Raw genomic sequence first — 72089 nt, 5'->3', positions numbered from 1 at the left:
ATGGGGGTTTGAAACATTTTTGTGTTTACTGTGGGTCATTTTCACTGCTTCTCTATCCACTACAGACAAGAAGTGTTTTGGTCCTCAAGATCAGCTATTTCCAACTTGTTTAATGTGAAGGGACTCATGTCATAAAGCTGAAAGCAACACTAACCATTAACAATATTAAATCAGTTGTACAATTCAATAAGCAGTCTGTGGCCACCAGATGGGAAACCATGACCTTGGTCACGATGAAGAATAACCTGACATATTAAGTGCCAGATTTAAATACCTCCCAAAGAACCGCCATTCAACCTTTTCATTTAGTGGAACCATTATATGTAACAGTTGCAGGCTACGAAAAATAATCTTGTACAGAAGATGCAGCAGCTAAAACATAAATGCTTTAAAGTGTTTAGATCCCCAGTTCACAATGTCTTCTCAATTAAGCATTTGAAGGCTATTACTTCTTTCTTCAAAAGGTGTAATAAACTCCAAGTGAAAAATTTGAAGCAAAACCATTACTTAGATCATAATACCCATACCCCAATAACATTGGCAACTCTGTTAATTGCTTTATTGTTAAATTAGTTAATAACTCTTGATAGCCTTGTTGAATTCCACCTATGTGTAGGATCAGTCTATAGAAGTATCCTAATTTCCTGAGATTGATGACAGCTGGGATTTTAAAAAATTACTAAAATGTTTAATTTGTCCTCTTCATGTTAAGTTAATTGGTCGGTTGGGTGGCAGAGCTATAGCTTAGCACTGTTTAATGAATATGTCTGCTCGGAGCACAGCATGCTTCTCCTCTGCGTATACATTGGTTAGGAAGGAACTACTACACTGCTTGGGAACTAACCCAATGGATCAGAGGTCAGGGTACAAAATGATTAAATTATTTTCTTTACTTAACGATCCCACAGCCTCAGATTCCCCGAAGACTGGCCTCTTTGGGATATGGGAATGCCATTGAAGTTGGCTGGAGTTCAATATTCCAGCCAATTTTAACTATCCCCAGTTGTTAGTAGACAGTGCTATATATTGTGCCAAGGCCTGTGACTCCCCATCGTCCTCATTTTATTTTCAGAATTTTTCCTTACAAAAAAAATATTGGAATTGGCCTCGAAAAGTCATACTCTGCAGGATCACACTGTCCAAGTCCTATTCGTCCATGACATTGGTTTTGTCAGCCAGTGTCTGCAATGTCATCAATTAACTCCAGGGCTTATTGCATGCCCAGAATGTTGCCTGCACGGCTAAGTGATCAGATTTGGGCTGTATGAAAGAATGGCACCATATCGTTTATTGCCCAAACCCCCACACGTGCTGTGATAATCCTAGCACTTTTTTGGTCGAGGTATCTTCATTTGTACATGTAAAGCAGTTAGTAACTAGGTGCACCTGTTTTGCATGACACACTGTGTAACAGTGTTCTGTGACACCCTTCTAGTAATAAAGGGTTTGAAACAGTAGAGGTTAGGGCCAGAGGAACATCCTCTGGGACCCCTTGGGGTGTGTGCTGAAATAGGACGATATTGGGCAGGTTCTTCATATACTTGTGGAGCGCTTCAGCCATTTGAAGCTTTGGAGCGTTTCCAATTCATATGACATCATCCCAGGCCACAACCTCTGACTACTCCAGATGCCAAGATCCCTAGTTACGGCTCTGGACACAGACACTCACATACACACAAACATACACAAATATCCTTACCTTTCGAGTATGTGGCAGCTCTTCTGCTGCCATGGGGTTATATAAAGTGGCCCCACTGAACACCTGCGTCCTGCACAGTACTGTTAGTCTTATTTGACCTATAGCAATGCGTCCGCACATGGTCCAATAGAGGGGCCTATAGGCACATGCTTATTGTGCCTAATGGAAAATCCCATACCAGCAGGAGTCGACAGGAGTAGGCAGCAAAGACACTGAGATAAACATTTCATTACATACCCCGTAGGCGGCAATAAACTTCCACAAGGTCCTTGTACAGACACCATCACTCCCCACTGGGCATCCATACATTCCAATGACGGTCTCAGTGGTTAAAGCAAAACACTCTGGGATCGCCCAAATATGACTACAGATTGCCAGTCAGTAGTATGTAGATTGGCTGACTTTGGGTGTTTATTAACCATTACCACATATGCTGCAAGACTACTCTGCAGACCCATGCGATTATTTTAATCCTGTTGCTGCTTTCCATGATCTACATCATTCTGCACAGTCGGGATTAAAATGAAGATCTTTCCGCCAATCTCTGCCATCCCCCTCGGCTGCATAAAAAGAGCAATGGCTTCAATATATTTCAGCTTTGTCAGCAAGTCTCGTCCAATTCTCAGCCTTCCACCGCACTCTGATAAATGCCAGCCCAACACGTCGGGGAGTATGAAAGGAATAACTGATGTGGTTTTTGCTGTAAAATTGTCAAGCTATGATGGATGATGTGCGTGCTTAAAGGGCCGGTTACCATTCAAACAGCTATAAAAGTATTGGGCTTTTATGAGACAGGGCAGCCATAAACGTTAGGATAAAGTTAAGCAATTTTTATGTTCAAATTCCCGTGGAAACCCCTTTATATTTTTCCACTGGGATGTGACAAAAATGCGTTTTTAAAGCGAATACTTATTATTTCGGTGTCAAGCCTTAATCTAATGAGTTACATTTATGATATAATTTCTATGTAGTTAAAGCCTAATCTCTTCTGGCGTAGTAATGGTCATGGTTTTTTTTTGCAGCCAAATGTGTGACATTAAGAACCATGTGACCAATAAAGGGTTTAAACTTTTATTGGGTCTGCTTATGACAGCCATGCCTGGGAACTTTCTAAATGGCTATCCCTGAGACTCTTCAAATATTAACCGTTTAACAGCCCTTTGTGAAGATTGTGCGTAGTGACTTTCCAAATATGTTACCCAAATGGCTCTCATACTGGTCCTCATGGAAATCTTGACTTCCTATAATCCTGACACATTTTAATACATAAGTACAGGTATACACCTAAGTACAGGAGGGATGTTTACTTCAAAGCAAGAAAAATGCTAGAGCAAGAGGCCATAGTCTTAAACTAGAGGGTCAGACGTTTAGAGGCAACAAAGGGGTATTTTTATTTACTGAGAGGGTGGTAGATACGGGGAAATGCCTCCCAGTAGTGGTAGCGAATAATACAGTGGGGGAATTTAAACATTAATAAGATCCGTATAAAGCTATCCTGAATCTAAGATGAGATCAAGGATTGATTAAGGTTTAAGTCTTTACATCAGGAAAATACGGAAGATGAAATCAGCCAAATGGTTTTAATATGTCATTAAATTGTATGTTTCTACGTTTCTGATGTATTTTTTTAATTATTATTATTATTATTATTAATTTTATAACAAAAAGAAAACATTACATATGGTCTCTTGTACAGATTGATACAATTCAAGAAGCGGGGAAAAAAAAAACAAGAAAAGCATCAAATCGAGTACATTGATCATTCATCCATCCATTCATGCTTTCCGTTTTTATTATCTCTTATTTTTACATGTCAAAGGAGATATTCTATGTTAGATTGTATACGTATTATGGACCTTTTATAACTAGATTGTCTTATTTATGTTGTTAATATATATGGTCCATGGATCCCAAGGTTTATTATAATTCGGCACATTTTATTTATCAAAATAAAATCCATATTCTGCATTGTTTTGTGTTTCTATTTGATTTATAATTTCTTGTCGACTAATTGGGACTGTGTTTCTGATGTATAATATGCACAAGCATTATATCTATAGCAGCTGCCGTGCCTGGTAGTACTTATAGATCATCTCTGGGCTCATACTGTGTTCTAGGTAGGCAATTGTACGCGTTCATTGTATGAGTCTATACCGATCAATGTATTATTGGAATACACCAATCAATGATTTCTCAGAAATATAATAGTTACTATACTTTTCTAGCATCAATATAAAGTTTCATGTCCAACCCATTCATCCCTCTGTTAGAAAATTAGAACGGAATGGCTTAGTATAGAATGTGTTATAAAGGCAGGATTGCGACTTCCTTTGGCATTATTTAGATCAGGGGCGTCCAACATGCGGCCCGCGGAACCTCGAGGCGCGGCCAGGGCCGGACTGGCCCACCGGGATACCGGGAAATTTCCCGGTGGGCCGGAAGGTCCGTGGGCTGGGCGGCCGGCAGACTTACCATGAAGACAGCCGCTGAGCGGCTGCAAATGGCAATGAACGCCTCCCTCGGTGCCAGGGGCGGGCTGGGCAGGGGGGCAATTGCCCCCCAGGCTTCCCGAAATCTAATCAAAGCGGCCGCTGGGTGCTGATGCGGCCGGCCGGCATCAGCACCCAGCAGCCGTGTGCGATGGCCGTCTAGTGATGGGAGCAGTGTGAGGGGTGAAAGCTCCGCCCCCTCGCACTGACCTTTCACCCCTCACGCTGCTCCCATCACTATGCGGCCATCAGATTGCTGGGAATGTAATCTGAACGGCCGATGCGTGCTGATGCCGCCGGCCGGCTCTGCTTTAATACTTTTTTTTTACTTTATATGGCAAGCCGACCCAGCTTACCATATAATTAAAAAAAAAGTGTTAAAGTAGCTCCGGCCGGCGGCATCAGCACGCACCGGCCGTTTAAGATTACTTTCCCAGCAGTCTGATGGCTGCATAGTGATGGGAGCAGCGTGAGGTGGAAGCTCCGCCCCCTCGCACTCAGACTGCTGCAGCACCGGATGTCAGGTCAGTGGCATCCTGTCAGCATAGAGGAGAACAGTGTGCAGCTACCAGGAAGTCAAGACAAGTAGAAGGTGAGTAAAATAATGTATTTTTTGTACTGTATAATGTTTTTTGTATTTGTTAAAAACAAAAAAAATCGGCATGTGTGTGTATGTAAGTGTCCCCCCCTATATGCCACTCTGCCTCCAGAAATGCCTTATACCCCCCCTATATGCCACTCTGTCCCATGATATGCCTTTTAACCCCCTATATGCCAGAGTTGCATATAGGGGTATAAGGCATTTCTGGATGCAGAGTGACATATAGGGGGTCAAAAGGCATATCTGGAGGCAGAGTGGGATAAAGGGGGTTAAAAGGTATATCATGGGGCAGAGGAGCATATAGGAGGGTATAAAGCATATCGGGGAGGCAGAGTGGCATATAGGGGGCATAAGGCTTTTCTGTAGGCAGAGTGCCCCATGATATGCCTTTTAACCCCCTTCATGCCACTCTGCCTCCAGAAATGCCTTATACCCCCTATATGCCACTCTGTCCCATGATATGCCTTTTAACCCCCTATATGGCAGAGTGGCATATAGGGGGTTAGAAGGCATATCATGGGACAGAGTGGCATATATTATTTTTTATTTAATATGGCAAGCTGGATCGGCTTGCCATATAAAGTAAACAAAAATGTCCCATGATATGCCTTTTAACCTCCTATATGGCAGAGTGGCATATAGGGGGTTAGAAGGCATATCATGGGACAGAGTGGCATATAGGAGGGTTGAGGCATATAAGGGAGGCAGAGTGGCATATAGGGGGGTATAAGGCTTTTCTGGAGGCAGAGTGCCCCATGATATGCCTTTTAACCCCCTTTATGCAACTCTGCCTCCAGAAATGCCTTATACCCCCCTATATGCCACTCTGTCCCATGATATGCCTTTTAACCCCCTATATGCCAGAGTGGCATATAGGGGTATAAGGCATTTTTGGATGCAGAGTGACATATAGGGGGTCAACGGCATATCTGGAGGCAGAGTGGCATAAAGGGAGTTAAAAGGGATGTCATGGGGCAGAGGGGCATATAGGAGGGTATAAAGCATATTGGGGAGGCAGAGTGGCATATAGGGGGCATAAGGCTTTTCTGTAGGCAGAGTGCCCCATGATATGCCTTTTAACCCCCTTTATGCCACTCTGCCTCCAGAAATGCCTTATACCCCCCTATATGCCACTCTGTCCCATGATATGCCTTTTAACCCCCTATATGGCAGAGTGGCATATAGGGGGTTAGAAGGCATATCATGGGACAGAGTGGCATATAGGGGTATAAGGCATTTCTGGATGCAGAGTGAGGGTATAAAGAGAGGGTATAAAGCATATCAGGGAGGCAGAGTGGCATATAGTGGGGCATAAGGCTTTTCTGGAGGCAGAGTGCCCCATGATATGCCTTTTAACCCCCTATATGGCAGAGTGGCATATAGGGGGTTAGAAGGCATATCATGGGACAGAGTGGCATATAGGGGGTATAAGGCATTTCTGGAGGCAGAGTGGCATATAGGGGTTAGAAGGCATATCAGGGGGGCAGAGTGGCAAGCCTGGGGGCAGAGGTGCATAACTCGGGGGTAGGTTGTCAAATGAAAGGAAATAAAAACCAAATATGTCTCAATCATAGCTTTTATTAAATATGGAAAAAAATAGTCTACATGAATTAATAAAGAAATAAAAGTTTCTTACCAGAATATTGTGAAGAATAATGTGATCAGTGTTTTGTTCCACTAAATAAAATGGAACTCTTTCATCTAACAATGTTCGCAGTAGTAAATGTTTTGATCCTATTATGTGTAATGTATTTAATTTATTAGGGCCTTTTAACACTTTTGCTTTCTGGCATTTTAATACAAATAATGAGATAAAAAGAATTGCACATAGTGTGACTCGGGTATGTATAAGGGGTGCGTGTGGGTATAAGAGCTTCACCGTGAGATAAACTATATGGGGCTGGTCTCCAAATTTTTCCAGGGCTGCTTTTCAGTCCCAGTCCGGCCCTGGGCGCGGCCCGCGTGAGGTCGGTAGCCAGGATCACAAGAGCCCTGCCGCTTACTTGTGGGAGGGGCTATTCTCTGCTCCAGTCCTGCCTCCTCTGTGGGGAGAACGAGGGAGGCCGCGCCCCCTGCTGAAGTCTGTGAGCGGCATCGAGAGCTGTAGAACAGGTAAGGGGGTGGGGTAGGTTGTCTGAATGAGTATGCCTGATTGAGGGAATAAATCTGTGAATGAATTTGTGTGTGTGTGTGTGTGTGATAGGATGGATGTGTAAGTGCTGGAACCTAGGCATGATGGGACTGTGATTGCTGTTAGCAATCACACTCCTATCATGCCAAGTCAGCCAGTACATGCTGAAACCTGGCTAGCTGCCCCCCTTGTGTATTAATGCTGTCAGCAGTATGGGGTCTGCACTTACAGCCACCCTGTACCAGCATGTATTGGCTGATTTGGGATGATAGGAGTGTGATTGCTAACAGCAATCTGCTAACAGCAATCACAGTCCCATCATGCCTAGGTTCCAGCATTCACTGGTTGCCTGGGTATAAAAAGAGTGTGTTTGTTGATTTTTTTTTGTCCAATTGTGGTGTGTTACTTTTAATAAAAGTGTGGTTACACACTAAAATTGGACAAAAAATACAATGCCCAGCCAACCAGTACATGCTGGAATCTGGGTATGCCTGAGATTGCTGTTAACAATCATAATATATCATTTTTTTGTACAATTTTGGTGTGTAACTTACTTTTATTAAAAGTGTGTGGGGGGTCACTTTCAGTTTCGGCTAAGTGAACCCTGAATTTTTGGTTTTGGTCCAGAATTTTCATTTTAGTGCATCGCTAAAATAAATAGAACTATTTCATTTTTACTTTTCCAGAATCCTGAATTTGTAGGCCCAGAAATCCCAGAAATCAGTGAGAGGAAAAGTAAAGGTTTTGTGTCATTTACTTTATTTTAATCTGCATATTTTATTAAAGGCCATATTTTCTCACAGTGAAAAATAAGTGCGCCCACTGCAGAAAAAACTTGGACACCCCTGATTTAGATAATGGTACTAATCAAAGGGTTGTAACTTAATCTAACAAAATAATGGGAACATGTTTTGTTGGGGTAATTAAATTCAATTATTTGGGTTTATAATTTCCCTTTAAGTATTTCCTTTGCACTTCATGGCTTGTATTGTTCACTACCCGTCCTTTTTGTTGCTGATCTTGTAATCTTTCAATGGCAATCTTATTTTTAAACCAGGCAAACCACTCATTGATAATGACGTGCGCAGAGGAGGAAGGTGGAGTTCGTATTTTTAGCTGTAAAAACTCAAAGGAGTACTATAGAAACAAAAGCACTGTCATTTTTTGCCATAGCTGCCTCTGTTACATTTTCCAGGCACGTGCTGCCAAGAATACCAAATTCAATTCATTTAACGATTCTGTATTAGCGCATTTGGCAACTCCGAGGTCCTGTTATAGTGAAATTATTGTTAAAGAATAAGCTAAGCTTAATTGTCTCTAAGGATGTCTTATTTATGTCCTTCCTCTGACATAATTGACTTAAAATGAGGTACAGAAATCCTAGCACGCAGGCAGCATGGAGGGACACTTCGCAGTTAACCTCCGATGCCCTGGTTGCATTGAACTACAACTTCTCAAACATCAGTGGTTGGCTTTTGGTACTCCTGATCATAGGAGGCTGATATAAAAAACATCAATCCAGCCCTGTCACTTAAGGTGGCAAAAAGTTGGGAGAAGAAAATTAGGGTTAATGAAACGTATATGTCGCAGCGTTTCTTGAGGATTCTATATTTTCTATATATATTTTTTTCTCACTGAATGTCCTAGATATATGGAAACATAAGGGGAAAAAAAGAACATCATCTTCATTTAATGAAAATAAGATCGTAAGTTCCCACAAAAGACCTGATGGTCTATATACAAATTTTCTGTTTCTTACCTAAATAGTTAGTTATCAGTAAGGGAGGGGCTATATAGTAATAGCGTTTTCAGAGTTAAAGAAAATTATGATTTTGTGTGTCGTGATGACATCATAAAGGAAGAACTCGGGCAATTGGGTAAATATCAATCTGCTATATTTCTGTATTTGCAATTCCAGCAGTGTATGAATATGTAGTGCATGTATTAGGTGAAGTTCACATTTATCAACATTTTTTAAAGGACAATATTGCATTAAAATGCTTGGTCTGGTACACCTTTATTAATATTTCTATGTAGAATATATGGCAAGTATATTGTTAATAAACAATCCTATGTTTACCTTAAAAACAAACATGGCCACATACATGTTTAGAATACCAATATTATTATTATTATTTATTATAGTTTTATATAGCCCCATCATATTCTGCAGCGCTGTATAATGGGTAAACAGGACGTGACACGTAGTATATAACATAACAATTCGACTTACAGAACCAATATCTATGTAATATTAGCAAGGACAGGTTTACATGCTGTTCTGTGTTTCCGTGCCATACTCAACAGTTCCTTAAGATATTATAGGTAGGTACTTTCTAAAGGTTTTATATTTAATTTGGTAAATGGCGTTCCAATCATCACTATCTACATAGATCTGGTTGTATATGTTATATACTGTAACACTGTACAAATGTGTATATAAGCATTCCCTCTCTTTCAAGTGACTTGACGCATAAAACGACTTCCCTGTTTGTTCAGCAGAAACAGGGCCGGTCTTTGGGGTGTGCGACCTGTGCGACCGCACAGGGCGCCACACTCCAGGGGGCGCCGCCGCGGGGTCCGACGCCACCGTAGCGTACCACTGCCGCCAGCAGCGTACCTAGCGGGGGGGTGGTCCGCACCGGGTGCCGCTCATCAGGGGGGAACCCGGCACCCCTCCAGAGACGGACAGTAATGTCCGCCGCTGGAGGAGCAGGCTAGCAAGGGAGCGGTATCGGAGGTCTTTAACAGACCTCCGGCTCCCTTGAGTTATTTTTAAGCCGGTTCAAGGATCTCACAGGGGAGCCGGAGGTCTGTTAAAGACCCCCGATACCGTTCCCGTGTGATCCGCGCGGCAACAGCTGCTGTGCGCCGGGGTTTGTTGTCAGATCCCGGCACACAACACTGAAGCCGCGCCCACCGCTGTCCGTGCCCTCTGACCCGGAAGAAGACAGAAGAACTGAAGAAGAGGAGCGAAGAGAAGGAAAAGGAGTTGTAAGGAGAAAAGAGGAAAGGTAGGAAAGCATTCAGTGAGAGTGAGAGTGGATTGGTATATGTGTGGATTGGTGTATGTGTGGATTGGTGTATGTGTGGATTGGTATGTGTGTGGATTAGTGTATATGTGTGGATTAGTGTATATGTGTGGATTGGTAAATGTGGATTGGTATATATGTGTGGATTAGTGTATATGTGTGGATTGGTATATGTGTGGATTAGTGTGTGTGGATTGGTATATGTGTGGATTGGTATATGTGTGGATTGGTATATGTGTGGATTGGTATACGTGTGGATTGGTATACGCGTGGATTGGTATTCGCGTGGATTGGTATATATGTGTGGATTGGTATGCGTGTGGATTGGTATACGTGTGGATTAGTATACGTGTGGATTAGTATACGTGTGGATCAGTGTATATGTGTGGATTGGTATGCGTGTGGATTGGTATGCGTGTGGATTGGTATATGTGTGGATTGGTATATGTGTGTGAGAGTGATGGGTGTTATGCTGTACCATTTCCAATGTCTTTTTCATGATCTAATTATGCTCTAAAAGTACATCATAACTCCCATCATTCTATACTGTTCCATACAGTGGCAGAGCTGGGAGGCAGAGGCCTTGCACCCCCACCGCAGGACTCCTGAAAGGTAAGTGAACTTCAAAGAGGGAAAGGGTAGATAGTTAGGAGGGGGTAGATAGAGAGAAGGGAGTGAGACAGGGGAAAGGGGGTAGATAGGGAGAAGGGGTAGATAGGGCAGAAGAGAGTGAGAAGGGGTAGATAGGGCAATCATACTCGTATCATGCCAAGTCTGCGAGTACATCCTGGAATCTGGGTATGCCTGGGCATGATAGGAATGTGATTGCTGTTAATCATATATATATATATAATATTGTTATTTAATTGTTTTGTCCTATTTTGGTGTGTTACTTACTTTAAATAAAAGTGTTAGATTTTTTTATGGTGTGGGGGGGGTCATATTCGGTTTTGGCCAGGTAAATGCTGCACTTTCGGTTTCAGTCCAGAATTCGTTTCGGTGCATCCCTACTACTAAGCCAGACAATGAAGTGGTATGCCTACACCACATCAATGTTTGGCGTAGTATATAGTGATTGGGGTTTTGTTACAAGTTTTTATTCCTTTCTTTTTTTGGGATGGGGGGGCGCCAGAGGAGTAGTCCGCACAGGGCGCCAGAACACCTAAGGCCGGCTCTGAGCAGAAACCAGCTTTTCTATGAATAAACTGCATCTAAAAATAATGTTGCTTGAGGTCTCATGCTTCTATTTACCAGGAAACGGGGGATTATGGTTTTGAGGGGTTGCATATATGTAATTCATTGTATTTGAACAAACAATACTTAATATTTTGTTAAATGACAAAAATAGAAAAGAACACAATTTGGTTTACATACTTAGGAGTCTAAAATAAAAACTGAAGATTTCCTCGTCTTGTGAATCCTAAAAATGTATCCATAAAAAAACTTAATTAAACTAAATATTATTTATTTTAACTATTCTAATTAACCAGCAGAAAACAGTTATGTTGTATTTCTTCTACAGAAAAAAAACTTTTTTGTGTCAAGTAGACACTGAGGGATAATCTGAAACAAACAAACAATTTTGGGATATTTAGGTAAAAATATAACAATTGTGGTGTTGGTATTCATTTATGTTTTTAAGGTTAGTTCAAATGCAAAACTGAATTCTGCATGTTGCTGTTAGAAACGACTCTTAGAAGTCTCTGTACCAATCCACTCTTGAGCATGTTGAGGGAATAAACCCTAGCAGATCTGTCATTTTAGTCTTTCTTTAGTCTTTAGGGAGCTTTTTCTATTCTAGTCATTTGATGTCTCCACGTGCAAAATTATGAATGAAGCAACAGCCCAGTTAGAGCTTTCCTTGGTAGAAATTAGTGACTGTGACAAGCCATTGCCATTGAACTTCTACCGTATTCAAGAGAACAAATATAAAATCTTTAACAAAGTGGCACAAACATACTGACTACTCTCAGCCACCAACATCACAGACTATCACACACAGTATTCTCTAGCAAAGAGCCACAAAGAGCACCCAGATCTACAAACAATGCATTTGCCAAACATACACCTAGAATCTCCTTCTGTGTCGGGGATGCTCTCATTAAGAGGGATCTGTTGTGCTACTATCAAGGGGGTTATGTGAACGTGTCTACTGGGTATTGATGGTTGAGTGATCTCAGACAGCAGAGAAGGATGTCTTTGGTGGCAGTGAGAAGTCTGTGTAAGCAGACTCCATGGAACGCCTTTGGAGCTGATGAGGATATTTTTTTCCAAAAAGTATGTAGCCTGCATTTCCCACATTTGTCACCTCATTCAGTGCTGCCATTAATGCCATAATAAATAAATAGGCTTGTGTAGGGAAAAATAATGGACTGAATTAACTGAGATGACAGAACAAATTATTAATCTTTGCTTAATTGGCACTCCATCATACTATTGACTGGAGCGGTGCCCAGAGCATTAAGCCACTGAGCTACAGCAGAGCCAAGTCATTCACCGGTACATCATACCCTGTGTTTGCTAATTTTAGTCTTAAAATATATTTCAACATTATTTAAGGTAGTTCTTGCAGGTTTTCGTGTATTTTGCAGTTTAATCAAACATAGCATAGACACATTTGTTTTCTCGGATATTCACAGCATATATCCCTCCCAAATCTACAACGATTAAATATACAAGTACCTTGTAATCAGATCATAATATACGTCGTCAATTTTATTCTAGAGAAGGCATATGGATGGACATGTGTTCAAATATTCCAAGCTGGAACATAGAATTTAAGGATGAGTCAAGGGTTCCTTATCAGATACCAAAGTAGTCACCTTTCTGGCCCTGCTTACCATGAAGTGCCAAGCCGTTGATTGCTAACAGGGCCGGCGCCACCTATAGGCAAAGTAGGCGCCTACTTGGAGGGTGCAGACTGCAGCCACGAGCCGCCGGCCGCGGTCATTCAGTAAGCGCGGCTCGCGTCACTATGGGGAGGAGTGAGCAAAATTATGTTTTGCCTAGGGTGGCAAAAATCCTTGCACCAGCCCTGATTTCTTAATAAGCTATTAAGCAGTGGAGGGGTTCATAAATCACTGGGGCTCTCTGGAAATGCCTATACGTGAATATCACTTTATTATACTCCATTTCCACTCCTACTGATGATGCTATGCTGATGACCTGTTACTGTAAACTCTTCCCCGGTATTCAAGTAAAAACCGTTTTCTGCATGAGTAAGCAAGATGTGTGCTTCCAGCTGACATTGTAAAACCAAAGACAAAATACAGATTAATGGTTTATCAACCTTTGTTCGCCATTTCATCATCTTTCTTACTCAGCCATCCTGTTTCCCTGAGTTGACTCATGTATTGCGTTGGCTGTCTCATGTCTGTACAATATTACATATTTTACCCTAAAGATCTGTAATCTAGGAAAATAAATGGCAAATATCCAGTGTCTTTTTTTTAAATCCAATTAATACATGTTACCCATTTTTTTTTCTCAAAAAAGTGTCGTTATACAGGATTAGAATTGCTTATAATAAATGACCATTATAGTATTACACCTGTATTTACTATAACGCTGCATTTATATTTTCAAATATTTGCCTCTCGCTGTACAGAATATAAAGGGATTACGTTCCTTGTAATGTTAAAAAAACCAGTCCCGTGATCATGCAGGTGTTTTTCATTGGTTTTGACCCAACTGTATTAATAAATAATTACATATTACGGTAACAGGAAAACTACATGGTTTCTTTTAACCAGGGATGCTTAGTTTTTGAAGGGCAGTACTAATTTTAATGCAGTCCACAGTGTGCACGGTGCTTTTACTAATTTCTGGAATACTTATTTAGCATTTATATACTCGACAATGTTAACTCAGGTTAGCACATAGAAATAGTGTTCTCCTACTCTCTGAATCTATGATTTCTGACAGGATTCCCTGGGACACTATGGGTTGTGGGAGCGGCGTTGTGCAATGCCCCACTTACTTTCCCATTAAAAATAGCCTGTGTTCCGAGACATTGATGGGACTGCCCACCGACATCGGCAGGACCTCCTTCCAGCTTCCCACAAGGAGGGCTCCAGGTAGCATAGGCTAAAGCTGAACATAGGTGGCTCTATGAGTAAATATAAAAAAGGAGATCTGCATCTGCAATGCCCAACATGTCATGTCATTAACTTGATTTCCACACGCTCTCAGTAACATAACACTTCCTTACATTACAGCTAAGCCTGTGACATTCTAGTTTTAGATTGTGACCTCTTGTATTCTTATACTTTGTATTTCAGTGTTCTATCACATCCCATCGTTCTCTTCTTTCCTCCAAGCTATACATATTGTGTTGCTTAAGTCTTTCCTGAAAACTATGTCTCATTATTGTAGCTCTCCACTGAACTCTCTGCATTGCGTCAATACCCATCTTGAGATGTGGGCTCCAGAACTGTATGCAATACTCTAGGTGGACGTCGGACCAGAGATCTGTAAAGTGTCATAAGCTCTTGCTACTAATGCCTCTAGATACCCAGCACCCTGCTTACTTTTTCCAATGCTGTCATGCATGGCCTGCTTAATAAATCCTCAGAAATAATTTACAGAGATTAAGCGAGTGAGGTTTTATATCTGCTTCAGCTGGTGATAAAGCAGACCCGTGTTCTTTTCTAAACTCCAAAGAAACTAATATATTGGAGGCTGAAGGGATACGAATCGTAAAGTGAGTACAACTAAGAGCCATATTCTAGACTAATCACTCCTCGGGCACTTGTAAACCTGTTGCATTATGAAACAAAGTATTCTGTTGGTAGGGATAAGAGAATAGCTGTTTTAAATTGAACCTTATAAATTCTATACTATCCCGTTCAGCAGAATGTAAAATAAACTAGTAAAACAATATTTCATTTTGTAACTGCACATACTGTGAAACTTACAGGTGCCCAGGTTTAATATCTGGTGTGGCGACCCAGTTCCAGCGCGCATACATCTTAGCGAGTCTTTAGTTGAAGTTGTTTTTTTTTTCATTGGACAAACACAGCAAACAATATATAGAGTAATTTATGTTTTCTGGACCTCAGGGATCTCTTTATATGGAAGGTGTATGGATTTGCATCTGAAGAAGAAACCTCTGACGCCTCGAAAGCTTGTGACTCTGCAATCAAAAGCCTTCAACTACAGACCCTAGAAAGTAAATAATACATTTAAATTCACAAGAAATTCTGTATTTGGAGCCTGCTAGGTGAGTATATGGCTGGATGTTACAGGTGACATAATATTTGAATATATTAATGGAAAAAGGCCAGAAAACACAGCTGCCACTCATAATATGCCTCCCTTCAAACTCATAATAGCCTTTATGATTCCCCTGACTTCCTTACCGCCTCTTAGGCTTACGAGCACTGAACAGGCATTTGATTTAACAATTCAAATGGCGCCATTAAGCCAACATTTACTTGAGCACTCAGGATTGCAACAGCCTAGCACCATTTACCAAACGGGGTACATTATTACAACTCATTAACAGGAGATTATCTGTGTAGCAGAGCAGAGGACAAATGGTAGGTCTTGCAGGAGGGAGTATATCGGCGTTCATAAACCGCATTCCCTTAAGATCTGTATATGTCTGTATGAAGAAAACCAAAAAATTTTGGGGTATAAACATTGCCTTCTCTCCCTTTCTTATATTGACCTCACCATTTGCAAAGGAGATGAATTAACATCCATTCAGGAAAGAGAATGAATGAGTCATGTTCTCATTCAACCGTACTTGAAAGTCATGCACGTTGTCACCACCATCACTTGGGACCCCCTAGTTCTATGAAAATTGCAACAATTGCTTCATTAGCATTAGTTACTCAATGACCCAAAGCCAGTATATCATATTACTTCAGCATGGATGTATTGACCCACCAAAGCCCTATTTATGGCACATCTAGATTTATTTGAAAACTAGCTCTGCTCCCTACTAATAGATCCGTTATAACCAGGCTGCTCCGGCGTTACATTTTGGCACAGTTCCAAAAAACGTTTTGTGTGTGTTTGACTTGCCATAGCTGATATAGTCGAGTGTCTGAAATAACATAGACATCGGTAGGCAACCAGCTGTCCATAGGATAGCTATGATTTTATTACAGTGTATATTTTCCATGGACATATCTGTTTGATGCAGGACATTTGGCCACCCTTAGCTTGTAGAGTCCTGTTGGGTCTTTTCTGTGCTCCTGTAACGGATTCCTCATGCAGTCCATTATGGCGAATGTGTGCTGGATGATTTTTGTAGTTTGTGCTGTTTGTGTGGCAAACCTATTTTGAGCTGAAAGGTTGCCAGCCCTTCCCTGCTTTTATCAGATGCATACAAAATACTGAATGCTCCATTCCTCGTGTTCCTTTATCCCGGAGAACAGTTCATGTTACCTGGAGGCTGCAAGATCTGCAGACTTTCGGTTATATTAGAGAAATCTGTATTTATACTGAGCATTAGGATGTCTAGTCCTCATTTTTTTAAAAAAATTATGCATATTGAAGACCATTTTGCCTTAATGGCTATGCATTTTTCTTCATGTAAATTAATACATGTGTTCTTTTGGTACTGGAGTGAGACAAGAGTCAGTGTTCAGTTAGCACACATGAGACTGACTAAAATAGCACTGTTCCAGGAATCATGCAGAGGTATGTTTCCTGCTTTGAGTAGACGCGGGCAAGGGAGGAGGTAAATGAAGTGTCATCATCTAACTGCTTGCCTCCTATGTGTCCTATTTTAAGTAGGACAGTCATGATTTTTTGGCACTTTTCTGAGGGGGGTTTGCCCGGAGACTATGGGAGATGCACCGCTTCTTCATCCTCCTGTTTGCGAAAGCTGGGTCCTTACACGCCCCACTCCCCACCCATTTCCACCTTGAATGGGGATATGTCCAGTGAGTAGCCGGGACCCAAAGGTTCTCAGGTATGCCCATCAAGCTTCCCTACCGCCCTGCTTTTACAGGCAGTAGTGATCATGGACTGGTTAGCGATAACAGAGGATCTGCCCACATTAAAGTTAAGCTCCCATGTGGCCACCTTGTGACATATTGATATCCTAGTGTCCTTCAACAGATTGCTGCTTTACGATTAAGGAGGGTGGATGGTCCTGACTCTGGTCCACCTTTAATCAGGACCTCACCCTGCCACATTCCTCAATAAAAGTCCTTTGTGTAGCTACAGTGTTGGGGGTATGTATCTACAAAATAGACTCCAGATGCATTTTAACAAATTTGATGATTGGTCCTTCTTTATAATATTTAATTAGTAAATATATCCGATGTTACTAACAGAAAAGGCACCATTTTGTTCTTGGTAAACTGAGCTTTTCAGGTTAATTTTAAGCACTCCGATTTATTTGTTACAAGGAAGAATTAGCAGGGTGTGGTGGAGTGTTTGTGCCTTCACTATAATACACAATATGCCAAGGGCCCTGTCGGAGAACACACCTAGTTAATCACAGTGTTTATCGTTAGTACAGGTCTATCCACAATAACGATCAATTTACCCAAGTGTGAGGAGGTTTTAGGCTTTTGTTTGTTTGTTTTAAGCATTAATGTAAATAAGAGGCATCACTGATGTAAGATACAGCTGTAAGGATAGAACTAAAGTCTAAATTACATGTGAGTGGGATTATGGTTATTTATGACATCATGACTGCTTTTCATTAAGAAAAGCCTTATGATTTCAAATTAAAAACTGTACATTAACCAGATGGCTACTATGACCATGGACACACAAGATATTGCATATATTTTTACTCAGTCTGCAGTATATATTTTTCAGAGTTTTCAAAAGGGCACATCTGGACACCTACTGTGTGTTCATTGTGAAATAGTTATCTATTATATAACCTAAAGATGGGTGAGGGAAAATGACAAGTTTGCACTTTGTAGAATACAATAAATATGCTTAATTTTTAGTAAACGAGTTTTGTTCCATCTGTTTGTACAGACAAACCCAATAAATATGGCTACCGGTTGGGCTTGCTGTGTCATCGTATTGTCTGGTAGAACATTGTGGATATTCATGGATTGGATTGGTAGCCTAGCTAAATTTGGAGTTCTTAAATTCATTAGATCAGACCTTTTTTTCATGACCAGTCATCTAAGCGTGCTTTATATTCTCTTATCTATAGCTTGTCCTGGTAGACATTGTTCCTCTGCTCTCAGATGTCCATGGAACTGGGGCAGCTGATGAAGATTCCAGCAGAATATGTGACATTCCTTCACTGATCAGACAGCTACATCCCAGCAGGTAATTGTTGCACTAACACATGTTTTTCTAATTCCCAATTTCTGTATATAGATACATATGAATGTGAATGAAAACTGGTTCATCCCCTACATATATCCAACACCAACTAGGCGAGACTTGCTGTGCACTTGACATGTTTTGTTTTATGGATAGATGTTCTTAATGTATTTGGTGGCTGCATTGAAACCTATACACTTATTTTGATTTATTTCTCATGAAAAATTGAGTGTTTACTGCCCGTTTAAATTTTTTTTATGATATTATTATTTATGGTTATAATACTGTTCAGGAGTATTTGATCTGTATAAGCATGAACATGCCATGGTCATAGCTTTGATTCTTGTAGGGTTTACTAAAATTGCAGGTGGGCTGCAGGATAAAACAATATTAGGAAAGACTTAAAAAGGTACAAAGAGTATAAAGAGATGTACATTTCAAAGGATGAGGGATGTTAGGACAGAAGGCCACAGTTTAAAAGGTAGAGGGTCAGAGGCTTAGATATTTATCTGAGAGAATAGTTGATAAATGGAACAAGCTTCCAGCAGACATGTTAGAGGTTAATACAGTGAGGAAATTAAATCATGCATGGGTCAGGTATGAGGCTATTCTGGATAAAAGACAAGACTAAGTATCAAATGATGTTTAAGGTTCGCACCATGAAAAAAAGTAGGCAGATAAAATAAGCAGAATGGATCGTATCTGCCGTCAGATTCTGTTACAGCATCCCTTTTCCTTCTCCCTGCTGACAGCGCCTGGAGAATTATGAGGCGAGCGATCTATCAGAGTGACTGCTGTGCTGTCCCCATGAGAAGCTGGCTAAAAACCAGATGTGAGCCTCATCTTTCAACAAGAAATCTCTGCTGTTGCTGGAGTCTGAGGATTAGTGCTAGTAGTCGAAATAGAATTGTGATATGGCCAATTTTTTTTTTTTTTAATGGTGTCCCTGAACTGCTCTGTATAATGAAACAGGCTGGCCTACAGATTCTTCTACTATTAACTCAAAGATTGTGTTGTAGTGACTCCCTATAAGTGGTAATCAAAAGGGTCCTTATACAAGCCAGTCAAGGATATGTTAAGTCACCAGTATTCAAGCACAGATTTCAGCTATGATACACTATTGAGAAAATTAGCCACTGGGATGATACAATTGAATTGGAATAGAATAGGAAGTCCACTCCAGGCTGTGAGTCTGAAAATCTGTTCATTCACCCAGTGACGTATCCTGACCTAAGCCAACAGGTCTAGGGGCGGCAGATCAAGCTCCCAAGCTGCACAATGGGCTATTTACAAGGGAGATCTTTGATCTTCCCGACCAGCCTATTTCCACTAAGGATGCTGTGACGGCTCAGCACAGCCTCCGTGGATTTCATTAAAAGGCTCTGCTCGCCTATAGGACACGGCACACAGAGATATGATGTCATAAAGCAGCGCTCAGTTTTTAAGGGTGCGCAGCAACTTTTGGTCTACTTGGGGCATCAACCTTGGAGGAGGCTGCTGGGGGCGCTCCCCTAGGTCAGTCCTAGTGTAAATAAATCACTGCTCTGGGACCTATGTAAAATCACAAGAGTTTTTAGTTTTTTTGCAGTAACACTATTGTTAAGTATACCCAAGAGTAAACTAGCAAGAAGCCTTTGTATACAGGTGCCGCATGCATAAAAAGTTTTCACCATTGTGAATCATGTTAACACACCATTATGTTTATTGTATTATTGCTCCACACTATTTACTGGTCAATTTAAAATGATTCTATTATAATCTATGAGCTACCAATTTAGTGATTATTATTTTTCAGCTCCGTTTAAAGCTATGAAGTATGTAGGTTTGTCACCATGTAATTATAGAAGTCGGTCTGAGTAATGATTATGGCTTGCTTGTTTTATGTGTGTATATATATAAATATATATTACATACAATCAGAAATAGTACCAGAAATATAATGGAGTTAGCGTTGCCATATTGACCCCATTTTTCTCCAGGACACATATGGTACGATGTGATGTACGGACACCTTGCCGGCCACTGCACATACCCTACTTATCATATGTAAATAGATAGTTCATGAAGTGGTCTCTTTAAATGAAGTAGGACAGAATCTGTGAACCTTCATGAAGAATTGCTGTTTAAATCCGTCATGAAAAGTGCCATGTGCGAGATGAGTGGGCTTGTGAGTTGGGGTGTTTGATAACTGCTTTAAAAAGTATTCTGACAGTTTGTTGTGCATTTTCAAACCCTCTCACTATACAAATAACATTTACTTTTATTCCAATCAGGGGCGTACCTAGAGTATTTGGCACCTGGGGCGGATCCTGTATGTGGCACCCCCCCCCAACACTTTAAAACTGCATAGCGTCTATCGTTATATACTGGCGCAGACATTGAAGGTGCTACAGCATTACTGTTATCATTATATACTGAGGCAGACATTGACGGTGGTACAGCGTAATCCCTATCACTATACATTGAGCCAGACACTGATAATAGTGCTGCATAACTCCTATCACTATATACTAAGCCAAACATTGATGTGGTGTAGGCCTACCACTTCATCGTCTGGCTTTGGGATGCACCGAAACGAAAATTCTGGACTGAAACCGAACATCCAGCATTTACCTGTCCGAAACCAAATATGACCCCCCACCATAAAAAAATCTCACACTTTTATTTAAAGTAAGTAACACAGCAATATATATATATATATATATATATATATATATATATATATATATATATAAAACACTTTCAAAAAGATGGTCAGCACTCCAGGTCTTTAAATTGACAATTTCATTTTATTCAAAGTCAAGTCGACGTTTCAGTCATTACTGACTTTCATCAGGACATACATATATATATATATGATTGTTAACAGCAATCACACTCCTATCATGCCCATATTCCAGCATGTAATAGCTGACTTGGCATGATAGGAGTGTGATTGCTGTTAGCAATTATATATATATATTGTTATTATTATTGTTCACATGTGAACTCAGCACTGGAGGCATAGAATCAGACATACAAATCCCGTATTTGCAGGTATACAATAATAATGTATGGAAACATAGCAAGAGATAAAACTACAGGCATATAGTTGCACAACCCAAAGCCAGCCCTGGCGTCCACACTGCCCACATAGAACCTGACCAGCACTAATTCACACAATCATTTATTCTCTCTCATTCACACAAATTTACACATTCATTAATGCATTCTCACAAACTCATTAATTATCTCCCTCATTCAGACAATTTATCCACACATTCATTCATTCTCTCACTCATTCTCACTATCTACCTTTCCCCCTTTTCACTATCTACCCCCTCTCCTTCCCTTCTCACTATCTACCCCCCCCTTCTCACTATCTACCCCCCTCCCCACCAGGCCCGGACTGGGACAAAAAATAGGCACGGGCATTGAAGACTGAGCAGCCGATTTTTATTTATTTATTTATTGTTAAAGCCCACCCTTCATGTACCATCTTTGCATTTCCCCAAATCACTTAAACATTCATGATAGACACAAACACTTACTCACTCATGCACACAAATCATTAACACATATTCATTAATGCAGTCTCACAAATCATTCAAGCAATTCATCCACACATTTATTCATTCATTCTTGTACGCATTCACACTACCCCCTCTCCCCTTCTTATCTGCCCCTTCTAACTATGTTCCCCCTTATCACTATGTACCCCATTTCTCAATATGTACCCCCTCTCACTATCTATCCCCTCTACCCCTTCTCACTGCACCCCCCTCTCTTACCCTACTTACCTTGTTGCCGGAGTAAGCAGCAACTGCGATCGGGTCCGCCACTCTAGGGGGCCGGCCTTAGGGGTGCGCTGCCGCACAGGGCTTAAATTAAAACATCAGGGTTTTTTTGTTGTTTTTTTTTAACTTTATTTAACATCCTCCATGTTAAATAAAGTTAAACAAACTTTATTTAACATGAAGGATGTTAAATAAAGTAAACAAAAAAAAAAAACCTGATGTTTTAATTTAAGCCCTGTGCGGCCGCGCACCCCTAAGGCCGGCCCTGGTGGGGGCTGCCCCGCCCCCTAGAGTGGTGGACCCAGTCGCAGTTGCTGCGGGCTTAAGGGGCAGGTGCCCCCTATGCCCTGCGTTAATGCGGCCGCATAGGCCCAGTCAGTCCGGTTCTGACTGAGCCTATTTTAAGGTAGGGGCCTGGAGCTGCAGCTCCATCAGCCCATACGTCAATCCTGTGTGCCCGATGGCCAGTCCGGGCCTGCTCCCCACTATCTACCCCCCCTCCCCCTTTGTAGTTAAAGTTTTTTTACTTACCACCCTGCGGTGGGAGCACGACGCCTCCGTTTTCCTGCTCTGCCGCTGCGCTGCTTCACTGCTGAGCGCCGAAATATGACGTCATATTTCGCCGCTCAACATAACATGCCGGCACCGCGACGGAGTTAGAGACCTCGCGAAGGAGACTGAGGGGCGATGAGCGGTTGCTAGGCGCCCCTCTCTCTCCTCCGTGTAAAAAAAAATAAAAAAAAAAATGACGATGCTGCCGGTGATCCGGACATGTGGTCACCCTAGCCCGTGGCGCCCCCCTGACGATCGGCACCCGGGGCGGAGCGCCCCGCCCCGCGCTAGGTACGCTACTGATTCCAATACAATTTGTGTAACTAAATATAGAAAGGATATTAATAAATAAATGTTCCAGCTATTTTCTGTATTTCGTTAAATAATGGATAGATCAAGTCATCATTGTCATTGCTGGGGTAGTTTTTCTCTCATGTTTGCATATGTGATTTGGTCTCAATCAGGCTGTTCTTGGGATAAGTGGAAGCATCAGCACCGTTACTACATAAGCTGCGCTTCGTAATATGAGGGAATACTCAAGGAATATTCTACCTTCTTATCACTGAGACACTCTTCAGCCTATTTTTGATAATGGATCACTACAGCCTATGGAACACAAACTTGGGGTGTGTCTTCTGCCACTGCCCTAATGCAATAACCGTGTTATAAACATTCCCCTCGCTTCATATTCTCATTGCGGAACTTCAGGTCTTCACTGGCCTTGATCTACATATAAGGCCAGAGTTTTGAGGTGACACTCCATTACAACAGCTGACATGGTACCTGACCTGACCAATATCTGAAATAAATAAACCAAGTACCATAAACCAGAAAATAATGGTTTTAGTGTGTGTGTCATACAGTGGTAAATGAAGTGCTTATTATTACATACACATACCTTTATGGACAGAATGAGTACCTGGTCTGTGCTTTAAAAAAAATGAAAGAAAAAAAAAATATATACACATGTGTGTATATATATATATATATATATATATATATATATATATATATATATATACACACACACACACCACACTGTAGTAAAATAAGGAAACTTTTACTGATCATAACACTTTTAAGATGAGGAAACACTTTAATTCCCTGGTTTGTTCATGTCTCCAAACTGAAAGATCCGTTGCACATTTTATGGGTCCATAAAGTAACAGCGATTGCACTGTTTTCATTGTCTAGATTAAGGCCTTGACCAATGTGTCAACCTAACAGTAAAAGTAATACTTATTTACCGATCTCACCATTCAAAAGGCCAGACCCGTCACTTATCATGGGAGTATGTTCCATATAATACATATACTGCATGCACTCTGTTCTTTGCTTGCAGACACACATTAAGTAGCCTCTCAGCTGTAGCCTGCAGTCTAGATAGACATAAGATTCTTCACACCATGCAAATGAAAATGAATTTACCAACTCACTGACCTGCAGGAAACACTATATGTCTTTGAAATGTATTTGATGAACCAGAGATCTGTGATGTATATTGTACCCTGGGAAAAGAATGGTCAATTTCAACCCCTGGGCAGCTATTACTGAGATGACATAGCAACCTTATTAAAGTTAACCACATCAAGGGTACTGATGTCATACACCCCATGAGGCTACTTTTTAGATGTTGAGATATTACGGACAATTTTCAATAGTGCTATTCAAGACAGCTAGATAGACATCTTCTTTCATGTCCAGCAGGCAAGAGATATGTCACCGAGATACTTTTCCATCAAATCTCCCCGTCACGGCTACAGTAGTGATCACTTAGTTTCAGATTAGCGGATCCAGAGTGAGCCATTCGTGTTTCTAGAATATCTGCCCCATCTCAATATGTATTTTTAGCAGGGAAATTGCGCTGGGCTTTGAGGCCGGTGACAGCTGAACAAACAGCCTGGAATAAGTTTCTCCATTATATTTTGCAGCAATGTGGTCAACCTACATTCAGGCCACATGCTTCTTGTTCAAAGCAAACAAAACCAACGAATTCAAACTTAAAGCTGATCATAATGAAACGTTTACTGTGTATGGTGTTTGGCATTAAATTATAGTTATCTTCAATGTGGATTTTGTTTTCTTTTTGTAAATCTTTTTTTATTTCAGGGTTTTACTTTACATGTTAGATGGAGTCCAGTTGATACCCCTTTTCACTGAATCTGCCAGAAAAAGGAGTGTATAGTACAAGACTCCCAATAGCCTAAACAAACCAGTATAAATTCCAATACATTCCAGTATTATGGCTATCCCTGGCTTGTAAAACTCATTTGTATGCAAAATATCCATAAAGTAATATAAAAAGGCACTGGCCATGTAAGTAAATTGTTTTCTTCACTTGTCCATATCTGTATCTGAGCCATACAGTTTACTCTTACTGCATATCACTTTTTAGATCCCAAATAATTGTTTTAATGTATCTGTGAAGACAGATATATATATTAAAAGTATAGTTAGAAAATAAGCATTTTTATTTTTAAGAAAATGTATCTTTCTAGATTTAGTTAACAATTCTTTAGGATACATAAAATGTTTAACAAACCTCAGGATCCAAAGGTCCCTGGTAATTAAATAAAATGAACATTTGGAGTGTCTATTGTAGAAATCTGTGTGGATATGCCTCTAAATATGGTTTCTTATATCATGAATCCAGAAGTATTGATGTGAATGAATATTTAGGTTTGGGGTAGGAAAGCTTTGATACCCCCATTACTGTATGCAAGGCTCATCATCTTGGACTTTGTTAGCCAATGCTTTCTTATCTAGAATATTGTTTTTTAAGTAATTAAAAACATCTATCATTAAGTAAATGTTAAAATGTTCTAAATCCCATGATCTCTTGAAGATGACTAATGATTGTAAAGAGAAATAGCTGGGTGTTCCTTTACTCTGAAACAAGCACAAAATCTCCACTTCATGTGCATTTTGAATGAATATGTCGATCACAAACCTGTTCATACAAGCTATAGGTTTTCAACAGGTCCCAACAAGCAGCCTGAACGCTTCTTTCCTCTGCCTTTCCTGTGGACCATGATAAATTTGTTCAGGGTGGATCAAACTTGCATAACGAGGGTTTTGTCCTCAGAGAAACAAGTTCATTTAACCCCTTACTCGTAGAGCTCCACCACCTTCCAATATCTAGATATTCTGGCAGCTGTAAGCACAGACACAACAAGAGCAGCGGTCATAGGTACTCCGTGCGTGCGTCACATGGAATCATCTCCAAGGAGAACTGGAAAATACTAGAGCAGTAACTGGCTACAAAATGGTTAATGTCCAGGTTGGACAAGCCTGGGCTGAAAAGTACTAAAAGAGTACCTGGAAACGGTGTAGTGATCTGACCTTGTAATAATCCATCCCTGAGATTTTCTTTTAGTGACTCATTAAAGTTGGCAACGAAAATCGACCGACTAAATGTACTTATAAAAACCATGACTTGGTAGGAAGTATATTCTGAATTGAATCACCTGTATTCAAGCAGGCATTTGAGCTATGATGTATCAGTAAAAAAAGAACCAGTTGGGTTACTCAGAAATCATTATGGTGTTGACCCTGATAAATGCATGCCGGTGCATAGGTGTGATCCATGAAGAAATCTGTTCATTTTGTGACATTTTCCAGAAAAGTTGTGCACAAAAAGTTGTGAACATCGTATTGTGTCGTTATTTTTGAGGGGGAATGGAAAGGTTGACCAGCACATCCAGGCAGAAATATACATAGAGACTGATAATTTCTCCGAAATGACAACTTTTTCTATTCCTCCCATGGTGTGGTTTCTACCATGAACAGGTACACAAACCCTGCTGTGAATGACACTGTTTATAGCGAGGAATCCCTGCAGGCTGGCTGGGGGCTATTCTACTAACTGGTTTCTAAGGGAAATTACAGGATGAACAACTACGGGATCCAAATAAATGATAGGATCCTCCCATAGGTTTAAAATAAGAAAGAATACATTAGTGTCTGTATAGATACTTCGTTCCTTTCGTAACCACTAAGCGCGTCACATTCTAAAATTCTGTGACTGCCACATGTATTAACATTTATTTTGTAACTCTTCTCATTACATGCATTTTTATTTGGTGCTATTCCAGTTTTTCGGTTCTTTCCCCATCATCACATGTATGATTCTTGCTTAAATTAATGATATAATCACTCAGGTTGAAAAAAAGACAAAAAGTCTATCAAGTCCCAGTATGAATATCTGTTGATCCACAAAAAGTATGAATATCTGTTGATCCACAAAATACCCTAAGCAGCCGTTATCTCTCATGCTGTTTCCATATTCCACCATCTTTAGCCGGACAAGGATGATCAGAGTTGTAGTCGAGAAACTCCATTGTATGTTCCCATAGCGTGTTTGCATCTGCTCCACCTGTTTCTGTCCATCCCACACGGGGTTATCACTTGATCCTTTAGGGTCAGTGTGTCAAGTTTAGAAACCCAAACCTGGAGCGATTCTGTGACAAAGTGCTATATGTGGAGGGGTCGTCACAATTCAACATTCCATTGGAGTAAATGCTGATTGCACGCAATGTATAAATACACATATATATAATGTATGATCCAGTGTCTCTCCCTGTATCCTTTTTCATGTCTTGTTTACTACCGCTGACAGTTCCTTAATTCCATGGCTACTTCTTCCACCTCTTTGACCCATGATCCTACCTCACAGAGCGCTAACAAAGGCTTGTCGCCCCGCAGCAGCCCCAATAATGTGCACGCTATAAGCTATACCTGCAGTAAAGGTTCCCTTCCAGATCTCTGACTGTATATTAGCTCCTTTCTCCTTAATCACCCCATCATTCTATATCGCCATCATCTCCCTACACCACTTTCCTATCAAAGTCAGCAGGAACATTCAATTGGCTTCTATGGTGACGAGACCACCTTTACAACACTGCGCCAGCATTGCATTCATATATCTAAACTTAACCAATCTAAAGTGTCATTATTCTCTCAGTTACTGCAGTCTAATTTCATTTCTTCCCATCCATACCCTGCTGGCGCATTAAAGATCCCATGCGACATTGGGGATATAGCTAATGCACTTTCTCAGCATGGAGCATTAGTCTATTATGCATTATTGGGGGGTCTACATATACTGAGACCCTGTTCTTCTTTTTAACCAAAAAGTAACTTTTCCAAGCAGAGACCTTTCCCAATGTGTGTATTTCCCAAGTCTACCGTTTAGTGCTTTGTAGATGAATACATACATTATCACACGTATACATTGTGCTCATCTAAGGGTGTCTTTTAGACCAGTGGGAGCCTAATCTGCTTGTATGGGAGCCCCGTCCCCCCCGGCCGCTGGTCCTGGCCACGTGTAAACATATATGCATATATGCCATACAAGGCTTTTGAGAAACGCGGACACAGCAGAAAAGGGTGATAAATCATGTTCAGAAGGCACGAGACTTCCTAAATGATTTCCTGTCATTTGTTCTCATTGACTTAAGACAGACATTAGTAAGAGTTTCGCAGACAGTTCAAAGGTGCGCATGTTTCCGAGATGTAGTCAGACAGGTAACAGGTAATTGGTACGATCCGAGCTGTTATTATGTGTGTAAGAGTACGGGCGCTTAAGGACGTCTCAACATATAATACGAATTCCAGGCATTTTCATTTCGGTTATTATGAAAGGCTTGCGTGTTTGTCCTGCTTCTAACTGAGACAATTGCCAGGAACCTAAAATCTAAAATTAGGAAAATCCTACTTTATAGCAAGTCACCAATAAACTTTTGGTTATTAAGAGCCGCCATACATATGGTGCTTTCAGATGGTTTCATTTATTAAAGCCACTTATTAGCTACAATTTTAGAGATAGAAACATATTATTTGACAGCAGACAAGAACCATTCAGCCCATCTACCTGCCCGTTTTTCCTGATGTAAAGACCTTAATCAGTTCTTGATATTAGCCTCCACCACTTCTGCTGGGAGGCTGTTCCATGTATCTACCACTCTCTCGGATATTCACAAGCCGGGATCAGGGAGCTAGAATGGTCTCCACGTACGATGGAGTTATGTCATCGTGTACTGGACTGTGTGACACGCAGGATTTGGGAAAGTGACAGATTCACATTAAGTCGCAAATGGGATTAAAAAGAATCACAAGTTATCTTTTAACAGCTTTTTAAAGATTTATAATAACCTGTTAAAAAAAAAAAAACTGTAGGCAGCTACATGCCATTTCAGTATATTAAAGAAATACAACCAAAATGTTACATTTTTTAACAAACTGCTTTTTATGGACCTTTTAAGTTAAAAAGTAACTCCATAGTTCCTTCTTCAGTTCCTCAAATTTGCCAACAACTTTCCTGTCTACACAAACAAGTTAACTATTTAATATCCAGGCAGTTTAATGCAACATTGTGTTGTTTCAGAGCTCTTGGTCCAGATCCGGTCACCGGTGTGTACGTTTTTTGTTTTTGTTTTTTTCCTGATTTGAAGATGCGGACTCGTGAAAGATGGCAAGTCTGAGTGGGAAACGGAAATGTGAGGTGTGCATAGGCCATCATAGTTAGTAAGCATCTAGAAGTGACCACCAAGTCCTAGAAACCACCGAGTCCTAGTGACCACCGAGTCCTAGAGACCAGCGAGTCCTAGAGACCAGCGAGTCCTAGTGACCACCGAGTCCTAGTGACCTCCAAGTCCTAGAGACCACCAAGTCCTAGTGACCACCAAGTCCTAATGACCACTAAGGTCTGACACCATCCTAATGATGGATCTGTTCACGTAGAATTAGAAGGTTGGGAGCGCCACCTTACATTGTATTGATTCTTCTGTATTATAACAGAGTTTATTTGGTAGTCTTTACGCATTTTCAGTGAAAGAATTCTTTGATGTTTAGAAAATAGAACTTTAGAGGCAATGGGAAATTGGGCAAATCTTGATTTGCTTAATTTTTTTACCCCCGACACCGCATATCTGCACCCTGTAAACCGTATTAAAGGTACTTTGTAGATTGTCAGAGACATTATTAAAGGATTACGTTGGGCTACAGACTTTTCTGTGCGTTGATGAATAGCCAGGGTAGTCATCTCCCCTAACACACAAGTCAGATCAAAGCCTTAAACCTTGAACCAGCCATGATTGTTTGAAGATGTCTCGGAGGGATATGACTACTTCCAGGTGTTCTGAACGAATCAGGGTCTTCTTTACGCCTGTAGTCCTTCATAATATTTAGAATAAGTAATACAAAATACCCAATTGTAGCAATTTGCTACGTTACAAATGTATTTTCTGTGAATATGCAGAGATTATGTTAAGTGGTACCTTAGCCGTTTGGTTAGGGATAAGTATACATTGTTTACGTGACTGTGATGGTGGTAGATACGTGAAACAGCCTTCCAGCAGAAGTGGTAGATGTTGTTACGGTGAGAGGATTTGAACATGTTTAGGATACAGGTATAAAGCTGTCCTACATATAAGACAAGTCATGGCTCACTACATTATTACCATCTCATACCCCAGTGTATATGGAACTGGACAGCAGATAACTCTTCATCCCATGTAGTCTGGCAGTTTTTCCTGCTTTATAGAATTAGACCTTATTTATTCCTGGGTTTAAAGGCCATATGCCTATCCCATGTGTGTTTAAGTTCCCTCACTGTGTTATGCTTTACCACTTCTTCTGGGAAGCTGTTCCGCTTACCTGCTACCCTTTTGGTAAAGTATTCCAAATTCCTTAGTCTTAACCTAAATGTGTGAGAGGTGTATCTACATTTGATGTCCTTGACCTCACTAGTCACAAAGCGCCAACCCCAGCCAAGTTTCTCTTGAAAGAACACCTGAGCTGGCCATGAGTACTGCATGGCTAAATTACACAGAGGCTTTCAACATTAATCATTATCCAGCGCCAGCTCACCCTATTGGAAGCAGAAGCTCACGGGAGGTTCTTACTATTTTATTTTACTTCTACAGAGTCCACAGACATAAATTACAAAGGGGGTCAGGGTTAAAAAGCTGGGAAAAACGTATTTTTTTAAGGGATTTTCTGAGTAAATAAACCCATTTTTGTGATATATGTTCCCTTACAAAAGTCTGACACGCTATGACTAATGTATTAACCATTGATACATGCATGAATCATCTGCCCCCTCGTACCTGTTACCACGAGCGGCTGTACTCTGTACAGCACCGTTAGAGAGTAATCAGTAATGCTATAGTAATGCTTCATTCATACGTTATGGGTTTAGGAAGGGGACAGGGGGGCTGTTATTCCTCCAGGGACAGCCTTCTATTACCTTCTATTACCAGTCCAGATCCAGCTATCAAACCCGTGACGTCAGGCAGGCAGGCTGTACACGTCACAGAGAATCGTCACACCGTGAATCACTGATCACGGGCAGAAACCAGCGCCATGCGGCTCCTATAACACCGTAGGGTATAACAAACCGGTTACAGCGTAAACAAAACAACAAATACCGCTGCAGAAAAGCAGCTAATAACCGCAGGAGGGATGCCTTTTTTAAAAAAAAGTACAAAAATGACATAAAGCGTAATGATTTTCCAGCCCTCCCTTATTTGTAGTTTTCCTACGATATTTGCCGAGGTGTTTGGAATACTTTTTGCTGTCAGGGTCCAAGCTGCATTCGAGGTGCCGATCCACCTATTCTGCCCAATTTCTCTTTTGCAAATATAGCTTTAGAAACGGCTTTCCCGATAATTGCTGAATCGTGTCAAATTTTGCCCCCTTCATATTTTTCAGGGATTGCCTAATTGTCATGTGACACCGACTGGTTGTCATATAAACATAGAACGCAATGGCAGACAAGAAGCATTGGGCCCACATAACCTGCCAATTCAGACCTTAATCAGTATTCCTTTGTGCTATTAAAAAATAGTGTATTAACCCTTAAGAGGAAATATTAAAAATAAGATATTTTTATGCTTAACATACTAGAGAGTGCAATGGATGTGTTGTCTCAGTGGAACAGCATCTATAAACCTCTGAAGCGGGCCGGGGGCCAGGGGCTGATGTATGAGTTGGGGTGTTGGGGTGGGCCAGGGGCAGATATGGTAAACACCAAACCTCTTATTCGCAGGCTTACGCTTCCAATTCATTTTTATGGCAAATTTGATTCATTTGACAAAGACTCTAATTCTTTCATTAGGAAGCGGTCGTGCTTTTTCGGGGTTAAACAGGTGCGGATATTTCCTTTACAAAAAGTCTCTTTTTACAGAGAGGCGGAATTAACTATTTTGAACGCGTCTGAATGGGATCTGGAGGGGAATGAGCTACTAGTCCATTTCACAGGCTCTGTGTCGGTCAGTCTAGACTCCACCGCTCTCTAACAATAAAACCCTCAATAAATACAATAATCCGACCCATAAAAAACGCCATCCGAACGCCACTCTGGAAAGAGGCCCCGGAAAGCTGATACCCAACACTCAGCGAAGAATAGCAGATATTAGTGCGTTTTACAGCACATGCTACAAAATACAGCAACATAGGTATAGTTTTTTTGCCTGATACCTCATAAGTGTCCCTGTTTAAGAGACACAGTCCCTCTTGTGGTCCCAAATCCCCCATCCCCTTTTTCTATCATCTCATGCTTGCTGATGATCCATAAAAGTTACAATAATGTGTTTATAAATGAAATAGTGTAACTAAAATACATTCTTCTTCCCCCATTCATAACATAAAATGGGAATCAAAGGTTTAACAAACATATGGTAAAAATGGCCATTTTTAACCTAACATAAAAAATAGGCCACTTTTTATTGCCAGAGAGGTGAGCCTCACATCAACTCCCCCATTACTAAAATACTTTATAAAGTATGTAAATATCCATTTCTAAGAAACCACAGACACGCTTCACAGTTACCATCTTAACTGGTTTTTAAACCAGCTGGTCTCCACAACCAGTGAGTCATGGATGTGACGGGTGCTGAAAGTGTTAATGTGCTGCCAGGTTGGTTAAAGTGAACAGGGATCCAGGCCAGGGGTATCAGTCATCTCTACAATCTGTTTACTATTCTCATTCCTGACTCGGTGTTTATTCCTCCCCTTTCTCTGCTATTTCGCCCCATAGCGTTGTAGTAGTTTGTAAAGGCGATCGCAGTCGGCGGATCGGTGAAGGAGGTAAACCTCACCTCTTCCTGTTACCCAATACCAGCGCTGAGTTATTTTTTAAAGCTCTTTTCTTGTGTGTGACAACAGGTCAGGGTGAAGAGGAGGAGGAGGAGGAGGAGAGCTGCCTGCAGATACTGGAGCGAGAGGGACAGGCCAGCCCACAGCTCGAACTTCAAGCAGCGCTCACAACTCCGGCAGGGGAACGATCTGCTGCTTCGCACATCGCCTCCGCCGTGTCGGATTACAAAACGTGAGCGGAGGAGCGGATCGGGGAGCACGGAGCCTTCCTTCCATCTGCACCGCAGCCTCAGCCATGGGAAGCCGGAGCGGGCTCTTTGTCCTGCTGCAGACGCTTAGCACCTACCTCCTTGCCCGAGCCTCCGAGGAGGTCGTTCCCAGGGTCACCGTACACTACGGTAAGTTAACGATCGCACGATCCACGCTGCGCACCGGGGGCTGCGATCGGGTGTGATTGAGCAGGGACCTGAGGTCAGGGCAGTGTCTGAAAAGTCATATGGTTTTTTTGTAACGATGCTGGATAAGCCCCCAGCACAGCGATCTCACTTGTACCCCCCGATGTCAGGTCTCCCGACCCCCGTACCCCTCATTATCGGCTCGCATGTAATCAGCGAGTTAAAGGGCTCTTCACTGAGTTAACCCATTCCGTGCGGGAGGGCATGGCAGCTGCTGCTTGTACGCTATTGGAAGGCTATCGGTGCAGCGTGTTTGTGTGTTGTGCATGTGTATACAAGGAGTGTGACGCTAAGCTTCATGTCATTGTCCCGCGTACACTGAAGGGTTAATGCACCAAATGTTCGGTAGTGTATACTAGGAGCGTGACACTAAGTTGCATGTCATTGCCCCGCGCACACTGAAGGGTTAATGCACTTTGCACACACAGTGATCGAGGCTCGGCCTCCTGCCTCTCTCTCTCTCTAGTGACCTTTGCTATGTTACTGGAGTAAACTCCTAACACTGACGGGTGATTAGGAAAACATTTTTATCTCCAATCCTGTTAATCATTTCCAAGGTGTTAACTTTTTCAGGCTGCAGTGGACATAAGACACAGAGAGTGTTAGATAAGTGGATCAGCTTCCCGGCAGAAGTGGTAGAGGCGAATTCAGTGATGGTATTTAAACATACACAGACATGGAGCTATCCTGAATCAAGACCATGAGGTTTGAGTTCTTGCATCAGGAAAAACATGCAGACTAGATGGGCCAAGAGATTCTCATCTGCTGGCAAATAACATGTGTCTATGGCAGTCAATGTGAATGTACTAATGTTTACGGCATGTGAGATGTAGGCATCAAAAGCCAAAGTTTGGCGGTTAAACAAATGCAGTGCGTCTATGGTATGCCCATTGTACGCTGCTACGGACTATGATAGCACCATGAATAATATGGGATCCTGGAATACACTGTAACCCAATGTATATACACAGCAGATTGCAGTCGGTTTCACGCAGGTGCCCTTATTTTACCCAGCCTCGGTGCCATGACACCAGCCGCATTACATATAGCTTGTTGTAAAACGTGGCTGTGTACCTGTCTTTCTCTTGTGGATTGTGGCACGCGCTTCATATACCTTCAATATACTTAAAATGGAATTTTAAAAACTTCTTCGATACAATCTAGTCGTTTGTTATAAATAAAGGAGACGAATAAGCAACATACTGAAAGCATAATGGGTTTAAAACGATTCGATTTACGGGTAACGAGCGCTGCAGCCTTAATGCCCGTCTCTCTTATGGATTTAATCGGAATTGAAACGGTCCTTGTGCATTAATCTATCTGTTCTTTGATGTGCGAGGGTGAGGTCTGTGCTCAGAACTCGCTGTTTTTAAAAGCTTCTTTAATGAACTTAAAGGGAAAGAAAAGCCTTATAACAAATACCCCTTACATTAAAGGCAGCGTTGGCGAATGCGTTGAAACTTGCTGCGTTTAAATAAAAAAAAAAAAAGCCAAATTCAGCATTTGTGTGATATATTATGAACCTCCTTCTTAAGCCGTTGGGCAAGCTGAGCTTTAATTGGCCTTAAAGGGAAAAAAAAAATAACTATATAGAAGTTCAGGATGCCTGTGATGTTTAAAAGTGTTTCGCTTGTATTGCATGTATAGTCACTTCCGCCATACAAGAAGTGGGACATAACCACATCCAAAAGAGCTGATCCTAAGACTCTTGCCGTATTAACCTTTAATAGCCCATCTATGTAATGGCTCTAATACTTGCCCTAATTGAAACCTTGACTTGCCATTACTTAAAGCTACACTTTAGGCACCTGCATTCAAGCAGGGACATATTCTTGGGGTTGGACTTGTTCCTATTCTACACTGCTGGGAGCATGTATAAGCTGGTGCTTTTGCTATCAGTATGTTTTTAGCTTGATATCCCTGCTTGGATACAGGTGACTTGATTAAGTGTATCTTTAAATACAGATAAGTCACATTTTCATGAGGACTAGCCTGAGAGCTGTTTGGGTAACACATTTGGCAAGTAACTACATAGAATCTTCATGATGGGCTATTAAAGGGTTAATCTCATTTAGAAAGTTCCCAGGCATGGACATATCCCCGGCCTAACTGGAAGTAGAGAACAGGTGGCGAGTGTTTATTTCATGGCTTTCTGAATGTTTGCTAGTAATGAGCTGTTGAATATGCCCTCTTCAGAGGAGCATCAATGGTTATGTCCGGCTGTCAATCCTAGCCCAGGAGAGCAACTATCCAAAAGATTTCCTCGATTCACTGATAAATGTTAATTTCCAGTAAAAATGGATATTGCCATATTGGCCCCGGAGAAGATAAACTCTTTAGAGGTTTCTGATAACAATATATGTATAATTATATATATATATATATATATATATATATATATATATATATATATACATATATTGTATATGGCTGCATATATATATATGTGTGTGCGTGTGTGTCTCATAAAGCTATTACCTTTGGACAATTAGGACAATAAAGAACGCATGGATATAATGAGCTCATAGATTCTCTACTAGGTACAGCCCTTTGTTAAGGTCATCGGATCGGTCATATCTTTTGGCATATGAGGAGTATTGTTTAGAGCTTGATGGTCTGATATAGAGCACCATTGCACAAGAGTGTTTTGATGGTCAATATGTCAATCTTGTTTACCATAGAAACGCTGGCACGTTCTTTCAGCTAGTATGGCTAAACTGGCCCTGTATAATGTATAATTCAGTGGTGTAAAGAGACTGGAGAAAGTGCTGATTTAACTATACATTAAACAGGGCCAGGTGGACAGAAGCTTACTAAGGTGGACCTTTACAATGAATAGTGAATTCAAGTAGATAAAACCACAGCTCTCCTGCGGACTCTCCGAACATATCTCTGTTTGGTGAATAGCCCCCTGCTTTGTTTATAGAGTTAATAATATCCACCACGTTCCATTTGATAATATGCCGGCATGTTGTGCCAGTCATCATGCCCTTCCATTAGACACTCTAATAACTAATATTCCTCATATGTAATAGAGTCCGTAGGATATGCTTTACGTTAATGAACGATGTATATGTCATAATATACATTTTACCAGCAGCCTGTTACAGAAATCCAGGAGGTTCTTTTTTTATAATGTATCATTTTAATAGCAGTAAAGATAGCTGCTCGCTGTAATCTTATTTCATGAACTGCGTACATTGGAAATCCCATTTTTTTTTGTTGTAAAGGTATTTTTTGGAGGGGTACTTAGCATTTGTATTTTGTAACATCGGTTCAACAGAAGGCTACACGAGGGCTGGCTTGTCTTGCAATGGAGTGGTGTTCCGGGTTTGTCTAGCGGTGCGTTCTGGAGACTAATTATACAGTGATCTTGGTCTCTGTCATTCATCTGGCAGTTGGGCCCCGTCATGTAACATTATTGGGCAGTTGGGCCCCGTCATGTAACATAATTGGGCAGTTGGGCCCCGTCATGTAACATAATTGGGCAGTTGGGCCCCGTCATGTAACATTATTGGGCAGTTGGGCCCCGTCATGTAACATAATTGGGCAGTTGGGCCCCGTCATGTAACATTATTGGGCAGTTGGGCCCCGTCATGTAACATTATTGGGCAGTTGGGCCCCGTCATGTAACATTATTGGGCAGTTGGGCCCCGTCATGTAACATAATTGGGCAGTTGGGCCCCGTCATGTAACATAATTGGGCAGTTGGGCCCCGTCATGTAACATAATTGGGCAGTTGGGCCCCGTCATGTAACATAATTGGGCAGTTGGGCCCCGTCATGTAACATTATTGGGCAGTTGGGCCCCGTCATGTAACATTATTGGGCAGTTGGGCCCCGTCACGTAACATTATTGGGCAGTTGGGCCCCGTCACGTAACATTATTGGGCAGTTGGGCCCCGTCACGTAACATTGGACAGTATTACTCTGTTAATGCTGCCGGGTTGAGATTGCATAATTTAGATACTCCAGAAGAAATATTGGTGAAGATTACTACTAGGAAGAAATGTAAAGCGATAGTAAGTGCATGTCTAAATTTGTTAATATCGGCAGAGCTCCCGCATTCGGTACCTAATCCTGTGTTCCGTATTTTATGGCTTAGTTTAAAAGGCTGGCTATGAATTTACACAAATCACCAAACAATTCCCAAAAGCAGACATTTTTTACGCTTGTTATATTTGCATGGAATTCTGTATGATCATGTCTGTTCTAGCAATGGCCTGTCTAACTGTGATTACTGTCAACACAACCAAGCGCTGACCTTAAAGACTCCGTTGGGTAATGTCATCTCCCCAAACTCCAGCCGTTTAGTAACTTTACTTTGTATGGGATCTCTGTGATGCCCACCTAGTTGAAACGTCATAACTGTTGTGGTCTGCAAGTCCTCTCAGGATTTTGAGATTTCAAATCTGACAGCTGCACGAATGTTTACTTTATTACAATAGATTAGCTATGCTGATGGCTTAATCCCTGAAACGCACCGTAACCATGGAAACAATCAACACTTTAACCCGCTCATCACCACGGTCATGTTCACTGTGTTGTAAATGAGGTTACGGCTCTCCAACTATTGCCGACGGGTGAATGTGGGGGTTCTCTAGGGTGCTTTTTGGCAAAATATGGAAAACTTGGACTTGACTTTGGGTTGTAAATGTTTCTTTAATTCTGTTGTCGGGGGGGGTTTGTTCAACATTTTCATGACGTCTTTTATCTCAACGAACATAAACAGGCATAAATCTCCTCCAATAAAATATTCAGATCCAGCTCAACATGTAGAGAACTAGAAGAGTTAAAAATGTAAAACTAATGGCTGCAGCTGTACAAAGTCAGGGTTTAGTTTACAAGCCCCAATCTTAATTTTTTTAAAGCCAACATAGCATCATAATTTGGATCTAATGCCCCAAACTTGGCCTCCACAAACTTATTTAAGTATTTTTTAATGTTTTTTTTTTTTTTATGCCCCCCTTCCACTCTCCATGATTTATGTCTGCTAGATGCGTCCGATCACTGGCAGTAAGTCCGTTCTCGTAGAAATCGGTTTCAGTGTGAAACGTGCGTGCGTGCGTGGAGCGCTATTATACCGTAGGAGATTAATTACACTTAACTAATATTGATTTCTGCTTAGTCTTTATGTACTCAACGCATCGGCTGTAGACGTTGGATTGAATAACACCTTAACCCCGTGAACTCGAGGGAAGGAGATGTGTGCAGAATTTCCCCACCGCCTCTTGGGTAATATCGTGCCTGGGGCAGCTGACATGGCTTATTATATTATATGTAGGGAGGAGAGCGTATTTGAAGTATACGGTTATCCATCCATCCGCCCACCACTCCCCTCCGCAAACACCTGTGCGTACCTGTACAATCTCTCGTGCATGCATACTACTGGAAAGCTCAGAGGGCTATTTACTATACCTTAGGGGCTCAGTATATGCAGCGATTCTAGTGCAAAGCTAGAAAATGTGGTCTTCTCACCATAACGATCGGTGTAGATGTTCCTGATGACCGGGCCATTGGTTGCTATGGTGCTAAAACCACTTTTTAAACTAAAATCCCGTTTTAGTTGTTGGTTAAATATGACAAATGCAAATCCTTTTTATCTCGCTGCTTTTAACTATACATTATGAAGGGCCCCGGTGAGTTTCTCAAGCAAGAGGAGACAAGTCAGCCGTGTGCAGCGGCAGCAGCATGTTTAGGCAAAAGACTAGGCCATCAGAGGGCTGCATGTGAGTGAGCGGAAATCAGTGCCACTACTTCCAAAAATGCGCCAACCAGCCTCTTCGTTCTCCCATGACCTGCGTCTCTTCCACTGTCCATTACCTCTTCCCTCTCCTGGAATTCCCCTTCTCGTTCTGTCAGACCTTCTCTCTCTTACTGTAATTTCAGATGCTCTTCTTAAAACCCACCTTTATCATGAACTAAACAACCTTTCTGTCTAACTCTCAACCAGCACCCTAAACATGCAACCAGCAACTCTCCATATAACCATTGCTTCAATCACCTCATCCTCTCCCACTGTCACAACCCCCAACCACCGAATAGATTGTAAGCTCACGAGAGCAAGGTCCTCTTCTCCATCTGTACCAGTATGCCCTATCTTATTATTGCTAATTTTCACTACCCCCTATTGTAACGGTGCTACAAACTCTGCGGGCACTAGAGAGATAGGTGACCTTTAATGTCTGCGGTCAAGACTTGGCCCATCTCTGTTACATTAGACTCTGCTCGTTACCTTAATGATAACTGACTGAGAAATCCTTTGTGACAGATTAATTTGCCTACATGATAAAATGATGGCGTGTATCTCTTCTTGGACTACAGCAACTTGAAGCGTTCAATTTTTCAGGTCGATTAAGATACTTTTTTTTTTTGTATCCTGGTCCCCGAGCCAAATGTTTGAACAGTACCCTAGTAGCGTTTTGTTTACTGCCAAATGCTATAAACCTTTGAAATTAAAAAGGTACTGAATGAAATAACCCCTTGATCCAGCAGTTACTCCATGGGGTACACTTTCACAGATTGGATGGTCCTCGGCCAACCTGCCCCCTCTTAATTAACTCTGGCTACGTCTCTGGCCATGTGGCAACTTCCTAACTATAAAAGTCAGTTTTTCTCAGCCTTTCGTGCCAGGCGGTTTGCTTTCTTTGTCACACGCGTTACTTTTCCTACGTGGAAAATACTGTCACGTTAGGTTCTCTTCCTGGAGCGCCGTTCAGCTTTGACTCGGAGAAAATTAATTTAGATTTATTTAGTCTCTTCGCGGAGCAATAACGTAGCAGCGGCAGAATTGTGTGCTCAGATTTTTTTTAATTAACTTCTAATTTTGGGAGGCAGCCAAAAATATCTTCTCTGCGGAAAGCGATTTCTATCTGCAAAATGAAAAACGTACTGCTTGGTACGTAGGAGAGCACAAGAATCATTAAAATTTGGTGTCAATATTGCATGTTTTGGTCCTCCGTGGCTTGGTTTGGTCCTCCTATACCCTGGAGAAATATATAGCGTCTGTATTTAATTTGAATGCATGCCTTTTTTGACTTTTTACTCTCCAATGTTCCAACAGATCATGGAACCCACGTACTGAAATAAACTCCAGAAAATAGTGATTTTGTTGGTCTTGGTTGGACATTTATGCGTTTCTCTGATGGTGGTCCGGAACAATTTTCACAGATGCTGCAGACCACAACTTCCTATTGTTGCATGTTTAGCGCACAATTTTTCTTATTCTTGGATAAGCATTATGAGAGTTGGTTATTGAGTGGTTGACGGCAGCTGGGGAAACAGAGGTGGCCTTTCTCTGTGAGGGGTCCTTCCTGTTCCTGATCAGGATGTTTGGATTCTGAAACCTTAAGGAGGTCAGCGGGCCAAAATATCAATAGGGACCCAAAATAGTTTGAATTGGTAAGCAAATGTACCGATGGGAAAAAGTAATGTTAAGAATTGACTCGGTGGGAGAGGTTGCTTCTCTTTCCCATGCGGTTTCTGCATTTTTAAGATATAGTTCAAGAATGGCTGATTGGAAAATGTGCATTTTGGAGTTTATTCAGAGATGCATCACGGCTGGGGTACTTTATTTCATGTAAAATAAACTCCTGTAGGGAATCCTGTGTGCTATGTCTCTAACTGACTCATGAATATTGCAAGCAGCTGAAGATGCCTTGGACTCTGGAAACAAGTCCGGCAGATAGTTGCTCAGGCTGTTGACTAGCGGCTGGTTAGCTGTTGGCGTTGGCTTTTCAAAGATGATGGATCCAGACAGGGTGAGTTGTTTTGATCGGTTGATCTGGGAGGGGCCGCTCCTGTTCCAGCATGTTTTTTTGGCTCCAAAATAGTTTCTCTGTCAGTTATAGAATTTTATAGTGAAAGAAAGGCCTTTTGAGAAGTAGATGTGAATGTCTTCATTGGAGGAGGCTGGGGTGCATTGTCTGGCCTGGCTGTGTTTCCTTATCTTCTCCACAAGGTCACAAGGTGTTAGTCTGTTTATTGTGGGAATTTAGCTCTTGTAAACAAGTGTTTTGATGGATGTGAAGATTGCGGGCCCCTGTATCACATTTCTGGGATTTCTGGTGGCCAAACGCAGAGTGTCGTCTCCTCTGGAAAAAGGTGATATGCAGCTCTCTGCCAGATGTGGCCCTGTGATTCTAAGGCTTCATAGAGTATGCTTCTGAATATTATGTGATCCTTCACGTTAAAACATGAAGTGAGAAAGCCTTCTCTGTTTTAATACAAACCGTTCCGGATCCAGCCATTATTCCCACTGCTCGTCTGTCACGAAGAGAGATATAGCGGTATCTTGGAGAGGTTGAACTCTATGGACTTGTGTCCCCATCTTAACGATGTAACTACTGGTGTGTGCGTGTTTCCAGTGAGGCACGTACTCCCAGTATATGACTATTGGCATTTGTCTAGAATGATTTACCTACCATAATCCAGAACTGTCCTTATCACCCTACATGTACACAGCGATCAATAACAGACCTTTCCATTAGCTTGTGTTCAGTCTACATAAGCAAGCCACGCTTTAAATATTACAGTTTAACATAAATCAAACCTTCAAAAAAATAATTTCAGCAGGTTTTAGGCAGCGATTGTAATGGGTGAAGTTGGAATCTCCATTTCTACCACTATAAAAGTACAAAGAGGAGGAACGTGGTAAGATAAACTCACAGCCTACGGATGGGCTCCTTTAATACCTGGGTTCTATCTATCCTTGGTCATCGGAAGGGTCTTTAAAATGTTTTCTTAGTATCGGGTATTAGTCTTTTAGAATATGGCTGCATGGTACCAATGTTTTTAGACACAGGCTGGAGATGTTATATAAATCCAATTTTCTTTTATTTTTTTGCAAGCCACCAACTGTTTCCATGGCAACAGAGAAATGTATAATTATTATTTTTTTTTTTAGATCCTACGTGTCTGGAAGGTCTTTATGCCCCCTGAACTCTATTGCTTGACTGCATTTTTTATTTTGAGCAATGCCTTTAACGAGTACAGGTTAAAGCTGTGTAATCATTAACCTTTTGTCCATGAGATGAGATAAATAAGTTTGTCTGGTGTGCTGAACTTTTTTTTTTTATTGCTAAAGTGATTAACATATTGTGCAACAGTCACTGATTTCCATGGGTTGGCCTCAGTGTTTCACAACTTGATTCTGTATCCAAGGTCTTAAAAAGAGGAATTTGTAAACTACATTCTCCGGCTTGTATTAAGAGTATTTTTTTTTGTATTGATCGTCCTCTTTTATGTAAAACAATTTTTTTGTACTTTTTTGTGTTCTAGAATACAGGTTGAGCTTTAGATCTGTTCTGCAAATTCAGGGTACCTTTTTTTTACCTATCCCATGCATGTTTAAATTCTTTTGCTGTATTAGCTATCTATTACTTCTACTGGGGGGGGGGGGAGGCTGATTTATTTTTCTACCGCATTTTAGGTTAAGTTAAAAAAATAAATAAATGGAAATTGTCCGTCAGAGCTGATGCTCATCTTTCCGGGTTAAATCCATTTCTGACAAATGTTTGCAGAATTTAGGAGCCTGACAGACCTGTTTGGGAGCTGTGAAGCCTCCATAGATGTCTGTTAATATGCAAGCAAGACCCTGAAGTAATACGGCTAGTCTCCCTGGGGTAAATAACAGCTTTTTTTTTTTTTTTCTTCCTCATATTTGAAACGGTGGAAACCTAGCCAAGGTCCGTAGAGACGTAACATTTGCGCATTATCATACCCGGGAACTCAATGGGTTTGACCTGGAGATCTCTGCATGAAGCACTGCTTCTCCGGTTCTCTCCGTCAACATCTGAATCCTCCGGGTCGCGAGAGCGGGGTCTTGACACCCCTCGCCCATGTCCCTTTTAAAAGGGGGTGTTTCCCGTGATGTCAACGGGAACGCCCACTGATGTCAGTGGGCAGTCCTGGCCGGGTCCCGCAAGGCTCCGGGTAGCTGGTGCTAAGAAGTTCCCAGGTGTGCGCATTATGCTTGTAGTTGGAAGCTTTAAAGGGAAGTCCTGCGGACATGCCTGGGGAACGCTCAGGGTGAAGCTCCACTTCTCTGGGTCGTCGGGTCAGTGAGGGAAGACTCCGGGTCGTGTGAGCGGCGTTGCGGTGCTCCCCACTTCCTCATTAAAATAGCGTGTGTCCAGTGATGTTGGCAGGGCTGTGCACTGGGGCGTAAAGGGGGCGGCTGAAAGTTCCCAGGTATGCCCATGGCCTTACAGTGCTCTGTATAGTTAAGTAAGTGGCAAAACTTATTTTTTTTATTTATTTTCAATAAACGCCCTTTTATCTGCAGACCTGGAGGTTGCAATTTTATGCAATTGAGTGACTTTCCCTGCTCAATACCCCAATGAGCTGTCTGTTTTATCGCGGTGTCTAGAAGTCCCAACGAAATCCTTTCCTCCACAGACTTTCATTAGTCAGTATGTCTGCCTGGGTGATTAAGACCTATCCATTCTTTTAGTGTTTGTTTAGTAGATTAGGCTAAGATTAATAGCGCTAGAACACAAGTGACTAATATTCAGCCATCTGAAGTAAGTTCTTTATGTGATGTGAGGGAGCTCCTCTTTTAAAGTTAATCAGTCATACTACAAGTTAGCATGGAATCTGATCTAAACCTCGCGCATACTCAGAAAAAAAACAAGTTTAACGTCAAAGTGTGTTAAAGTTTACAAGTGCAATATATTTAAAGCATGCGCGCTGTTTTAGTAAAATGGAAAACCTATATATAGTGTGCAGTTTTACTTGAAAGTTTGTTACAGTCTTCATATTTTTTATTTATTTTTGCCCCATTTTACTTTGTAAAAACTGTTAAATTCCACGTTTCCAGGTTGTGTCATTAGGGTTTTTTTAATGGCTAAATTGGTACAATTTTATAATCCCACTGCTGTGTTAAGAGAAGCCAGATACTTGTCATTTTAGTACCGCTCACCCCCCCCATATGTTATTCTGAAGTTATTATTACTTACAGTTTTGTTATTGTGTGTCACTTTAAATTATCCTTCTGATTGTAACAGCGCTACAGATAAAATAAATAAATGTAATGTAAGTTCCTTCTTTCATAGTGTGACTGCTCAGTCTTTCCATCCTTCCTCATTGAATGTTGGGTTAATGGTTATTTAGTTCCAATAAAACTGTGGGAAGTCTAGTTGATGGATGTCCAGTTGAAGAGGACTTTGAACCAGGCCGGTATATACAGGGGGACCTTTTTAAAGGGATATTTATGCTGCTTTAATAATTCTGGATGTTTAGATGTTGGAGCTCTCATAAGCCCACCATTCTTGGGATGAGGCTAGATGGCAAGTTCATGGGTAGGGTCTTCAACTTCTTTTGTATGAGTAAATATATATCTGCTTCATGTATTTATTAGCAACCTCATATTTAAATTGGACACCTCCACAGAATATGCTGCCACTTAATAAGTAAAGAATAATAATGTATCGGGGCTCCTTGTGTATACTATAATTTATTAGAAGAGAATATTCGGGGGGGGACACAGCTTCTCGTACATTGTCGGGACATGTGGGGGGGAATTAACCTATTTTGTAATATTGGTGGAAAGTCTTCCGTACACAGGCTTTCCACTGATGACATCGGAGTTACTGGACAACATGAAATGGCCATGGAGGTAGATGAAGCTATGTTGTTACTTTTAGCGCTGAAAGGTTCTGCTATCCTTCTTGTGTCCTTAAATGCGATGCTCATATTGCTGTTAGTATTAAGGCTAAAAATACTTTCAAAAATCTACTTTCAGCCATTGACCTTGTGCATTGTTTTTCCAAGAGCTGAGAAGGAAGCTTTTTGTTGGCAAATTATATTCCTTCAAGCACTTTGTTAATGTGTCCCTTTTAACAAACAAATCCACTATGCCAGTTGGGTGCCCCCTATATACAATTTATTATAATGGATCTTTATCTTTTTACTGTTTTATGATATTGTCTTTGTCTTTGTAATGGCAATTTTTGGGAAATATCCTTACCTTCTGATTTCTGGCGATTAGTGTGATTTATTTACTATTGATTTCGATAGCCATGGGTTCGGTTGACAGTGATAATTGTTATGAATAGCATTTGGAGAACTGAATTGGTTAATATAACTACCCACCCATTCTTGTGCTTTTATTACATTGATGTTACATGTGATAAAATTGTTCTTGGTTTTATTGAGAAGCAGGGCAGCTTAACTTTTACAATCCATAGGACTTGGAAGCACATTATGTTTCTGGGAATCGTGATGCCATGTACTGGGGGGGCATCGCTGAACGTTGGTTGGTTTGGCAGCAGAACACGTATGTGACATTGAAAAGATTCAATTAAGCTCCGAATTCACTGTAAAAATTGCTCTTAATGCTTCTGTTGGAATACTGTAGGTACTTTTTGTGTGCCTTTCTAGCACAAAGTTACAGTGTAGCGCCAAGTTAAGATCACGTCCCTGACATGGTACCTGAGAACATTTCCTTCAAGTTTATTGGTTTAATCGATTCATTCTTGATGGCTTAAATGTTGTAGCTTAATCAGATTTTCTGGGCCACCTAGGCTAGTGGTGGTCAGGTTGTAAGAACCAGGCAGGCCAGAGTTGGTTAACAGACTAGGATGATCAGATTCTTGGCAAACATTGGAAAGATTTGGGGTCACGTTGGCTGAATTTGGTGAGGTTACACTGGAATGGAGAGTTACTCTGGAATGGAGGTGCCTACCTTATGGTACTGGAGTCCTCCCAAGTGGCGTTTTATTACCCACTAATAATAAATAACAAAAAAAAAAATCACATGGATGGGTGACTAGTTTAAGGTCATTTAATTAATACTTATAGTGACTCATTTATATTTGTGATTAAACTCCCAGTAGGTCAATATTTACAAGTCTCAGGCTGTGCTGTATCCAAATGGCAGACAGCCATCGCCTGAATTACTGCCCCTTCCATCCATCCATCCGACTTCTGCTGCTTGGAATTTCATGCTCCATATGCAACACTGGGGGGTGATCCTTGCTACCCGGTGGCATTGCCCGCTAATATTTCTAGTTCTCCAGCATCCAAGGGCCCTGGGGTGAATTTCCATGTATTTGCCATCACTAATGTAGTAATCTGTAGAAAGGTTTTAGGAAAAGATACCTGGATGATGTCATAGATACTGCGCATGTCCACCACTTCTCGACGCATGGATGTTTAATATTCTTAGTGGTGACAGGCCGTTCACCCTTTTAGTCAACACCACTTGCCATTTCCTGTACTAGCAAAGCAAATTAACTTTATTCCCCTACAGCGATGGGCCATATAGCCTAATCTCTTCGATTGATGATGCATACATTAATCAGACAGAAAGTTAATTATTACTCACTCGCACAAATACATTTTACCTTAGACAGAGCTGACACGATCGTCTGTGAGCAGGTTTGCTGGTTAGCGCAGACGTTCTGACAGATGCTGATGGTTTTCCACTCCCAAGTGTTTGCCATTCAGGGAAGGCTATTTATCACAAAAAAGCAATTCCTAAAATAATTTTATTGTTACCCAACATTTGTAGACTAGACTGCACAATCTGGCAGAGAATTAATAAAATCTTATCATGTACAGTCTCGTACACCACAATTTTATAATTTGTGCAGGCTTTGACCCCAAAGGAGATACTCTTTTGGTTCTACAGGTAATGTGCTTTTATTTTTATTCTTTTAATCAGAGTTATCACTCTTGTGAGCCCCAATCTCAGTTTTAGACTGTATTTTCAGACAACTAATGGTGTTTTCTGCCCTTTTGGCTCAAATGAAATTCTGAGGGCTTTTTTATATTCAGAAACGAAATCGGTTGTCATTCATTTACTCATACTCACATTCTCTCTCCCTTTGTCTTGAAATGGCCATGAATTTATGTGAAGAATTAGAAGACATTCTTCCGTTTCTTCTAGATTATAAGATTATGATCCTGGCCTCTTCTCCTTTACTCTGTCCAGGTTTGAATGAAGCATGGCGGTCTGCCAAGCTATACAATATAAATTATCTAGGCGGCTGCCTTGGGGGCTTAGCTGGTTTGGGACACCCCTATCGGGGTCTCCTTTAGGTTTTTAAGCCAGAGATGGCCCACCTAAGGTTCTAGAAGCCCAAGGGTATACTATGTATTCATTCTTGCTACTCAGGTTGAAAGCCTTGTGTGCCAACAAGCAGTTTAGTGGTTAATCTTGATATGGATCACAAATGTCTGCTTTATTGATGTGACTGATGCCACATAAATGTTACCTGTGACCTCATTAACCTCTTGCTGTAGTGAAGATCACTTCTGTCTTATTTACATACAGGGCGTATTGTACGTAAATTAAATTTAATTAAAACCTATATTTTAAATTATGGTTTAAATAACATTATGACAATTAATACTAATTGTTTAACTAAAACATAATTATGTACTGAAATATTTACGGTACTTTAATATTTAATTTTAAATCACAACCTTATATCACCTTATATTCCCCTAGGAATCACTGATTCCTAGGGGAAATTATTTGTCATTACTGCCCCTTAAAACATTAATTGATTGTACGTACATTAAATGACATTATATTTTATTTATAAAGCAGCAACAGATTATATGGTAGGATATCTTTGTGCTATATTTTTTTATTTCAAAATGTTTTATTTCTACAAAGACTCTGAATGAGATGAATAAATCATCATTTTATCAACTTTTATTATTGATCACATGACCACACATAACTACACAATGTAGACATTGGTTTAGATGTTGTGTATAGTACTAAAGGGAAATGTTCCGTAAAGAGGACAGAACGCAGCATGAACGGCACTTAGCTCACATGCCATGTAGGTTCGCTCGTAATTCCACTAACACAGTATCAGAATCCCATTTTTAAAGCTCTGTGAACCAACCCAAAGTTGATTTTGGCAGACGAGTTTGCTGTAAAATTGTAGTGTTTTGTTTACTTTAAGTTAAAACCTCTTTTTAGTGTTCGTAGTAGAATAGCTATAAGTACAGTGCAGATCTGTGAGCCGCTGAGGGTCTGTCCCATGGTGCCAGGGCTAAAAAGTGCTTTCACGGTTTGTGAATTTGATTTCATTAAACTCTTCGGAGCGTCAAGAGGTTACACGGCTCCTTCGCTGTCTCCTATTAAATTTTATAGATTGTCACTAAAATGAACTACTGCGCATTGATGTGTTGGAGAGCTCCCTGTGTCAAAGCTTAATGCAGATGAAAGTATGTTTGGGCATTTCAAAGGAATGGGTGGAAGGATTTTAAGAAGACCTCCATTCTAAAACGGCATGTACTTGTTCTAAGCCCATTTGTTGTGGTCGCGTAGACTATATTGGTTAACTTTGGGCTATCTGTAACATAGCCGTATATCCTTAATGGACCATCGATATTCCCATTGCTTGTCTGACTCTGAGAGCGTACAACTCCTACATTAAGTTTAGTTTATGTATTATGTGGTTTCTGGGTTGGGCACATTGAAACTAGAAACTGTAGCCTTCAAAACAACTAAACTGAGCTCACGGCTATTTGGTACAGGGTGGTGGCCATGATGTCAGTGAGGATGTGGGCTTGTGAAGAGGCCTGCAAACAGTTACTAATGGGCTATAGCATCCAAACAACATCCAATAATATATATATTTTTTTAAATAAGGAAAATAAAAGCCACCCTAAACCTCATCAATCCAATTAGCGTTTCAGGCCAAGCTTGTGACTGGCATATAAAGTGGATAGTGTTTCCAACCATTGCCAGGTTTGGTATTAAGATAGTAGTGTTTTCTGCTGGGTTCAAGGCTAATCTTGGAACAATGACTTTCATCTTAAATGCTTCTGAGGCAGATGGCTTTAAACTTTTCTGCCAGAAGATAGATTCCAGGTGCACAACCATGGAGCTAGTTCAGTAAATGTGTAATGTGATCTTGCTTTTGAACAGCTGTAAAATATTTTGATAGAGGTATTTATTTATTCTACAAGTCTCAACTGTCCATTTTATGTTGGCCAGTTTAATTATCCTATGGTAGTTAACCAGGCACACCAAATTTTCTTCCCTTCTAGCTCCTGCAGGTCCTCGTCGTCGCCATATTATTTTTTAAAATAACGATTGATACTCGTATATAATTTATGTGACATGTTGGTTGCAATTGGCCTAGTGCCATTAATCTTTATGCAGCGTAGGGGAGGCTGAGCTCTTGTAGATGTTTTGCGTTGCCTTCTTCTTTGTCAGTCCAATTGGAACCGAGAGATGCCACGCTGAGAAATGGGGATTTGTTCTAAGAGCTCCGCCGTGGCTATGTTGAATAAAGTTCACTGGTGTTACTGCATTGGAGTACGTCATATTTGGACGACGTGACTTGTATGTGATCAGAAAATACTGAGTCTTCCATCACACTTAACGTGTTTTTTTTCTTTCTTTTATAAATCCTTATGTTAGGGTGTTGCTAGTTACATGTAACTAGCTACACTCAAGTAGATGCCAGAAATCGACTCTGTTTTATCATTTGTGTCCTTCTATCGGTACTTTTTCTTTGTGATGTGGGTTTTCCAGACATGTAACTGGAAATGGCAAGGGTGTTGAGACAAGCAGCAGGACATAACAAATCGCCGTCCTTGGTTGTGAAAATACCAAAGGTCACTGTATTTCTGGATTCTACCTCAAAGGAGGCCTTGCTCTACGGAGAGTACAGAAGCCAGGGCTCCCGCTTCTGTGGGAGGATTCCCTGGAAAAATGCTCATTTAAAGACGTTCTGAGCGTTTCACTTGTCGGTTTGACACGCTAATCCTTCTCCTAGGAAGAGCTGTGTAGGCGCTGTTTATAGGCGGGCTAAAAAACTCTAAAATAATCCGAGTTTTTCAGCTCCCACCCAGCATTAATACACGCTGTGTATAACCCAGTAAACGTGAAGTTTAAAGCGTCAAACCAATTAAGTTAGCCTTTCTATTCCTTAGTTCTTAGTTTTGCGTTATTTTCTGTGTTTTGACTCAACAGCTCTTTTTTACTCTACAGATATCGAGAGCAATTTATTTTAATGTCACATAAATGTGAAGCAGACGTGTTGAACCTATCTCCACCCCAAGCAGCACTAAACATGGCACTATTTAGCAGTCGTTTTAGTGGTATTCTATTATTTTTGGCTGTTGTGTACTATTGTAGTTCTTTCTGGATGGGAAGGATTGGTGTGTGGTTCTGGCCCATATGAATATGCATCCCTAGGAGATTGTGACAGTCTGGGCGCACAGTCACTGGCTGGTATAATATTAATAATGAAATGTAGTGTTTTTAGGGTTAGAATACTTAGGCCAGTTATCTAAGTTCGCTCATTTAGGGCCAGTGGCGTTTTTTCTTTGTAAAGCTTGGTTCATTGGGTAGTGTTATATGCAATTGGTTTATTATTCTGTATCTTTTCGTCCAATGCAAAACAGAAATCCAATCCGCAAACAAATAATTGTCAAATACGTCCAACTCCGTTCTGCGTGTCATTTCCGTCAGCCATTGTTAGGAGCATTCATGCTGTTGAACATATTGATATAATGTTTCTCAGCCAAAGATCCGTGTGCCTGCGAAGAACAGACGGCACACATCGAACCCGGCCATAGGAAACAAGGACTTCATTAAACTCACGCGAGGGAATTGTGATCGCTTCATGATTATTAATGAAGTATAAAGCCATTCAAAGGACACGGTTTGTCCTTTGCTTCCTAGCCTTGTGTAACTTCCCAGTGGGATCAATTGATTGGTACGGTGCCTGCTGGTATTAAGGGAGCAGATACTGTGAACATGCAGAATTATTTGCCCCTGCTGTGCACGCCTCTGTTAACTTGTTTCTTCTTTTCTATGCCACCTATTTTCTTCCTCCTTCTATTTTCAATTCTTTTAATCTTCTTTCTTCCTGGTAATACCTTTTTACAAGAAATCTCTGCTGAGTTTTTTTGTTGCCCCCAAGCTGTTTGCTTCAATTTATTTTAGTTTCCTAATGTCTTCCGATACGAACCAATTAATTTCCCTGTTATTTATCTAGCTTTGGCGTCACCGGTAATGGGTCTTATATTTACATATTAATGACTTTGCCTTTTTTTAATTTATTTTTTTATTTTGTGATGTGCTAATTCTCAAACTGCAGGGCTTGATACAATTTTGCTAGTTCTACAAAGAACTCCTAGTTAGAGATTGCCCTTCTGCTCCCTACCAGGCAGACTGCGAATGTGAAGTAGAACTCCGCATCGGAAGTATTAATGACATGAACCATATGGTGAAAGCTCTGTTTTGTAAGACCTTAGGAAAAGTAGAAAGTTTATTTTAGTGCTAAAGTCCACTTGCAGCACAGCAGTTATTATGGGGTCAATTGTGGCAATAGAAGGGTTGGAAAGGAGCATCCATGGCCATCCCTATAAAAATACCTGTTGCTAGAATGGGACTGTTTAGTAAAGTTTCTGAACCCGTTGATGAACAGTTGGCTGTTGTGTGCCATGTCACAGATTATAACCAATGGCTTTAAGGATTAATATTGTAATAATATTGTAACCCTGAGAAGTTTCCCATGCCTGCCCGACCAGGCTAATTAGATGAGCTTTCTCTCGTGTTAAAGTCCTGCCTTTTATGCAAGAGAATACAAAATTTACTCTGCTTCATACACTGCTGCACAAGTCCATTATCTCCCGCATTCAGTGATGTGATCCGCAGGTAATAGTATGGCTGGCTATGTAGTGGAAATGAGTTAAACAGCCAGCAGCATGTCCCCTTGGCCGCGGCCATTAGAATAAATGTAAAATCAATATGGAGCAGAAAATAATGGTCTCTCTTTGCACATTTCCCTTGTCCCTTTTTTTTTTTTCCCCTTGAGATTGCGAGTGTATTACTACTTAAGTAATAACACTACTTAAGGAAATACAGAAGGAACTGTTGGAAACTTGTCCTGTTCCGCTGTTTTTATGGATCGTTAGTTTCAGGCTATTTCACACGGAAATGTATATTTTCCGATTGCTTCAATTACCCATCTCTCGCTTTAAGCTTTATTCACCAAAATATGAGTTGTTTTCAATTTGCAATTAAAATTCACTATACGTTATCCAATCCCAGGGAGCATCTGCTTCGTGAAGAGCTTGGTTGGCCCTAAGTAATGCATAATTAAATCTGCTTTTGAATATTGTCTTTTTACATTGTGTAATGCAAAGTTCAGTTTTACCTTCTTATGGAGAAATGTCTCCGGGTTGGCCCTTCGTAATGCCCAGGTGGGTTATGGCTTCAGCTCATCAAATTCAAACTCTTCTTCCAGCTCCCCAATAATGAATGAATCCCAAAGTGTTTTGAAGAGTAGATAAACCTTTGACAGTCAATGGCTAATCAAGCCAAGCGTTAATATTTCCATACTTCTTTTTACTTGATACCTTGTTTTGATTTCTGTCTTTCTTATCCAAGCCATGGTAGGAAATTGGTTTCTTTTTATCTCAGGTCTTGTGTGGAACAAATGGTTGCTTTAAGTGGAATGTTATTAAGCTTATGAGAAGATGGTCAGTTTGATCAGTTGGCGGTCATGAATAAACATGTCTTCTTTTAAGCTTCTAACTGTCTACTTACCTTCTATGTTCGTGTTACAAATATACTCTACTAATGATACTTGCTCTTGTGTTTTAAGGTTCCTCCGAACGGGCAGTGAGAAGGTTTCAGGCAGATGGAGACTATCATTATACTACACTTCTGCTAAGCAAAGATGGGAGTACGTTATACGTGGGGGCGAGGGAAGCCCTCTTTTCACTCAATAGCACAAGCTTTGCTTCCACAGAGGACCAGTTACGGGTAAGCTCTATCCTACTTCTAAGAACGTTCGATTCCTGACCCTGTGCTCTCACTGACTTTGAGGATTCCTGTTCTCTTCCAGCTGACGTGGAAAGCAGATGATGAAAAGAAGAGACAGTGTGCTTTTAAGGGAAAGGATTCCCAGGTATGTCCTACACTATTCCATCGGGTTTATTCCTGTCTGGCTTCTACTGGCCTGCAAAACTGCTTATTTTAGTCAGCGGCCAACTACACTTGAAACCCTGCTTCCTGCATTGAAAAAAAACTGGCCACGTTCTAATCCCACTTCAACGTCAGTGTCAACACATTTTATCGATCATTTACTGTAGTCTCACTGCTTTTAACCATCTGGTGAAAATATCATTATAGCAGAGGAGGATTTTTTTGAAATTCAAGAACAGCAAAAGAGAATTCAATGTCAACCATAGCATGGCTTATTTGCTGTATGTATAATAAACCATTATATATATTTTAGGGCTGATCAAAGAGATTGTCATTCATATTTTACTTGTGTGGCATGTCCACTTTTGATCTGGTTTTCTCATTGAGTAAGGGAGAATTGGGACATGTAGAGGAGGCCTGCGTGTTGTGAAAGCAAATACAGTAACCGAAGCCCCTTTTTATTATTTCAGAGAGACTGTCAGAACTACATCAAGATCCTCTTGCAGCTCAACAGCACGCACTTGTACACCTGTGGAACATACGCCTTCAGCCCTACCTGCACCTACGTTGTAAGTACCAGAGCTGCCGCTTCATGTATTAGAAACTACACACCCAGTCTGGGGTTTTGTTAAAACTGTATTGATTCATAATGTTGTAGCTCTGCCTGTTTTCTGGAGTAACAATATTGACACGTTTCTATGGCCAAGACTATGGGTAAACTGGGCTATAACGCAACCCGTCATTTTGCCATAGGATTTTATCAGCCTGCCCTTTGGAATAATATGAATCTTACATACTGGTTATGGGGAGAAACTAAGTGTATGCACCACAAGTACAATGACTTAACTGTGCTTTTTATGCTTTATTGCCCCAGCTTGTTCACCACCCACAGTGTATAAAGCAGTATTTGTACTAAACACACATTGTAACACCTTACACACCTATCAATACGTGTTTATTCCTGATATTCTCTCTTCTTCTGGCTATGTAGTGTTTTGTTGCTGGAGCAGTTGTTCTAGGCTTATATTGGAAAGCAGCTGTGTGCCAAGAACAGGAAAACTTAATAAATGGCTTGCAACACAAATATTTATGCACACGCCAACTGCTCCCTTCAGACAGATGAATCAAATTGTATCCACAAATGCATTGATACCCAAGGGTGCCCATGCAAATGTGTAATCGCTGCAAACAGGCAGACAAGCAAATTCTGTCTGGGCCACATCGCTGCCTGCAATGGAAACCAATTGAACTATCCCAATCCACTGGCTAGGTGTGCATCTCCTAGATCTGAGTCTGTGCAAGCCAATGTATTGGGAATAAACGGAATAAAATAAAAAAACCATTGTTTCGTGCACAACACGTCCCACTGCGGTGATAAATCCACAAGTCTATTTGTTTAGTAATGATCTACGTTACAAAAATATTAACTTCTTGAGAGACTAGAAAAATGTGCTGAAGTTTTTTTGTTTTCCGTTGTAGAGAATCAAAGATTTTTCTCTGGAAAATGATGCCTCTGGAAATGTTATCGTGGAGGATGGAAAGGGACGGTGTCCTTTTGGTCCAGAGTACAAGTCCAGTGCGATAATGGTCGGTAAGTACAACACCCTGTAACGAAGCTAACCGCTCCAGAATACTGAGATAGGTTGTAGGGTTTTTTACATTTTTTTTTCTTTAAATCTTGCATTTAATCTGCATTTCATTCGATGACTCTTTCTTTCTTTTTTTTTTTTTACGGTCAGATGGAGAAATGTATGCTGGCACGGTCAGCAACTTCCAAGGAAACGAGCCCATCATTTACAAAAGCCATGACAGTAGGATATCATTGAAGACTGAGAACTCCTTGAACTGGCTCCAAGGTTCGCTTTGGTTTCTTCACTGGCTGTGGCTTAACCAGTCTGCATGTTATCCAGCACATGGGTTGGCTGCTTCTCCTGCTTTAGTTATAAGTCAGCTAATCCTATGATGGATGGAGGAAGTGGGGGGTGTCAGGCCACAAGCAAAGGCCATAACATTTTTTTCCCCTGGGCTTTGAGTTAGTGAGTAAATATAAAATCTATGTGTTGATAGCACCAGTAAAATGTCCAGCGTATGTATAGGTAAATTTACTTCCATGCCAGTCCCTGGGCTGTGTGCCTAGATGCACATGCAGAGATGCCCGTATTTTACTAGCTCGGTGTATAGATTCGGTTTCATCCTAAACAAAGCACGCCGCCTTGTATTTACATGCCGGGTGTCATTTAAATGTCCCTGTCCTGTATGTTTTATTTGCATATTTAAGGAAGTTTGTGAGTACTCAGGATAGACTTGACACGGCACTGGGCATTTCCTGGGATGTTAATCATTAATCATATCGTTATAAAATTATTAATGGAGCTGGCATGTGCGTCTATGGCGATTAGTAGTGGAGAGGACCTTTTAATTATAACGGTCTGATTGCTTTGTCATTGCAGATCCAGCTTTTGTTGGCTCTGCTCACATCCCAGAGAGCCTTCCCAAAGGGAATCCAGTGGGAGATGATGATAAGATCTACTTTTTCTTCAGCGAGACAGGGAAGGAGTTTGATTTTTTTGAGAACACCATTGTTTCCAGGATTGCACGTGTATGCAAGGTAACTTATGAGCCGAATGCTCCAACAGATGCATTTATGATTGTTCTGTTTCTGTGCCGTTAATAAACACTGCCCATAGCAAACTTATACGTGAACACTGTGGTCTATTTTAGAACACCGGTATATTTTCTACATAGCGTCAGTAGGTGTACATCTCATTGAATGTATAACCAAAAGCCGCGAAGCCAGAGGTCACATTGCTGCGCATGTAGTAAATTACTGCCCTGCCCTGCCCTGCTGAATTTCACTCCTAGGTAGCTGCAGCTTCTCAGCTAAAATTCCCTGAAGTTGTTTCTAGAATAAAATATGCTGGAGAATTACTGGGACCATTTCTGTGTTTATTGATAGGTCTCCTTATCTCTGATTACAAGACCTTTTTACATGTGTCAAAGAACATTTGTGGAAAGTCAGGAAAGTACATTTTATCAGCCTCAGAGATCCACACGTTGTAAAGAACCTAGGTTTCAGAATGTTTGAAAGACCATGTGATATAAATGCCCTGTTGGTGTGGAACGTCATCCTTGTAAATCCAGGTAGCCCATCACTGGCTGTGAATGAAGAGATGGAGGGCCAACGTTGGGCTATAAACACCACAGATCGCTTGGTTTTGTTAGTAGAACCGCCACTATGTCTAATGACAGGAGACTTTTACAAGATATAAAAGCTGTTATATTTATGGTTCTTCTTGTCTCCTTTAACACTGTATTTATGCCCTCTGCACAGGGAGACCTTGGTGGTGAGCGCGTCCTACAGCGGAGGTGGACTTCATTCCTAAAGGCCCAGCTTCTGTGCATCCGCGAGGATGATGGCTTTCCCTTCAATGTCCTACAAGACATGTTTGTTCTCGTACCTGGAGAAGCAGACTGGCAGAACACAATTTTTTATGGGGTCTTCACATCACAGTGGTATGCAAAATATTAGTATCCAGACAACAGAACAATGGCTGTAGTTAGATCACCATGTTGTCACTCAACCCTTATTTTGATTTCTTGGTATTTTGCGTATAGCAGTATAACTCGCTTGAATTTAGGTTTAAATATTCGTGCATTGCATGCATCAAGTGATCTGTACTAGACTAGTAATTGGTACAGACTTTACAGGGACTTCTATAAGTATATAAACCATGTGAACTTAATAAACCCTATTAAAAAGCTACATTTTCTAGTATCCTTGTGTATAGCGACCATTCTCCTTTTGTTATCTCAGTCTTGCAGAAATCTATATGATATTTAATGAAAAACCAGAGTTGAGGCTAGTCTGTGTTATGTGTTTCTGTAGGTTGATGGATATAGTTTTAGATAAACACAGAGCAATGTTTTGTGATTGTGAATCTATGTGGATGTCCTTTCTAGGAATAAAGGGGGAGCAGGTAGTTCTGCTGTGTGTGCATTCAACATGGACGATGTCCAGAAGGCATTCGGTGGTCTCTATAAAGAAGTAAACCGCGAAACCCAACAGTGGTACACTTATACCAACTCTGTCCCGGAGCCACGGCCTGGAGCTGTAAGTAATAGAGTCCATATGCATGTCCCTACAGGGTTAAATAAACCCTCAACTTGTGTGTTTGATTTTAGGGGCCAAAATATTTGGCTCCAACAATTATTCACGATAAGTCTTTGCAACACCACTGATCTTTATAGAGAGGACTTCTGGTGCAAGTGACACAGTTGCCATAGTAACCAAATGGTACCTTACTGCTGACTGCACCGCTTTTACTACTTTGCACCAGCATAAAGCATAAAAGCAAAAGGCTGAATGAGCAGGATATGAAATCCTAGTTTAGGTGTAAAATCAGAATGTTAAAGCCTATTTTGTAACAAATAACCTAGATACTGTATGGGTTGCTGCACGAAGCCACACCTGCAGGAAATCCAATTACTGGATCTGGTTAGTGTATTGTTTTGTAATGGTGACAGTGCTTCATGTTCTGAAGGCTCGGTAAAGCCGTGTATGGAAGTTTTTTCTGGGAGGAAATACTGGAGATGAGACAGATGGGTTTCAGTTCAAAATATGCATTTTAATCATCCTGTTCAGCTGCATCCATATTGCCCTCTAGTGGGGAAAGCTGCTCTTCACACCTCTCGGCGTCAGCTGTTAAAATTAATCATTTTTATATATCACAATAGTGCATAACCAACAGCGCGCGGCAGATGAAAATCAATTCCTCTCTTCAAATGCCTGACCGAGTCCTGAACTTCATCAAAGATCATTTCTTGATGGACAGCGCCATAAGGAGCAAGCCACTGCTACTCCAGACACAAATACGTTACCAGCAGATCAGCGTGCAGAATGTCAAAGGCCTGGGAAGTGACTACACCGTTATGTTCCTGGGAACAGGTGAGAGCAAGTGGCGAGAACCAGGAATGAGGTCAATCCGCCCGCCGGATAACTGTATTTGGACACTGTATCCAGAAAGCATGTTTTTTTGGATAGGGACCTGGACAGATTTTCATTAACATCTCTCAGTGTTAGAAATAGGAGGACAATTTATGTGTTAACTAGTGTTTCCAAAAGACTTCTCTATCATATATATATATATATATACATATATATACACACAATTGTTTTTTTTAAAGAATGTTTTTAGGTGACTAGTATATCTGAAATGTATACTTTATTTGATTGTTGTTTTTTTTTTTTTCTCTTTGCTTAATGGTCTAAAATATTGGTCCCTATTGAATCATTTTTAAACGAGTGGCCCTTTAACACTTTGCTTACCTATAAGGGGACCATATCATGTTGATAGGGTTTGTTTTATTCAGCATTATTTAAATATGACCTAAATCAGGGCTTGACAAATTTGTTGTGAATCTAGGCGCCAGGTAAAAAAGTTAGGAGCCAGGATTTTTTTAAACTAACAGTTGGTTAGGAGTGATCGGATCATCATCAGCCCACTTACTAAACTCACAGCGTTTGACCTGGAAGCACCCTGGACTTTCAGGTCAGTGCTGTTTTTTTTTTTTTATTATTATTTTTTTTTAACTCTTTCGATGCTGATGTTCCATTGGAGCACAGCATTGACTGATATTTAGTCCCCACAAGCTTGTGGGGAAAAATGTTAACCCCTGCAATGCCACGAATGTGTCATACACAAGTGTGGCATTGAAGGGGTTAACGCTGCACTGTCGCTCTCATGGAGCGATCAGGCAGCAGGGGGGTGTTGGGGCTGGTGTCCACACTCATGTGGAGACCAAAGAACCTTCTCCCCTGTCCCTGAAGCTGCCTCTGGCAGCTGGGACTCAATTGCTGGTCTATAGACCAGCCATTGCAGGGGGGAGTCTCTGATGACTGCTGTAGGCTTCCATGCCTACAGGAATCATCAAAGGGCTTGTGGGGGCTCGTTTTTGCTGTTGCTGGTCTGCCTGGAAGCAGACCACCAGCAGCAGAGCCCCGTACAAAACGGGAATTAACCCCTAAATGCTGCGATCGCGGCATTGAAGGGGTTAACGCTGCACTGTCGCTCTCATGGAGCGATCAGGCAGCAGGGGGGTGTTGGGTCAGGTCCCCACACTTGTGTGGGGAACCAATCAACACACAACCCCCTTCCCTGAAGCTGCCTGTGGCAGCTGATAACACGATTGCTGGTTTTGCAGCAACCGCGGTTTCAGCCTACAGGATCACTCCGTGGGAGTGATCTCAGGCTCGGGGGCGGGCTCTGAGTGGCTGTGCTGTCTGCCCAGACTCCTGGGCAGACAGCAGCAGCAACGCCCCCGTGTGGTTACTCAGCCTGTTACATCCACATTTTTTTATGGATGTAAGAGGCTGACAAAACCTAGGCGCCAGGACAAAATTCTCTGTCGCCATGGCGACCTGGCGCCTGGGATTTGTCGAGCCCTGACCTAAATAATTATTTACCTTTTTTAAGTATTACTGCAAGCAGGACCATTCCATGAGTTTTCTCAGTGATTTAACTTGCATTATGCAGATACAAATGTAAATACATTTTAGTCCATCTATTTAATGGAATACCTCTTTTGTTTCGCTTTTAATTTACAGATGATGGCAGACTGCACAAAGCGGTCAATATAAGGAACAAGGTCCACATTATTGAGGAAATTCAGCTGTTCAAGAAAAAACAGCCAGTTCATGAGCTCCTGATTGATCACAATAAGGTAATAATATACATCATATACAAATCAACATTGGAATGTAGAGTTCTTGTATTTTGAAAAATTTGCTAATATTCAATCACATGTGAAGTAAGTGAGGTGTGTCCAGAATAATGGTTTTCCTCTCATATCATTACCACATACACACACATACATACACACATATATAAATAAATTTAAAATTCATTTAAAACTATACTAATATGGTGTGGTCATTTGACTTAACGTATATTCTCCTTCTGCCGCAGGGTCTGGTATATGCGTCTTCACACTCGGTTGTAGTGCAAGTCCCCGTCTCAAACTGTAGTATGTACAGGACGTGTGGAGAGTGCATCCTGTCCCGGGATCCGTATTGCGCATGGAGTAAGAGAGGCTGTCACACTCTGCCCCACCATATACACGACCCCAAGTAAGCTGCGTCCTCGATGTTGTGCGTATGCCGGGCCACGCGCCCCTGCTGCTCGTGTGCTTTCCGTTCTGAACAAACGTTCTGTGTTCTGTGTTTCAGACATTGGGCCCAAGATATAGAGAATGCAGACACTGAAAAACACTGTCAACACGGCAATCACACGATTGCTACCGGCCGCGTTAACCGGACAAATGGTGAGCATGGATACATGGTATTTTCACATACTGGATAGTGACGGAATACTTTGCACTTAAAATATTAGGGCTGTACTTGGCACCGGACCTTTTTAAGATTCTATGGAATTGGATCACTTTATGTGGGTCGGAAATGAGGGCTTCTGTGTATAACGCCATTTCCCCCCAAAAATGTACTTGGTACCGGAGATTGGGTCACGCTATGAACTGCTCATAATCGGATTACTTCCAGTTGCATACATCAGAATATAATGGCGCGGTAGGATGAGGACACTGATCTTTAAATCTAACTTTTTAAAATGAAGCCTTTGTCGGCGTAGAAAGCGATCGCTACGCTGGTAACTGGTTATCACCCAGTGAGACCGGATTGAATGAGGCCTGGAAAACATATAAATAATAAACACTCATGCAAGTATCGGGTGACGTGTAATTAAAGCGGTTATTCAGGACCGGCGGTGTATATGATAGGGTGTGGTGGTTTGCATATGATGTTACACCAGTCACGGGATATCTTGTGTGTGATGTACATGTGTGACGCTTGCAGGAATGTTTATTCACAGGATGTATTGGATCGCACAAGGGAAGTTATCGATACCAACATGAATTCACTTTATGGGGAATAACAGAGACGTACATTCAAATCGTACAACATAATTAATGATTGTGGTCATCTCCATTTATTTCATAGCACTATACAAACATATCTTTTAGAAACATTCAGAGGCTGTATTGTGGTGTTGGATACCTGTTCTCTAGAATGTTGTATATTCTGGAAAAAGTCTAAAGAAATGGTTTACAGAATACAAACTATCAGGAAAGACTAAGGGATCTCAACATGTAAAGTATAACTTGGAGGAAAGATGCAAGAGGGAACATTGAAATACATAAAGAGGGAAAGAGACAAAATCAACAGGCCATTGTCAAAAATGGGATAAGGGTATTCAGCAGAAATGTACATTTTTAGCTTCTCCTAATTTAAGTTGATACCTATTATTATGTAAAGTTACATAAGCTTTTTGAGAGTGACATCTTTTCTAGCTTGTTTCAATGGAAAAATCCTTTATTTGAGACCTGTGAATGCTAAAATACTGTCTTAAAAATGCTTATGCATTATACCCATTATTGTTATTTACTGGTGGGACCCTAGGAATGCATCTCACAGCAGCAATCTGATTATAAAGAGATAATGAAAAACAATTATTTGCCTACTAATCCATGCATGTTTTGTTCACAGAAGAAGGAATACCATGTGAGAAGATTCTCCTGGACTCAAAAGCAAGAAATTTGTTGAGTTGTAAACTTTCTTCCAACTTGGCGACTCGTTTGTGGTTTCATAATGGGAAAGAGATTAATTCCGCTTACTTAGTTTTACAAAACGGAGATCTGATCCTTCTGAGTAGACCGGAGAGGCTGGGGATATATGAGTGTTGGTCAGTTGAAGAGGACTTCAGGAAGCTGATGGTCAAGTATTGCGTGGAGCCAGAGGCCATGGTCAAGACAACCACTCAAAGCACAGAAACGGAAATGGTAATTCAGAAAGTTAGTACGATTGATAAGATTGTAAATGCCTCCACGTTCATCTCTTCTGGCAGCCATTCTGCTAAGCAGCTCGGGAAGTCCTACTGGAACGAATTTATAATCATGACGACATTATTTGGAGTGGTTGTGGTCATCGTAGTACTTTTCTTCCTCTACAAGAAACGTAAGGGAATGAAATCCATTCTGAAGCCGGTGGAGCATCCTGAGAAGCAACGCCAAAAATCTCGTAAAAATGGAAAACCGGCAGAAAGTTTGCCGTTAAATGGGACCAGTGCCCCGGTTCCCACAGCTGACCACAAAGGTTATCAGACTCTTAATGACAACTACATCATCAACACTCCTACTCACGACCCATTAATCATTAATAACATATCGGAATCTGAGAAAAGACCGTTAAATGTCAAAGACACGCTCGTAGAGGTGTCCCCCACTTGCCAAAGACCCAGGGTACGGCTAGGATCGGAAATACGGGATTCAGTGGTATGAGGTCATCAAAACAAACCATATCCATATATATATATAAAATATAAGCCACAAAGGACTAGACGGGGTGGCTTTGTGCTCTGCGTAGTAAGCTGGAAAGCCTTTATTATTTATGCATGCTGTTTGGAAGATGGAGGTGACGTTTCACATTGTCATCCTGTGTACGTTGAAGAAAAAAAAGCTTCTTTGTGCAGGCACTGTAAGTGTGTGTTGTGGAATGAAACAAAGGTCTTTTTATTCCAGTCATCACATGGATCGATAAAACACATTGTTTCCTCATAAGGAACAAAATGCATTGAGTTTCTGACAATCATCGTGTTTGGAAATGTCTGCCAATCATTTCCCCAGTCACTTGATGAACATTATAGAAGCACAGAGACGACGGTCACCAAATAAATCTGCCCAGGGTTATTGTTGGGGTTTTTTTTAGCAAAAATGATAGACTTCACAACCATTCCTGAACAAGGAGATGATAAAGCAAGTAGCACAAGATGGCAACACTGCCAGCCGCCAGCAGAGTTGTGGCAAATTCCAGTGTACTCTAAGAATCCTCTTTCCAAACCTGTTGAGGGGAGAAGGGAACTGTTCTGGGTTTTTTTTATAGGATACTGTATTTTTTTTCCTTCTTTTTAACGGACACATTGTTTTGTATTTGTCTCATGGAATATATTTTGTTTTCTTGGAAAAAGAATGTGAAACCTAAAATTGGTGTTTTGCGTGGCACCAACAACCAGCTATAATCTGCCTGTAGCACAAGGGACTTGACTTTGTTCTTTAAGTTATGAAACCATTAACAATTGCAAAGGGAACATATGTTTTTTTGTTTTTTTTAAATTTAGGGCTATATTGACATAGGGGTGCTTTATGCTTGTAAGGCGTCTGTCTGTTTTCTGTTCACATTTTTAAGCAAATTGTGTTATATTATTACTTTTTCTATTTGAACCAAGTGTGGCACATTCATAAAGAGCTTGTTGAGCATCGTCGGAATGCACGTTGGCTTCAGCAAGCACAGTATATATCGGCGGTATCCTTCTAAGGGGTGGAGGACTAAAAGTCCCATCATCGTCAGATTGAACCATAGACCACCTTTTTATGGTTAAAACTGTTGTTTGAATTGTATATTATCATTAATGTAGATAGAAGTGTAGGAAACCTGCTGATGGAGAAATCTTGTGTTCCTCATGTTAAATCTACTGCAGTATATGGTGTAAATGTAACATGTTAACACGTATGTAATATGGATCTTTGCAGTATTTGTCAAAATGTCAAAAATGCCAGCAAAATGCACAGCTATATGATGAAAAGGATGACACTCCCATAGTATTGCCTTGAAATGATTGTTGCTGAAAAAACATGATTTTACTCAATTTCTACTGTTCTAGAACACTGACAATGTGGTATTATTGTTAAAATACAAATGTAATATATATTTAATTTCTCAACTAAACTCTGACATTCCCACATCCCTGTAGTGGCTGCAGTATTGCCACAGTAGTGTCCTGCGATGGAGACGCAACAAAGTCTGAGAGATATCGCACCGTCACGGCTTCATTCCAGAGGCGAACAAAATGCAGTGGAATGATACAAATCAAGATATGAGAAGCACAAGAAAGTTGTGGATTTTTACTGGCATTTTCCAGTATAGACCAGAATAAAAAAGTAACCTTGTTGGGCAGAGGAAACCTCACAGCCGCTGGAAATGTAAAATGTCCTATTTTATGGATGACTCTATCTGTGTGAGAGAAGACAACTATGATCGGGATACAAAAGTTTGGTACACATTATCATCTTTTTAGAATTCACACATATACCCCAAAATGTGTAGCATTCCCAGTTTCCGTATACTAAAACAACCTCTGCTTCAAAAACAATCATATTGTAGGCACTTGATCTGCTACGTGTTGGCATGCAGTCACGTGTGACAGAGCTGTGCGATTGTGTGTCAGAGGATACACGGTGTTCAAAGTGCCTGCATCTGGCATCCATTAACCAAAATGAGTGCACAACAGAACTAAGAAAGCCAGACTATTGTAGCTATGACTAGAAACCGTACGATCATGTGCGCCTTACCACAAAGCATACTTCCGAATGACCCTTCTTGTTGTAAATATCAATGTTGAGCTTTTTGTGCCAAACCGTCAGTTTATCATATGGATTTGTCCCCCGTTTCTAGATCAGTTTCCTTGTAGAAAGAATGTGTTAAACTGTGTGTTGCTGTTTTGTTCAGTTTTCCTTTTTTTAATGTATGCACTTTATAATTTTTAATAAAATGTTTAAAAATTACAACTTCGTTGGCTATCTACACTCACATGAACAAGAAAATATATCGACTACTGTTTGGGTTACATAGTATTGGCAACAGGAATGTAGAATTTGTACCCGACACGAAAAGTATTTGAAATCTAGGAGAAAAAAATGAGGTTTTGGACAAAAAGTAAGTAATTTGTCGAAGTCGATTACCTTTTTATTGAGCCAACAAAAGAAAATGTAAGGTTAAATAAGCCGTTGGAAACTACGCATGCCATGCATATTAGACACCTAGTTGCCATCCAAATGTATGGCTGTGGAAGGTGAGATTGAGTATGCTGTGGGCTGTAATGATGGCTGTAACTAGGATATGATGGCACCGGTAGAACGAACCCTGTAACCTGGGAAGCTAATTGTTAGGAGAGTCCTTGCCCAGGACAGCTTTGGCAGTTGGGCCTATAAGAAGCAATGCTCACGCTGTTCCCAAAAGGAGCCCAGAACAATTGACGTTGGCGCTTGTCCTTATTTGGTTTATTAGAGAAAATTGTATACTGGAAAGTTTTTTTTGGGGGGGGGGGGGGGGTTTATATATATATATATTTTTTTGTGTGTTTTTTGTTCCCCATGGGTAAGGGGTCATACAGTGGTCACAAGGGTTTGTCATCCCTGTCAAATAACCCTGTTTTATTACATGAGCAATCAAAGCAAAATATAACTGGGGGATAAAGAAGTAAGGGAGGATAGCGGTAAGTGTAGGAGTCGCTGCGGCCGGTCTGCTATGTTATGTTTAAACCTCTGTTACCAGGGTTTTTGTGCCTCAATTACCGGAGCTATTTTTTTCTGTATGTCGGTTTAACCATTAGGTCCCTTTGCTGTGAATATTTTACTCATGTAAACTATATATTGGGTTTTTTTCAAGGAGAGAGATGGCACATTCCTTTGGTACCATGGTTATATCATTAGCTGAATATTTAATATGAAAATAGAGGAGCGCACAACATTCAGCGCATGCCCAGTGAATACCATTCAAAAACACCTACGTAATAAATATTGGGGTTTCTGTCACACTATATGGCCATATATATAGCTTTTGGGGTTTTTTGCTTTTTATTTGGTTTTCTGGACATTACAGGGCACAAGGTGGAACATACCAGTATATTGGGTCACCATGCTCCTGTGACAATATATATTTCTGGAGAGCAGAGTATTTCATCAGAGTATTAAGACGTTTGTCATGCAGCCATTTATCAATCAATCTGTATTGCTTAGTATATTTTGCAGAGAAATTCCGTCAAACTTGTTCTGTTGCATTTCCATCACGGAATACCCCACACGCATAGGTTTTTGTTTGTTTGGTTTTTTTTGGTTATGTGCCAATTCAAATACCTTTCCCCTTGTGGCTTACACCAACCTGGAATCCTTCCTAATACCTTTTTTTGTAACAGACTCTGCATCTGTTTTTGCTCCTCTAGTTTGGCACCGTTGGGGGGCCGTGTGGAAGGAAAATACCTGCCGGTAAGACTCCAGATATTTTCGTCATGCACAATTGGGGTGGCATCCTCAAAGAGATTATCCCTCAGTCTTTTTAATTGGTATTGCAGGAAAGTGTAGGTCTTTAAAGATACATGTTTCTTGTACGGCACATACGAATTGAACATGGCAACCATGTAAGTGGCCACCTTCTTATACCAGGTTCTGGTCTTCAGTAAGACTGGGTACATGTGTAAACCCTAGACGTGCAAGTGGACCGAAAACGATTCAGACAATTTTTTTGTCCATTTGTTTCCAGGCAATGGATTTCGTTCCGAGCATTTGGTTCAGGGGCGTTTTGAACTGGGGAATGAAATTTGTTGCCCAGTGCCCACATTCACTCTCACTCTCTCTTTGGCCTCACTTGAACTTGGGGCAATATGGTGGTGCTTGCAGTGATGTCCACTCCCTGATCCTCCAACATTATATATATATATATATATATATATATATATATAATATAAAAAATTTAATGCTTGGGGTGGGGCTGTAGGGTAGGATGGAGGAGGGCTAAATGGTATATTTGAAGGTAGATTTGGAGTTTGGGTTTTTCTGCAGGAATCTCAAAGGGATGCTCTCTCTTACCACAAATCACTAAAGATGGCGGAGAGAGGCACAGTAACTGATATTTGTCATCACAGCGATCACATGACTGTTCCATCATCTTGTCGGTTCTCACTGGATTGCTCATGGGAGCGCACCATGGAATTTAACAGGACATAACGGTTTGTCCAACAGGTAATCCTGCCACAGCTTTTCTGGATGTACCATAGGTCCATAGGCTAACAAACGGGTTAAAGCAACAGTTCTATGTAGTCATGTGGTCTCTTCCTGTTTTCCAGTTAATTTCCTCTTCAGAAAGCCCCTTCTTTCTGCAGTATCTCGCGGAAGTTTCCGTGTTGTATGGGTCGTCGGTTAAATCTCGTATATTCTAGCTGGGTGACCTTGCTGGCAAGGTTGGGTCTATATTGTATATCTTGTAGTAAATATGTCTGGAATCTGGTTAGTAAGTTGCACTGGCTTTGTTTTCTCTTTTTTTTTATCTTGATTTAAAGTTATAAAGCTCAGTAAAATGACTGCCTTCTGTATTTCCACAACAGGAGCTTTGGATCACTGACAGGTTATAGTCTTCTACGTACATACAATTGTCCTGGTATATCTACACCATTTAGGATTTCCATGGGAGAATAAATAAAAAAAAAATAATAAAAAAAAAAATCAAGTGATAATGCAAAGTGTGTTTTATTAGATTTAAATTACTTTAAAAAATAGAAAACATGTTACAGCGCTCAAATAATGCATTATGTGGTAGAAAACTGGATATAATTTGTGCAGAGTCTCAGACTGTTGAAATGTTTTTTGGTTTTTTTTAAATAATGAAATGTAAAATGAATTTCTTAAACTTTGCTAGCATTACTAACTAAGGTTTTAAAAAACAGGCATCTGATTGTAGCTGCCGCGGTCCTGACAGCCTGCTGCTCGCGGATTGCCGCTAGAATGTGTAAGACAGCCCCAGGAAAGTGACATTTTCCCAGGAAGCCTCCAGTCCGGCCCTGACCCTCCGCGACCCACTGAAGACAGGGTCGCGACCCATGAGTTGAAAACCACTGTCATAGAGCTTCCTATCGTACAGTACTCAATGATATGCGAATACCTTCCAGTACTGTCTGATACGGCCATATTTCCACTTACTATGAAGCTGATTTGAGTAAAGTTGGTGCAGTGGAAGTGTCCCACCTTGTATAGGAAACTACAATCAGTACTGGGGAATTAAAACAGCACAACTCGTTTTACTGCCAGATTAGTACTAGTGCTATCAGCATTTCTACCGCAGTCCTACTGCATGAAAACAAAGTCATTTTAAAATAGTGCAAGTTTAAAAATCAGTAGTCTCTATATAATATATATATTATCACAACAATGCATTGGTGTTTGTCACTGTGTAATGTTACAGAAAGTTAAAAACATTGTATTTTACAAATAAACCTGCATTACTGGACTTTTGTAATCGTTTCACATACCAGATTGATAGTAGGCATTTCGGGGGGGGGGACACAAATGCTAACAATGTGTTTAAAAGGACTGCTGGTTCCAGCTGGAGTATTTCTGACACATGTTTGAGAGAAGGCACATCTGGAACACACAGTGCAAAGTATTCCATGTTATTAAAAATATTTAACATGTTCATGGAAGCAGAACATTGAGATCCATTGAGGAGAGCATTAAAATCACACTGCACAGTCACAGCTAAGGGTTAGAGACAAAACGTACTTGCGGGGAAAACCATTAAGTCCATTGCCATTAGTATGGACATTTCAGGAGTCAAAATATGATTATATACTTTTATAATGCGTTCATCGAATACAATTCCCATCATACAGGTGGGTGTTGGTGCTCACTAATTGGCAGAGAGACAAGACATCCCCGCTATAACTTAGGTATTCATTTGATCTAATATGGAACTTTATAATATATCAGGTATGGGCCGTCTTTAGCTTTTTACCCTGGGTGAAACATGGTCCAGTTCTTTATAGATTCAGTAGCTAGTAGCAGGTGACTGCAAAGATTCAGCGAGACAGGCATTCAGATTCAGGTTTTTTTTTTCCATTGGCAAAAACGTGGTTTCCTCACAGCACAATTTTGAAGGAACTGAAATATATACACAAAAAAGAAAGTGTCCATCATAATATGTTCTCTAACGAAATACATTAAGGAAATAAAATCTAGCAATTGGTGACGTTATTTAATGCTGTTAACATCTCTCTCAAAAGCTGTAAGAGTACTGCAGGCTTTCTTTTAATTACAGAAGCTCCAGCAACAAACCCGAAGCATTCATGTGAAAGAGTGAAGAACTCTGAGAACCGTCCCACCAGTTTCCACTAAGGTCAAACCAAGCTCCAATTCCTTGTAGGAACTATAACACATAGCCCATACATCAACCAATCCAGCAGAGACTGCACTGTCAAAATAGACCATCTGCTTCACGGAGCTCACAATTACAGATTTATAGACCATCTCTTATGTATGTGTAACCCACCAACTGTAGAACTCCATGTGCATTTTGCTTTGTTTCTCCATAGATATTTATTAGTCATTAGGTACCTCCACCGAGTTCTTCACGATAATTCAGTAAGTTAAGACCTTGTTGATTTACGTGGAAAAATGCACAACAGGATTGCCGACAACTAAAGATGTAAAACTAATGAGCTTTTCAAAAACGTTGAAGCTATAAATGAAAATGACATTTACCTATAATCATTGTATAGGAAAGCCAAGCTACAATAACGTAAATACCTGACAAAGTCGGGAGATCTGGAGATGACATGTTGAAACTCCGAGTGATTGATGGTTCCATCCTTATCAATATCAGACTCTTCCAAGATCTGGGAAGGCATGTGGTGAATGGACAGAGATGAGAACAAGCAAGAACAAACACGCACCGTGTATGATGTGCCTCCGGGGCCCTGATATACATTCACAGCTTTTCAAGTGCAATCAACCACCCAACCAAAAAAGGAATGTGAAAACCAATACAAACAAGCTTGTGTAGAAGATATTCTCGGTGTAATACCCACTAGACATGACACCCATCTCTTAACCCCTTGGCTGCTAAGCCATTTCCCACCCTGGTGCTAAGATGGTTTTCGGCATTTTGGTGCATCTCACGTTTAAACGCGTTTAGAAGTACATTTCTTGGGAATAAACTATACAAACCATATATTGTTTTTTTCAGCACACCCAGCAGATTCCAAATATACCATTTTTATATGTGTATGTCTCATTAGTTTTGCAAAATAAAGCCAAAAATCTTCCGACTCAATAAAAACTAGTTTGCAATGTTATTTTTCTAAACTCTAATATCAAAAGCTGTGTTGCTAAATATTTGTAGTAGGTAACCGGTCTAAAATAAACAGAAATTGAGAACAGTAGACTGTGCTTTTCTAATATTTTATTGCTAAAAGTTAAATTTATTAGACTATCACAAAAGACATCTTTAAATTTAATGCATGGCTGGCGTCAATTAAACAGCTCTAGCTGCCCGGGATGTTAAAATATGCCAACAAAACTATATATTTTTAGAAACTACACCCCAAGCTGCAGCAAATGAGGTCTTATTTGTATCACAAATCTGATGTGCACAACAAATAAGTGAATTTCACACTTCTAAAAATAAAAAATACATTAAATTAAAAGCGACAAGTTAATTTATGTCTTGTGCACTCCAGTCTTGTGCTACTAATACATGCAGCCCCTCATTTGATGCGCCAAGGGGTGTAGTTTCTGAAAATGTATACTTTATGTACCATAATTTAACTTCCCAGCTGTCTAAATGCAGGCATCACCCCTAAATGTTTTAAGACAATTATCAAATCTGCCATATCTGAAGTTAAAGTGGTCTAGACATCTGGGAAGTTAAATTAGGGTACATAAAGTACACATTTCAAGCAAGTACACCCCTTGGCGCTTCAAATGAGGGGTTACATGTATTTCTAGGACAAAAGTTGAGTGCACAAACAATGACGGAATATGTCGATTCGGCTAGAAAATATGTTTTTTCTAACCATAGCGGCATGTTCATTTGTGTCTTGCGCACTCCAGGTTTGTACTAGAAACACATGCAGCCCATCATTTCATGTGCCAAGGGGTGTATTTTTTGCTAATGTATACTTTTTGTGCAATAATTTAACTTGCAGTAATGCCATGTCAAGGCTTCAACCCTAATTACTGACCATTCACACGCCTTTCATATCTCCATTCACTCGCAGAAGCACACACCATACTTTCCAAACATTCACTCGAAGAAGCACACACCATTCTTTCCTCTTACAATCCCAAATAAATTATGGTAAAGGGAGAAAAAAGATCACTTTTACAGCAAAAATAAGTTTTATTGTAAAAATGCAAGGCGCTCCAGCGATGAGATGGTTACTCACGTACCGCACAGGCTAAATGGCTGATTTTAATAATATTTGCAGTTAATTTACAGTTCATCAAGATTTCAAAAGTTGCCTCCCTCTACCATTGGCTAAAATTAACCCCATGATCAAAGGGATCATGGGGTTAAAATTTAGTATCGGCCATTTTTAAAAAGGGAATGTGACTTCATAGCTATATGATCACTGTGGTAACGTTGGCTACCACAGTAATCATTTAGCTAGAATACTTAAAGTTTAATTTTGATCTTTATTTATCTGCCTTTAGAGACCCCCAAATAATTTTTTTTTTACTTTTTTTATATTTTTATTTTTTTCTTTCACAAGCCTTATACCATTGGAAAGGTGAGGCGATTACCTTTCCAACGGTATATGTTGGGGGTCTGTAGCTGCTTAGATGCCCCCATACTTCTAACTGACAATTGTCAGTTTTCAATAAAGTTGCGCGGTGACATCATCACATCATTACGCGCAACGTCACTGGCCAGATCGGGTGGTCCCGGTGATGCCCTTCAATGTGAGGGGCAGATCGCCGGGGTAGGTGGTGATGGAGGTCCACAGACCCCCATCAAGGTAGGGTAGTGCTAGCGACGGCATGGTGCCATCGTTAGCACCTGACTGGGACTGCTAGCGACGGCACCATGCCGTCGTTAGCAGTCAAGGGGTTAATATTTAATGTTTCTATAAGATTATGCCTTTTTTTTTTTTTAAATAAATGAGGGAGTAACCTTCCCACCTCTGCTGCAGTGTGTCCCCAGTGATGTCTCGGAGGCCCTGCTATATTGTGAATATACAGGAGACCAAACACAGTCCAGGCCTCTATCCTGGAGAGCTTTCTCTGTAGAGAAACCTCCGCTGACACCCCAATTCACCAAAACGATAAACAGAAAGCACCAGTTTGCATCGCACTAAGCTGGCTCTGACACAGTGGCCGCCACTGATCATTCAGTCATCAAACTCACATTCGCAATAAGTTGCTTCATTTCACTGTTACTCAGTTTGGTTTCTTCTTCTTCTCCAGTCAAGTGGTTCACCA

At 40.8% G+C, this 72089-nt stretch overlaps 2 protein-coding genes across 2 annotated transcripts in view; one reads left to right on the top strand and one right to left on the bottom strand.

Annotated features, from left to right (window-relative positions):
* The first annotated feature begins 32926 nt into the window (after positions 1-32926).
* LOC149299976 (semaphorin-4B-like) lies at positions 32927-62345 on the top strand. The gene is made up of 14 exons (XM_089485482.1): positions 32927-33029; positions 52678-52838; positions 52921-52983; positions 53471-53569; positions 54480-54591; positions 54740-54856; positions 55451-55608; positions 56332-56513; positions 56961-57111; positions 57735-57945; positions 59605-59720; positions 59966-60126; positions 60226-60320; positions 61561-62345. Exons 1-14 carry the CDS (start codon positions 32927-32929, stop codon positions 62343-62345), a joined length of 2514 nt encoding a protein of 837 aa, XP_089341608.1.
* A 6401-nt stretch (positions 62346-68746) lies between these two features.
* Positions 68747-72089, bottom strand: part of LOC149299975 (calcium and integrin-binding protein 1-like) — an 8347-nt gene continuing 5004 nt past the window's right edge. Inside the window, exons 5-7 of the mRNA XM_089485776.1 lie at positions 72016-72089; positions 69414-69502; positions 68747-68768 (exon numbers count right to left, since the gene is read on the bottom strand). The exon at positions 72016-72089 is cut by the window's right edge and continues 45 nt beyond it. Of these exons, the coding sequence (XP_089341902.1) occupies positions 68747-68768; positions 69414-69502; positions 72016-72089 (185 nt within the window). The remainder of the gene's footprint in view (positions 68769-69413; positions 69503-72015) is intronic.

The sequence above is a fragment of the Sceloporus occidentalis genome, unplaced genomic scaffold, assembly GCF_023333645.1.
Source record: "Sceloporus occidentalis isolate IW3139 unplaced genomic scaffold, rSceOcc1.0.p SCAF_26, whole genome shotgun sequence".
Lineage (NCBI taxonomy): Eukaryota > Metazoa > Chordata > Lepidosauria > Squamata > Phrynosomatidae > Sceloporus > Sceloporus occidentalis.
The sequence above is the reverse complement of the archived record's forward strand: the minus strand, read 5'-3'. Positions and strand labels throughout refer to the sequence as shown.

Coding starts and splice junctions, on each gene's coding strand:
- LOC149299976 (XM_089485482.1), top strand. CDS start 32,927: ATGGGAAGCCGGAGCGGGCTCTTTGTCCTGCTGCAGACGCTTAGCACC. Junction 52,839..52,920: donor CCACAGAGGACCAGTTACGG/GTAAGCTCTATC, acceptor GTTCTCTTCCAG/CTGACGTGGAAAGCAGATGA. Junction 54,592..54,739: donor GTCCAGTGCGATAATGGTCG/GTAAGTACAACA, acceptor TTTTACGGTCAG/ATGGAGAAATGTATGCTGGC.